Source organism: Amphibalanus amphitrite, unplaced genomic scaffold (genome assembly GCF_019059575.1).
Source record: "Amphibalanus amphitrite isolate SeventyFive unplaced genomic scaffold, NRLGWU_Aamphi_draft 000931F_arrow, whole genome shotgun sequence".
Lineage (NCBI taxonomy): Eukaryota > Metazoa > Arthropoda > Thecostraca > Balanomorpha > Balanidae > Amphibalanus > Amphibalanus amphitrite.
Window position 1 is genome coordinate 44403 of NW_024882425.1, and position 60948 is coordinate 105350.

Sequence of the window (60948 nt, forward strand, 5' to 3'; positions counted from 1 at the left end):
AGCCGATTTTTATGCTATTTGAATATTTTGCGGAACGATGAAATTGCTAGGTGTTGAGCATCCATTTTGCATGGAAAGTGAAATTTAGATGTTAAGACGATTCCGCCATAGAAAGCAAGTAGACAAAATCAGTTCAAAATGTCTTATAATTAGGTTAACTTTTCATATTTTTTTCTACCACTGAATATTACGTTCACTGAATTAACCAAGCCCAGCAAAAAAAGTTTTACGAGGATGAACTGAAAATAATGCTGTATCGTATGCACTAAGACACTATCTATAAGGGGAGCCAGTGAAAATTTGCAGCCACTTGCAGCCCTGGCATCCAGACACTTTTTTCTTGTAAGGGTTGGCCGTGGCTTGGTGCACTTGAGCACAAGTGGTAAATGCCCCAAAGGGTGTTTTCGCGATAGCTCAAAACACCCAGGCAATAGAGAGCTGCAACCTGGCATACCTGACCTTTGATGCACGCTGGATATTGTCACACCAACCGCATTTTCAAGTCAGGTCAGGTCACTGACCTATGACGTCATACATGAACCTCTGCACGATCCTCAGATGTCGCAAACTTGCAACGCTCTCAGTGCCAGAGTAACTTTCACAGGGAGGTGAGACTTGCAGGACTTATTGTCCTTCAGAGGTCGTACAACTTGTATATCTCAGATTTTTCCTAAATGTCACATAAAGTCAGGTTGGTCACGTGACCTCACCTATAAGTCAATGGGGAAATATGAAAACTGTTATTTTGGCGCCAGGAATGATATTCAATTGTCTCAAGTACATGGAAGCGTTACTTCATGCACTCCTTGCAAGATCTGATGCTGCCTTTTTGCATCGTTGACCTTGCATGACGTCATTTATGACGTCACTAGGGTCATACGAGTTTTTCGTCAATAACTCCCGATCAAATTGAGCTAGAGAGTCGACAAGGTCACCAATGGACTCCGGAAGACCTGCCGAATCGAATGATATGCGATATGACCTCCTTCGACCAACTTCGTGATTTGAAGACCTCTGACCTGACCTTGACTCGAGGTCAAGGTCAGGTTGACCTTACGGTGGCCTCACCTGAATAAAAGTATACCATTCGACGCGCCTGAGCAAGGCGAACACGACGATGTCAAAATCGTGGTTCTGCGGCCATTTTTTGCGAAGTTATTTACCAAAAACCAAACCCGCTGCTTGGGTCACGTTATGAAATGGGGCCTTGCCGGGCGAGATTTACCCGACCCCCACCAAACACGATTTGGTAGCACTGTAATGACGCCTGCTGGGCGTGAAGTTTTCCCTTCACCATAGAGTTTACACACAAATTGGTCAAAGTTTGAGCCAGGATATACTAGTCTAAAAATGCAAAAAACGAACAAATTTTGGCATCAATAGATTCAGCATTTCATCGTGTGCCTCAAACCGTCCATCATTTGGCCTCAGAGGAGGTAAAAATTGTTCAAAATCGAAGTTGAAAAGATGCTTTCTGAGCACATAATCTGGTAGCAATCACGTGACCTGCTATAAGCAGCTTATCGATAATTTACAAACATAATTATTAAAATGCTGCTTTAAACAACATTAAACATACATTTTGAGCTTTCAGTACCTACTTTAAATAAGGTCAAAACATCGCAAAGCACAAAAGTTAATACAATAGTCACGTGGGTGTCAGGAAATGTCACAGGTGCGTCAAATTTGTGACTGGGGCTTTACTTTCAAACATCGGATCTACCTGTTTCTTATAGGTATCTTGGATTTACCCTGTTTCATGATATGTATAAATTGGTAGGCCATAATCGTTTGAATAAAAAATTGGTTTGGAAGCAATTTTCTACGGAGGTACACACCATTTCAATGTCCTACCCAGCTCATACCGTCATAAATTTCGACCTACCCTCAAAAGTATTCATGCGTTATTCGATCAGCAATTAGGCAAATTGTAAGCTCGCCACAGAGCACAAATCCAATCAGAAAAAGTCCTTATTTAAAACATATGCTCATTGGATATTCAAGAAGGTAGCTCCTAAATATTGTGGTTCTAGCTTCAAAAACATGGATGTTATGAATGCCGATAGGTTTCGCGAGGCTACACCGGCCGGATCGCCCACTGTGCACTGGGGCGCGGGTTAAGAGTGTCTAGAATGGCGTTCGTTCAAAAGAGACGCTTTTCAATTTTCTCCCATTGACTAATTATATTAATGAAGAGGCCGCAAAATTGACCTGACCCTAGGTCACCGATATCAAAATTCTGAGATAGGTATATGTTTTATAGATACTGTTTTATAGATCAATCGCTGAAAGTTTCAATGCAATCGTTCAGTCGGTGTAGCTATAACGAGCATTCTAATTTTTTCTGAGGTGAGGTCACTTGGCGGGACCTGGTGACCTGACCTTGAGCGACCTAGGTCTGAAATTTTCGCAACATGTGTGGAAAAGATGCACAACGCGCCGCCGTTTTTTAGATAACTGCGAACAACCGAAGGGGGGGGGGGTGTTCAACCCCCCCCCGGCCCGGCGCGGGTTAAGGTCCTAGTTCACCGGTTGACCTTCCAGGTTAGGTCAATGACCCAAAAGTTGGGAAAATCGGGACCTGTTAGCAGACTTGTGACAGCTCAAGAAAAAAGTGAGCTCGCTCAGCTCAACTCCGTTTTATCCGCTCCCGCTCAGCTCCCGCTCAGTTTAACACGGCTCAGCTCAGCTCACGCTCCGCTCAAACCGGCTGTGCTCCGCTCACGCTCAGCTCAGCTCAGCTCAGTTTCCGCTCAGCTCAGCTCAGCTCAGCTTCCGCTCAGCTCAGCTCAGCTCAGTTTCCGCTCAGCTCAGCTCAGCTCAGTTTCCGCTCAGCTCAGTTTCCGCTCAGCTCAGCTCAGTTTCCGCTCAGCTCAGCTCAGCTCAGTTCCCGTTCAGCTCAGCTCAGTTTCCGCTCAATTCAGCTTAGCTCAGTTTCCGCTCAGTTAAATTCACGCTTAGATCGTTCAGTCGTTCTTTTTAAATCGGACATGCTTAACCCTCGCCCGTATAGGGGGGGGGTCGAACGGACCCCCTCTGTTTTTCGCGAATAACTCGCGTAAAAAGCGGCCGATCGCGACGAAACTTTCAGTACCCTCGCGATAATCAATTTTACACCTATCCTGAAAATTTCATGACCCTGACCCTAATGACCTTTGACGTGTGACCTACTTTTCGAGACCATGTTTGGCCGGAATCGCGATTCGGCGTACGTCGGCTCGCATTAGCCGCGCGTTAGCAGTCTTTTTGTGGTTTCAAGTGTTCAAACATGGGATATGATGTTGCTCCCATGCATTAGGGTGGGTGTCAAGGTCACCGGAAGGTCAGGTCAGGTCATTGACCTTTGATGACCTCGGTTCACTTTTTCGAGTTTTACATGTTTCTAGGCTAGTTTTTGGAGCTGAATTCGAATTTAGCAACCATTTGAACATTTACGAAGCATTTTTGGTGCCTTCGTAACATGTTACGAAGCTGTCAGAGGCTACTACGAATACCCGGCAAAATCCTTACTGGTTGACCTGACCTGACCCGACCTGGCCTCAATGCATAAAGACATCATCAGTGATCATAACTAACATGATATTCGTGATCAGCACCCCGAAAAAACCCATAGCAGCCACGTTTTACGACGTTCTAACAGGTCCCGATTTTCCCGACTTTTGGGTCATTGACCTGACCTGGAAGGTCAACCGATAACCTAGGACCTTAAAATTGGGTATCATCGGCTTCCTCTCGTCGCGGGCAGCACGCTCGTTTTTTTCCGCGAAGCTCTAGCTCGATCAGGGACGAAACGGCAAGGGGGGGGGGGTCCAACGGACCCCCGCCCCCTTATACGTTCGCGTCTGGAAAAACACCAATACGGGCGAGGGTTAAAAAACAGACCAACTCTTGGCGCATAAGTAAGTCTCCTCTAACAAGGAGCGAGGCAACCTACACAATGGGCAAAAGAGATAAGCTCATTAAGACCCTGAGACTTTGCGAGTCGTGCGTCTACTTGGACTCAGACTATAGTTACATGAAATGGACTGTTCTTGGCAGTGTTATCACATGTTATCAGAGTGTGCACCCGCGATGTTAACATAACATATAAGTTCAAAATATACGAACGAAAAAAGTCTGGACGAAAAAGTTTACAGACGAAAAAAATGTACAGACGAAAAAATGCCAGACGAAGAAAAGTCGGACGAAAATCTGCTAGACGAAAAAAACGCCATGGAATCATCTCAACTAGGCGGTGTTTCACGGCCGAGAGCAGCACGCCCACGCCGCCATCCGCTCTTGGCACCCTGCCAGGAGCTGACGTTACATTTTGGGGTAGTGTTGGAACTTGGAGATAAGAGTTTGTTTATATCTCCATGGAAACCCCATTTGGCACGTGTGATAGCAGCGTGCTGTTATCAGTGAAACCTTGAGTGAAACCAAACACCACCCTGATCTCAACCAAGGCAATGTCAACACAATTAGAATTCATAGTCGGCGTGTGAATAAGGGAGCTTTTCCCATATTATGGACATCAGAAGGTGAGAGTTCCAGTTAGCGCCTCTGCCCCACCCCACTTTCAATAGGATATGGTCGCTTAGCCCACATTCAACCAACGAAGAGGAACATTATTTGCTAATTCCTAATTGTAAATATTTTATGCAGAGGTAAGAACCCTTATCGATAAAATTAATTTAAATGACTGCTTAAATAACAAAGTGAAGAATGCTGAATTGTACATTGCGGAGCAGAGTGTCAAGGCGAAGCATCAAAGCCTGACAGTAGGTATTCATCTTGCAGTCAGGCTTGAAACTTGAGACTGGCTGTATTAGCCTGTAAATTGGCCAAGACCCTGGTCTTCCAATTTCCATGCAATATGGATGAAATAAATTAAGCTTGATTAGTGATTAATATTGATTTCTTTAGAGTTTTGATATTTTTAAGTGCGATCACGAAGGCAGTGTAATTGCTCACTCCATAGCTAGCTCATAGCTGAAGCATCAAATCCTGAGTTAATTTCCAAGCATGAACTGAAAAGAATTAGAACTGGATCAGCTCAGCTCAGCTAAATCAGCTCAGCTCAATCAGCTCAGCTCAGCTCAGCTCAGCTCAGCTCAATCAGCTCAGCTCAGCTCAATCAGCTCAGCTCAGCTCAATCAGCTCAGCTCAGCTCAATCAGCTCAGCTCAGCTCAGCTCAGCTCAGCTCAGCTCGCTCAGCTCAGCTCAGCTCAGCTCAGCTCAAGCTCATTCAGCTCAGCTCAGCTCAAGCTCATTCAGCTCAGCTCAGACAGCAGCTCAGCTCAATGCATTACTGAGCCGGCTCAGCTCACAGCTCAACAATTTGGCAAAATGTTGAGCCGGCTCATGAGCTGAGCTGATTTTTGAGCCGGCTCAACTGAGCTGATCACAAGTCTGCCTGTTAGAAAGTCGTAAAGTGTGACTGCTATGGAGGTTTTGCGGGGTGCTGATCACGAATATCGTGTTAGTTTTGATTACAGATGATGTCTTTAAGCATTTAGACCAGGTCGGGTCAGGTCAGGTCGGGTCAACTACACCTTTTTGCACTCAAAATAGGCATCTTTTCATTCAATTTCGGCGAATTGCATTCAATTTTAGCGATCTCTCATTTGCTTCGAATAGAGAGATCGCTAAAATTGAATGCAATTCGCCGAAATTGAATGAAAAGATGCCTATTTTGAGTGCAAAAAGGTGTAGTAGGGGTCGTGACGGGTATTCGTAGTACGTGTCAACCGCTGACAGCTTCGTAACATGTTACGAAGGCACCAAAACGTCTTCGTAAATGCTCAAACGGTTGCTAAATTCGAAATTAGCTTCAAAAACTAGCCTAGAAACATGTAAAGCTCGAACAAGTGAACCGAGGTCACCAAAGGTCAATGACCTGACCTGACCTCAGGTTACCTCAACCCCCACTATAATGCATGGGAGCAGCATCAAATCACATGTTTGAACGTTTGAAACCACGAAAAGCTTGCAAACGCGCGGCTAATGCGAGCCGACTTGCGCCGAATCGCGATTCCGGCCAAACATGGTATCGGAAAGTAGGTCACATCACAGGTCAAAGGTCATTTGGGTCAGGGTCATGAAATTTTAATGGTAGGTGTCAAATAGATCAGTGCGAGGGTACTGAAAGTTTGGTCGCGATTGGCCGCTTTTAACGCGAGTTATTCGTGAAAAACTTATGGGGGTTGCATCAACCTTCCCCCCGCCCTATGCCGGCGAGGGTCAAAATGCAGAGCGACAGCAGCGAAGAAGCAGAGCGGGGCCAGCTGTTTCCTGGTTGCCAAACAAGGGGCATGGGATGTCGCTTTGCTTATGCGAGCAGGCCCAATGTAGATATGTAGATGGTCCTGCCAACACGTGGGGCTATCATTTTGTCAGAGGAGTTATTCCCTGACACGAGAGGCACCCTGACTGATGACAAAGTTGACAAGGTAGGCAAATGTTCAGAAAGTGGTACAAACATCAGACGTCAAGACTACCAAGTGCCGCATACATGCCGCATGGTCATGGCCTTCAATGCGGTCCGGGTGAATCAGCAGCTGGCATGTCTAATCAACTAACAAAAAGTGGACCCAGAAATTGAATTTATCCCGCGCGTCTCCCGGTCACAACAGTTCGAGATGGGCAGCTCAGACCAGCCGCTCCGCCGGCACGTTCTGGAAGCACCGCAGCCGCAGGAAATGCGTAACTCCGTGCCTCTCAAGGTCCCGCGGAGCCGGTACAGCCCTTGCTCCTCCCCTCCCGCTCCCCGGGCAGAATCCCTCCCTCCTCTCCCCTGCAGTGTAGGCCAGCGAGGGGCCCACTTCTGAGCACCCAGGCGGGATTATACAGCGCGGCGCGGACGGTCCGCCGGCGGCGCGTGGGCCTCTACCTACGTGTCGAGAGGAGCGCCACCTCGGCCTCTATAAGAGCGGTGCGTGATTCGCGGGCCATTTTAGTGCCGCCTCCGACCGCTGCAGTGCCGCCTCTGCACTCTCCCAGTGCCGCATCCGCCGGCCCTGGTTCAGCTCCTTCAGCTCCTCAACTTCAGCTCATCAACTCACACTCTCAGCAGGTATGAACAGTCGTCATATGGCACTCGGATTTGATGTTCATCTGAAAGCGTGACCGTGATATATGTAGTGTTTAACCCGCGAGTTGCTGGGGGGGGGCGTTAAACGCCCCCACTTTTTTCGCCGGGCCATAGCATAAAAACGGCGCGCCGCAGGCGCGCCAAATTTTGGGTACCTGTAGGGAATCGATTGAAGTTTATTGTGACAAAGTTTCAAAAAAATCGGTCAGAAAATTTTTGAGATATCGAGGTTTTAGTGACGTCATGATTTCTGAGTTTTCGACCAAAAACGGCATATGTTCAAAAAATCATATAAAATCACAGAATAGACATACAGACATGCCGTAAACGCCATTAGACTGCCAATACCATGGTCAATCAAATGGCTATCTTCGATTATTGATTAGCGTTCCGCATTTTCCATAATCTTGAACTGAATCTTGGCAATTTTTCGTGACTAGTTCACGACCATGATACATGAATTTCTTAAATTGAACTTTTTGAGCCAAACACGTACACATATGATAAAATGAATGTCACCATCGTGTTCTACGCCCCAAATTACCTATAAAACATGTGTCACAGGCTGCGAATATCAGTTTTGATTTTCGGGGATATGTGCCTACCCGGTTGACCTGACCTTGACCCTGACCTATGCTTGACTGACCCCTACATGGAGCTGACACTCTTGTAGGCCTTATAAGATGGATTGTGCACCGTTTTGACAGAGTTTATGGCGAGAGGCGCCCATTGCGAAGTCCTGAAGTCCATGCTACTGAAAGCCCGATTTCAGGTGTTTGACCTGACCTTGACCCGACCTGTGACCTCAAAATTCAACTTTAAAGTACTCATCTGAAGCGTCTCGTCGCGCTCTTTCGTTTGCCGCCTCGTGCGTTTCGCTGCGCCTATTGGTTCTCGAGTTATCGGCTGGGGGCGTTTAACGCCCCCCCCCAGCAAACGGTGGGTGGCGAAATACCCCAGCAACTGCCGGGTTAAAACATTGATTTTCACGACTGGGCAACTTAACCCGCGCAAGACTGGGGGGCTCTACAGAACCCCTCCCATTTTTCGGCAATATCTTCCGAATCGTTCAACGTATAAACACGAAACTTGCGGTACCTTTCGCAGCATCAATTTGACACCTTTTGCTCAAATTTCAACTTTCTAGCTACCGCAGGCCGGCCGAAAATTACGTCAGAGTGACGTAATGTCGGCCGATTTTTATGCAAAACATTGAACTACAGCAATTGCTCTCAAGAGCTCAGTTTTTTTTTTTTTAGCTAGATCCAGTCTTTGCATAAGTGGACTTTGAATAAACGTGGCTATCATACTGCAATCTCGGAATTTCTATATTCTGAAAATTTCAAGAAAAATATATTTTCATAACTTTGCAAAAAAAAAGATTTTCTATTTGACTTGTCGAAAAAAAACGGAATATATGTAATAGGCCACCCATTGATGACCTACTCTGGAACGTTTAAGCCGAATATCTTCAAAAATGGCCAACTTATACGCATTGTAGTAAAAATTTCACAAATGTAGATCAGATTAGGTGCAGATTTGGTCAAATCAGGTTCAGTGTGTCTCTTAGCAGCTATCAGCTAGGGTTGCACTAATTGCTTATATGCCTGCTTTGTCATATTATTAGAGGGCATCATCGATTAACCCGCGCACCGACGGGGGGGGCGGATATCCGCCCCCCCCCTGAGGTTTTTCGCAAATAGCGGAAAAACCGCGGCGCGTAGCGCCGCGAAATTTGGTATGACTACTTCCTCATCAATTTTACACATGCTGTGCAAGTTTGAACATCCTACCTTTTAAGGTCAGGTCACCAGGTCACTTTGAATGACCCAACCTCAAGTCACTTTTTTGCAACTTTGTCACCGTGCCAGAGCTACAGTAGATGTCGGAGACCTTTGAAAGTCGCAGGGTGTTATTAGGTCATTAGTAGCTACAATTTGTGTATCTCGGAATTTTGATATCGGTGACCTAAGGTCAGGTCAATTTCGCGACCTCCCCATTATAAGTCAATGGGGGAAAAATCAACTCCCTATTTTTACCACTAAAACGGGTCGGAATGGCCCCATATACAATACATGACTTTATATACGATCAACCTTCACTACCTTGAGGTCTGTTTTCCTGTTGGGCAGCTGTGAGGTCATGTGACGTCATCAAAGGTCACCAAAGGTTTTTGGCCAATAACTCCGTACAGGAACAAGATACAGCCGCGTGGATGGTCTCATTGTGTTCAGCCCGGCAAGACGCATCGAATGATATACATGATGACCTCGAGGTCACGTGACCTGAGGTCAACCTTTGACCTTGATCTTTCGAGGTCAACATATATATCATTCGATGCGGATTGACGAGAGGATCACGATGATGCCCTTAGTTTATTCCTATTTTGACTAGTTCGAAAGTTATTCGAGAAAAACTCTCTCAATATCTAGCGCCGCCATTTTGACTTTTTCGACCCCTGTGACGTCATCTTTGACCTGACCTGAAAATGACCTGAGTAAAAATTGTAGATCTTGACCGTGCGTATCCGATGCCGTTTACCGCTTGTCGCTATCTTGCTTCGTTCTCGAGATCTCAGGGGGGGGGCGGTCATCCACCCCCCCCCCCCCGTCGGTGCGAAGTTGGCGCAGACCCCCGTCGGTGCGCGGGTTAAAACACTGAAATAAATTCATAAAATGAAGATATTTGCTGTAAACGAAATTAGGTGCAGATTTGGTCAAATCATGAGGTATTGAATGGTCGGTTTTGCCATGATCAAATAATTAAATTCATCACCATATTTGGTCAAATCAGGTGCATTCGCCGGATAGCCCGTCGTGAAAACGGCTACGAATTTTAACACATAAACAGCACACCGTTAGATCGATAATTTTTGGACATTTGACATTACATAAACGGAAGTCAGTTTTGACGACTCGTTTATCTACAGCTGAGGGGCCCGAAGTGACCTCCCCTCTCTGCGCCGCAGCGCTCGGCCCGTCGCCGGGTGTGCCGCACACAGTGTCTCAGCTGGGGCTCCGACCATCATACGGGCAAAACCGTCTAGGACTCACGACAACCCTCAGTTCATCGAGGGTATTGAGCTCGCTCCGCAACTTTTTAATCTGCTTGGGGCCGGAAGCATTAGTTCAGGCAGGAAAAACTCCGGACTGGAGGGTGGCTGCAGGGGTGCTGGGTCCGTGCTGAGTCCTTGGGAGGTGGAGGAAGTCTAAACATTAGCTCTGTTCCGCAGTCAGCTCACGTTTGTCTGCGACACGGAGGGTGATGAGCATGACCTCTGGTGCAGTAGCGATGACCTTGAACCCGCCGATCGGGCCCCGGCTACTGAGTACTGACCTGGCGGGGGTAGGAGGGGCGGCAACAGGGCATTGTTCCTGCGGACCTGCACAAACTTGGAAATTAGATGCGCACGAATTCATTGAAACTTAACCAAGAAGCTGCTGTAAAATAATTTAGCATAGCCGGATGACATCTGGCTTTTAGCATTTGCATTTGTTAGCATTCGTAGCATACTCGTACATGTACGAGTAGGTATGTTTGATTTCCAAACGCTGCCTTCCCTTACTGTAAGCGTGTGGTTCCAGATGCCGCTGACACCTCCCCCCCCCCTCCCGTATGGTTCCAGCTGCTAACGGCTCCCCGTGTGGTTCCAGCCGCCGTGTGTGGTTCCCCTGTGTGGTTCCAGCTACTGACGGTTCCGTGTGTGGTTGCAGAGATGAGGGCCGCTCTGGTTCTGTGCTGTCTGCTGGCCGCCGCGGCTGCCGCCCCCCAGTTCTTCCGGCCGGGTCAGTTCCAGTTCAATCGGCCGGGTCAGGCCACCGGCTCGGCGGCCGGCAACGTGGTCAGTGGCACGAGCAGCGGTCCCGGCGGCACCAGTACCGTCACACAGGTCTCCGCCGAGGCTGGCGTGAGTAACTACATACCGGGGGGGGGGGGGGGGGCAGACGGACCGACACACAGATAGGCAGGCAAACAAGGGTGTGCACTGTGCATCCCCCATCCTGAAACTGTGGCGGAGCCCCTATTCTCAGGAAAGAAACGGTAACGGTTCAAACGGACAAAATAGATGCCCAGTGTTTCGTCGTTAAAAGGAGCTGATGTATAATTTTGTACCAACGGTTACATAGGGGAATAAGGTATGAGTCCCATCTCACACCGCCCCAAATACGAACCATCGTGACTAGGGATAGCAGCATGTAGAACAGGTAAGCATGCATGTTTGGAAAATGTAGTGGGTCACGGGTAGGTATACGGCTCGTGCGAGATTAAGCGGTAGGTTTTGCACTTTTACATTTCCGGTTATATCTCAGAAACTAATCGATCTACGATGAAGCCATTTTACACGATCAGGGCCGGCTTGTGAACCAACAAGTCGATCGCAGCTTCAAAACTTAAAAGCTTAAGACGACGAAGATATAGCCAGCTGAAGTACACTAATTTTTTTAGGTGCAAAACATACCGCCAAAACCCGCGAGACTTGTACTTAGGTATGTGACGTGGCTTCAATTCCTGGTTCCAGGGCTCGGTCCGCGGGCCCGGCGCCAGCTCTACCAACTCTGCCTCTGCCTCCAACGTGAACGCACAGACGCCGTTCGGCAACTTCCAGCAGAGCAACACCAACGCCAACTCGAACCAGAGCTCCGGCGGCGGCCGGCGGCCGTGCTTCGGCTTCTTCTGCCGCCCGGGGAAGTAGCCGCGCTAGCCGCCGGCAGAGGATGGGAGGCGGAGGCAGAGGGCGGAGGACGGAGGCAGAGGGCCGGAGGACGGAGGCAGAGGGCCGGAGGACGGAGGCAGAGGGCGGAGGACGGAGGCAGAGGGCCGGAGGACTGAGGCAGAGGGCGGGGGCCGCAATGGCAAGAAGAGCCAGACAGTGGCGGTGATAACGCTGCGCGCGGCGTCTGCCGAATTCTGTCTGCTTGTCGTGTGATAAAAGTGCCTGACTTTTAAAGAAATACTCACCTCACATCTGACAAATAAAAACTCAATGCTCCTCTCAAATTCATGCTTTATTTTTTAACCTCCACGTGTTTTTCGCCCTCCCTCTGACGAATATTGTGATAGTTTTCGAACACCAAGAAATAGGAGTGCGAAACTTCAAATACCTACCGAAAGGTGGGGCTGTTTGATACGTGAGTAATCATTTTCAACTTCTCTAAGAAACAGCACATATTTCTATAACATGTAAATTACAAAGATGTTTTTTGGTAACCTTTCTCAGGTTACCTTGTTTTAGTGTATTCTGCTCTTTCCTGCCTTTAGAAAATGAGGGATGCATTATATCTATCTGTCGGCTGTGAAACCGTTCATATTCAATATCCTTAACAGGTAACCTTTTATTCATGTTCATAAATTATGCAGCTGCATGCCTTTAAAAGTGCACTTTTTCGCTTTTGTCGTACCTGAGTTCGAGTTTTATTCTATATCGCCTTGTCGTCACTGTACTATAGTCGGAATTGAATAGTTCAGTTAGCTATAGCTCCTTTCAGCTGTTGTTCTTGATTCTATTTGATTTAACGGTTTTGTTTCTTGATTTATCTAGATGTTCACCGCCTCGTAGGTAGGTACCTACCTTACTATTTCCGGCGGTCTTTTGCACTTGGCGTTTGTAAGCAAATATAAAAATATTTAAAAAAATATTTGTGACAGTAGTGAAGCATCGGGTCCCAGAGTGTTCGGAAACCGCCCCTCTGCTGGCGGAGCAACCCTGAGTCGCCACACCCCCGGTAACACGATGTGACCGCAGCGGGCCCGGCGCCGGCCAGCACCGGCTGTCGAGCGGCACCGTCCGACTGTGTGTCGAGCCGAGTCGTGTTAGTTAACGCATCGTGTTAACGTGTCGTGTCGACTGTCGAGTCGTGTTAACACAGAGCCGTCGCCGCCGCCGGATATTATAGCCTTATACTACCTAGCTGACCATTTCAAATGCAACAAGCAGAATGCTCAATTTCACTGCATTTCTTTGCGGATACGGACTCAAGTTGAGAGTAAACGAGCCCCAGAAAATATCCCGTTATTACTCTTTACTCCCTTACTCTTAACCCGTGATTGTCAATACGGCCACTGACGGTGATGGTCTGCGATTGGTGGGAGCAGCATCAACCAGTTGAAGTCAGTTGAGTGGGACAGACCATGCCGGGCTTTGATGGGTAGCTAATCTTTGGCATCTAAATTCTCCTGTTACCCGGAATTGCGCGGTCGGATGGTAGCGGTCGGGGTCTGCGTGACAAAGCTTCGCTCATCGTTGGCTCCGGCTCTGTCAAACCGTCCTTTCAAACAATCGAACTAAGAGCGAAGAAAGGCTTCATATTTCGTAGGATACGACTGTAAGACACGACTAAAAAGACAGGCTAAAGCCTGTGGTTTCGTTGCATGTTGAAATGACCTACACTGCGCGGAGGCACCAGTGTACCTACATATGTAAGTACCTCCCGTCGCGAACACGCTCCCCTCTCCCCTGTCTGCATGGGCAGTTGATGCCGTGCGTTGTATACGGGGCTAGGTTGGATATATGCCGTCGAGATAAGGCTGCCCTCGACACCGGCCATCAGCTCAGCTCAGAGGCCAGCTCAGCGGCCGCGGCCATCAGCTCAGCTCAGCGGTCCGTCGCGCCGACTCCGGTCCGCAGTTATACCGTACACGGGACACAGACGTGCCTGTAGAGACGTATGTGCCGCCGGAGAGCGCTGAGCCGACGTTACTCGTACAGCCCGGCCGTGTGACATGGATTGCCGCTGGCGATTATTTTATGTGTGACATTGGAGTCTCCTGGACAGCCAGTATAGCCCGTCCTTATACCTTCGCATGCAGGCCATTTGTATGCATGTACAGATGTATAGTGAATATGTTAGGGGAAGTTGGGGGAACGCCGAATACTTTTTTTCTGACGCCCGTAGCACGCAAGGTAGACAACATAAGCTATTCTTGTTGGCGTCATTCGAGAGGCCAGTCTTTTGCCTTTCAAACATACCAGGCGCATTTGATGAATTCGCATACCGTTAAGCGCACAAACTAAAAATATCAAAGAAGTGACTTTTTCGGCGTTGCCCCGGACTGCGAGAAAAGCCGAAAATGGGAGAAATGATCTACGGGGAATGCCGCCATTGATGTTTTGCCACTTTATCTCAAACTTTATCCAGAATTTATCAAAGCTGACACGCGTTTTAAGAGCTTGAGGACGCTTGGTGCACACTGGAAGTTATAATTGTGTGATATAATAAGAAAATGCCAGGTAAATAATTCCTTATAGGTAACAGGCCGTTGTGTCGGTTGAAAGTGTAATTTGTGTGACTAAAAATTCGCGTTGCTATTCTACAGCAGTAAAGTCCACGTAGCGTGCTTTAACGTGCGTAATTGCACGTTTTCGGCATTACCCCAGCCAGCCATACTTGCATTTGCATGCCCATAACTTTTCAATGTACCGTATAAATTTCAAATAGGCAGCACACTTATGCAAAGACATGCTGAAGATTACTTGACCGAATTGGCCAGACAAACGGTAGCATAATGAGTAAGAAATGCAGCTTCAAAGGCGCATGTAGTACAAGGAACGCGTACCTTGAAAACGCTCTTGGCGCCCTCACAGCCGAAGTATTCCGAATGACGACTCGTAACAAACATGCGATAATTGTAGTCACTTAAGCTTCAGAGCATCACCGAGACGTGGCATCCATGTCGTACGGTTTTAGAAATATCTCGAATTTCGGCTTTGCCCCAACTCCGGCATTGCCCCAACTTCCCCTACAGGGAGTTTGAGAAATCCGTGAGTTTGCAAACTCCCTAGTGAGTTTGCAAACTCCCTGACCCATCAGTGACTTTGCAAACTCACTAGGGAGTTTGCAAATTCACTAGGAAGTTTGCAAACTCACTGACCGGTCAGGGAGTTTGAGAAATTCCAGAGCCATTGGGCCAAATAAAATCAAATGTGTAAGATGAGGGTGGCATACGTGCCGTCCGTGATGTTAACCCGCGCCCCACTGGGGTCTGTGTATAACACGCCCTACTGGGGGGGGGCTATTCATAGCCCCCCTCCTAACTCCGAAACTACTGGGCCGATCGTCAAAATTCAAACGGCGTCTGATAGCCCCGGAAAAACTGTCGAGCGAAACCTAATTTCATTGACCTCGAGGTCACCGATGACGTCACAGGTCAGGTCAAAGTAAAAACTGTTAGCACTTTGGCTTGTTCACATTTTGGGCTCTGGCCGCCGTCTTACAAGTCAGATCAGGCTCATTTTTGGTTTCCACACTCGTGAACAGATGCTCTAGATACCTTGAGGGTACCAAACTTGTACTTTGATTTTCAGGTCAGGGTCAGGTCATCACAGGTCACGAAAATATTATATCATGCATCGGTCACGTGACACATGTTTTATGGTCCATTTAGGCCATAGATTTCGAATTTGATGTCGTCTGTGTCATTCGAGGTCATTTTGAGTCGAATTTAGCTTAGGTCAGGTCACTTTCAGGTCAAAAAAGGTCATATTTTGAAGTTAAAATTTTTCAACAAAAAAGGTGTCTATTCGACGCAGTTTGAGCTCAGGAACACGATGGTGCCATTTATATTGGTGTACGATGTCAAATACGTACTGAAAAAGTGATTTGAAAAATTAATAATTGTGAATTTTTGGCAATAATGCGTATAACTTGGCCATTTTTGAAGATATTTAGCTAAAACTTGCTAGAGTTAGTCATAATCATGCGTTCTGTCACATATATTCCGGTTTTTTTCGAAAAGTCAAAAACTTTTTGAAAAAAATATAAAAATATAAATTTTGAATATTATTATATAAAATTTTCGAAATTTTCAAAATTTTGAAAATCCGAGATAGTAGTTTGATAGCGCGGTCAATTCTGAGTCCTTTCATGCAAAGAAATTGGATCTAGCTTAAAAACTGAGCTCTTGGGAGCGATTGCCGTGGTTCAATGTTTTGCGTCGAAATCGGACGAACATGACGTCACTCTGACGTCATTTCCGGCCGACCTAAGGTAGCTACGAAGTTCAAATTTTGACACAAGGTGTCAAATTGATGCAGCCGAAGGTACTGAAAGTTTGGCGTCGATACGTCAAGCGGTTTGGAAGTTATTGCAGAAAAACGGGAGGGGGGGCTATAAATAGCCCCCCCCCCAGTGGGGCGCGGGTTAAAACAAAAACGACTAGTGGTACGGCCTATATAACCGTCGCACGCTGACAAAAAAGCTTACAGATCCTTCATTGTTTTACCGAAAAAAATGCTACTCGCGGCTATGTAAAGCAGTGTTCGCCACGGGCCCCAAAATCCCCAGCCCAGCCCGGCCCGGGCCCATGGGTTCAGAGCCCGGCCCAGCCCGTAGCCCGCTCTTGGCAAATATTCCAAGCCCAGCCCGGCCCGGCCCGTCAAAAATAGCAATCTAGTTATTGTCTTAGTCTATTGCTATAATAAGCATGATTGATTACACTATTTTGAGAACAATTCAAATTGCATGAATATTAACATGGCAATCATGACTCCCTTCTTTTCAATGAATACAATCATTTCAAGCACCTATGGCACAAATTTTAACAGTAACAGCAAGCACCTCAGTCAATAAGGTCATGATTACACACCTATAAAAAGTTTACATGATTATATTAACTACATTCTATGAGTAAAGTTATCTTGCAAGCTGATGTGTGTGAACATTATCATTAATAATTGGTGACTCTAAAGTCTAATGCATACTTGAAGGAAGTATTTGCAACATACTCTATACTTCCCAGCACTTACCAGCAGAAAAAAAAGCTTGACTTATGGGAATTGATGAATCTGTCTGGGATTGACCTTGCTGTTAAATTCACTCCATAGATGCTGCAATATCAAAAGCCTGAGAAAGCATACAAAATAGGTGACACTAACTTTAGCACTGTCTTCCAAAAAAAGAGAAAATCCATCCATTTATCAGCAAAACTGATTTAATCTATTTTCAATTCATGCCCACGTGTCAACCGAATCTCTGTGGACAACTATCTGCTACTTTCCTTGCTATTTTATGTTAGGCTCTTTTCAAGATATGGATATCGCTAGCAGCGTAAGCAGAAAACATGGTAAGCTTGAAATGTCATTGGGTACTTTTGCGACTTGTACGCATCATCATCATCAATCGAAAATGAGCGAACACTTCTTGATTATCGCAGCTGCGGCAGGTAGCGATTCTGACGAATTGTATAATAAAACATATATGATCAAGTTTTTGTTTTGTTTTTCGTTCGAGTTTTCAGAATTCGTGATTTTGGTTTTATTTTTTATTTGTTAAATTTTGTTTTCACCTTGATACTCAGTAAAACGTATTTATTTGATATACTGTTGTGTATACTACCTAGATGCCGCCACATAAACATAGCGCCGCCGCCATGATTGCACCTTTTGTTGAGAAGGGGCTGGTTTGTTGTGATTAATTTTGACAAATTTATGGACATTTAAAGATGCTTTCATCGCGAAATACTCTGTAGAGTTCCTCGTTACTTACAGTGTGTTTTGTGAGTATCCTTTTAAGGTTCTGTTCGTTAAAAAGCCGTCGGTGAAGGAAAAAAGACTGTGTTGGAATTGTCTCACTATCGCCATATCGCCTATAAGTGTTAAACTTAATGTAGCCCTGTAGCCCATCATTGTTGAGTGGCTTCTTAGTTTTTGGAGTTGTAGTGCTAAGTAAGTTATTCTGATGACTACATTTTAACTTTTATTAACAAACTAATGATGCTAGAGATTCTCTGATCTTTTTGGTTGCGGAATTTTTATGAAAACCCTCCTATGTGTGACATGATGTGATATTGGATAATTCTCAAGATTCCCAAAATTCAATATCAAGTAGGTTTTCTTTCACATTGCTTAAATTTGGTTTAGTTTTTGTATTTCCCAGTGGGTTTTGTTTGCATCAGTTTCCAAATTTTCTTAAATTGACATTAGTCGCAAAACCCATAGTGCACAAAGCTCTTGGCCCGGCCCGTCCATAGCCCGTTAACTAATGATATTTGGGGGCCCGGCCCAGCCCGTAGCCCAGCCCGGCCCATGGCCCGTTGGGCTGGCCCGGCCCGTGGCGAACACTGATGTAAAGGGGAGGTTCGGAGCAACGTGCTCCTCCGTTCCGTCGTTTCCATCCTCAGGAATCAGGATACTGAAATCCTTCTCGTCCACGCCGAAACCCCCACTCCGGGCTGGACAGGCACCTTTATCTCATGCGGGCTGCTCCCTTGGAGCGGCACCGCTGCTCCCGAGGGAGCGCACTCCGTAGCCGGGTGCAAAGAGTGCTTGGGGGGCTGGTCGGTCTGTCAATTCGGACGGGCTCAGCCCCGGCGACTCTGCATATAGGGTGTCTGCCCAGACCAATGTCTCCCCCTATAATTCCTATCATTCGTCCGACTCTGAAATGGTCTTGTCAGACCGAAAGGGCCTAACCCAACAAAACAAAAACAAACAAGCAGCGTGCGCCAGTCGCAGCTGGGCTGGCTGCCAGCAGCGCCGGCTCTCGATGACATGTCTATGGCTGAGTGGGAATGGGCGTGAATCGGTGCGTGTGCCTGTACTTTAGCATAAGTGACCAACAGTGAGCTGTTTCTACTTTGATATATTTAGCCCGACTCTGGAATAGCCACACTTGAGTGGAACGGGTCTAATTGGTACGTGAACTAAATAAATCTACTATACTATTTGTAGAATGAAACTCTGTCTGTCTGTGTGTTTGCACCGTGCAGAGGGGTGCTTTGACGCCGTGCACAGGTCAAACGGTGCGGTCGAGGGGGCTGAAATTTTCGCAGGGTGTTGATGACGTCACGCGCACGTGCAGTGTCGTGTTTCGAGTCCCGGGGGGTGGATGGGTCGCACGTGGCACGCCCTGGAAAAAGGTGCATTTTCTCCTAATTTTGCTCGGATCTCAAGGCATCGGCAGCCGAGTTCAATGCACTTTGCAACTAAAATGCATGGGAAGCGGCGGCGGGTGCCTCTCATTTGCAGATTGGCAGCTAATTTATTTTGATAAACAGAGGCGAAAGGTGTTGAATTTCGGTAAATGAAGACAGTTTTCAATGCGCTTACACAAATGCACCGCGTTTGCCGTAATGCGCCACATTTGCCCAAAGCGCCATTTTTGTCGCAAATTGCACAGCTTTGTCAAATATTGTCCGGTATAAAGGTGCAATTCGGTAGAAGGATGCATGGCAAAACGACAATTACAAATGCACCACTTTTGTCGCAATGCGCCACATTTGTCACAAACCGCCATTTCCATCAAATACGACTAAGAATAATGGAATGACACGATAGGAGCAAGGTTAGGAACTCTTTTTTTAGTTTATCAGTTTATCTTATAGCCTGTGACTTCACATGACTCAGTGGTAGTGGTATGTGCAGTGGTAGCGGTAGTGGTAGTGGTAGTAGTAGTGGTAGGAGTAGCGGTAGGGGTAGTGGCAGCAGCAGGGGTAGTGGTAGGGGTAGTGGTAGGGGTAGTTGTAGGGGTAGTAGTAGGGGTAGTAGTAGGGTAGGGGTAGTGGTAGTGGTAGGGGTAGTGTGATAGTGGTAGGGGTAGTGTGATAGTGGTAGGGGTAGTAGTAGTGGTAGGGGTAGAAGTAGGGTAGTGGTAGGGGTAGTGGTAGGGTAGTGGTAGGAGTAGTGGTAGAGGTAGTGGTAGGAGTAGTGGTAGAGGTAGTGGTAGGGGTAGTGGTAGGAGTAGTGGTAGGGGTAGGGGTAGTGGTAGGGGTAGTGGTAGGGGTAGTGGTAGGAGTAGTGGTATGGGTAGAAGTAGTAGAAGTGTGGTACAGGCCGATCCAATGTAATGTGGTGACCTATACGACCTGGCCTCACCGAAGGTGACCTGGCCTGACCCAGTGTGACCAGGGATGACCATCTTGACCTGACTTGACCCCGTATGACCCAAATTTCATCCAAGTAAGCCCTCAGAATAGTTATTATGTTCAAAATTTTCCTCTGTACGTTTCCGTCCATATCTCTGCTTCCAGACGACAGACCGATTTAAATCAAACACCATTCGAAAGCAAATTGGCTGGTGCGGCATTTTCTGGCTACGCCGCGAAGCAAGTGGCGCAGCCGCTTGTCTACTATACTATTTGTGAAATGAAACTCTGTGTGTCTGTCCGTCTGTTTGCACCGTGCAGAGGTGTGCTTTGACGCCGTGCGCAGGTCAAACGGTGCGGTCGAGGGGACTGAAATTTTCGCAGGGTGTTGATGACGTCACGCGCACGTGCAGTGTCGAGGTTCGAGTCCCGGGGGTGGATGGTTCGCACGTGGCACGCGCTGGAAAAAGGTGCTTTTTCCCCAAATTTTGCTCGGCTCTCAAGCTTGCTTCAAGGCATCGGCAGCCGGGTTCAATCGCCTTTGACAATAAAATGCATGACGATCGGCGGCGGGTGCCTCTCATTTGCAGATTGGCAAGTTATTTATTTTGATAAACAGAGGCGAATGAAGGTGTTGATTTTCGGTAAATAAAGACAGTTTTCAATGCGCTTAACCGAATGCACCGCGTTTGCCGTAGTGCGCCACATTTGTCACGAGGTGCCATTTTTGCCGCAAATCGCACAAGTTTGTCAAATATGGTCCAATAAACGTGCAATTCGGTGGAAGGATGCATGACAAAACGACAAGTACAAATGCGCCACTTTTGTCGCAATGCGCCACATTTGTCTCAAGGCGCCATTTCCACCAAATACGATAAAGAATAATGGAGTGACACGTGTAGGAGCAGTTTTAAGAACTCTTTTTTTTTAGTTTGTCAGGTCTGATAGTCTGTGACCTCACATGACCCAGTGGTAGTGGTAGGTGTATGTAGTGGTAGTGGTAGTGGTAATAGTAGTGGTGGGAGTAGCGGTAGGGGTAGTGGTAGCAGTAGGGGTAGTGGTAGGGGTAGTAGTAGGGGTAGTGGTAGGGGTAGTGGTAGGGGTAGTAATAGGGGTAGTAATAAGGTAGCGGTAGGTGTAGTGGTAGTGGTAAGGGTAGTAGTAGTGGTAGGGGTAGAAGTAGGGGTAGTGGTAGAGGTAGTAGTAGGGTAGTGGTAGGGGTAGTAGTAGTGGTACGGGTAGAAGTAGGGGTAGTGGTAGGGGTAGGAGTAGTGGTAGGGGTAGTGGTAGGCGTAGTGGTAGGGATAGTGGTAGGGGTAGTGGTAGGGGTAGTGGTGGGGGTATAAGTAGTGGTAGGGGTAGTAGTAGGGGTAGTAGTAGTGGTAGGGGTAGTAGTAGGGTAGTGGTAGTGGTAGTGGTAGGGGTAGGGATAGGGGTAGTGGTAGGGGTAGTGTTAGGGGTAGTGGTAGGAGTAGTGGTAGGGGTAGTGGTAGGGGTAGTGGTAGGGGTAGTGGTAGGGGTAGTGGTAGGGGTAGTGGCAGGGGTATTAGTAGTGGTAGGGGTAGTAGTAGGGGTAGTAGTAGTAAGGGTAGTAGTAGGGGTAGTGGTAGTGGTAGGGGTAGGGGTAGGGATAGGGGTAAGGGTAGTGGTAGGAGTAGTGGTAGGGATAGTGGTAGGGGTAGTGGTATTTGTATTTGACAATAGCAGACACTCTACAGCAACGCGTAGCTTTTACGTGTCCTTAGTCAGAGATGAATAAAAGAGCAAGGCAATGATGTCGCATAAACACACACACAATGACACACACGCACACACAGTACACACAGTCACGCATACAAGTCATCGCCGAGTAAAAATACGTTTCACAGCTCGTTTAAATGCCGCGGGGTCTAGATTTCTCGCGTCTCCCGGCATGGAGTTGAGGAGACTAGCAGCGCGGTACTGAAAACAGCGCTGCCCTGTCGCTGTGCGCACGGCTGAGAGGCGCAAACAGTTGTCCTGTCTAGTCGAACGCTCATCATTCCTAGTGTCAGCATGGGTATGTAAAAGCATGGCAAGCTCGGCGGGTTCTTGATATAAAATGGCTTTGTGAGCAGCAATCGCTGTCTGCATATCACACATTTGCCGAGGCGTGTGCAGGTGCAGGTCATCCCGCGCGCGAGACACATGGTCGAACTTCTTTAGCCCCGTTACCACTCTCGCGGCAAAATTGACTACTTTAAGCAGTCTAGTATCGTTTTTAGACGAGCCGTTGCCATACACCGAGATACAATATCTCACGCGCGAGATGACCAGCCCCTGCACAATGGTTAACATCACATGCCGCGGGAGGAAGTGCCTCAGGTGGCGGAGACCTATCAGGAGGCCGACGCACTTTTGAACCACGTCACTGACGTGAACGTCCCAGCTGAGGTGACGGTCAAACGTCACACCGAGGTTTTTAACGCTAGGGCTCTCCTGAATGGTCTCGCCACCGACCCGTACGCTGACAGGTGGTAGGTTACGGGTGTTCTGGCGGGTGCCAAGGAGAAGGATTTCCGTTTTGGATTCGTTGAGCTTAAGGCCGTGGGCATGGAACCACGATGCTAAAGAAGACAGGGTGGACTCCATGCGCAGGATGAGATCAGGAAGGTTGCGTTTGACATCGGATAGGAGGATTTGGGTGTCGTCAGCGTACTGGGTCACATGAGCGTCCGGCGCGTGCAAGCTGAGATCATTGGAGAAGATTGTGAACAACAAAGGACCAAGGGCGGATCCCTGGAAGACTCCCATGGTGTTGGGAAGAGGCTTGGAAACTACTCTGTCACCGGTAGAGGAAGAGATGCAGACAGACTGAGTATGACCACTGAGATAAGATGAAAACCATGAAGGATCGATACCATAAAGCTGAAGTTTGGTTAGGAGTTGGTCGTGAGGGATAACATCGAAACATTTACTGAGGTCGAGGAGGCACAACAGTGAGACATGACCGTGGTCCATGTTCGAAAAGATACGGTTCGTGACGGAAAGGAGTGCGGTTTCAGTGGAATGGTGGCGGCGGAAACCATGCTGGGACGGGGAGAGGAGATGGTTATCGGACATGAAGGCAAACAGCTGCCGCTGTACCAGCCGTTCAACTGTTTTTGCCATGATGGGAACAATGGATATAGGACGGTAGTTTGAGACAAGGGTAGGATCACCGGATTTGTAGATAGGATGAACCAGGGAGTGCTTCCAGGAATCGGGAAAGTCACAGGAGGTAAGGCAGGTATTGACAATATGGAGTAGGATGGGACCTATGGCATCAAAACAAAGGAGAAGGATGCGAATACATATACCATCAGGCCCGCACGCACCAGAACGCTTCATGGAGAACACTACCTCCCGCAGCTCGGCCAGCGTGACAGCAGCGACACGAAAGCCGCAGGCACCAACTCGCGGTAGGCGACAAGGTACATCGGGAGGCACCCCGCGGCTAGAAAGATCGGCAGCAACACGGGGCCCCACATTCACAAAATGCGAGTTCAGTTCATCTGGTGTAGCAGTCGGCAGAGCGGCAGTGCTGCTCCGTTTACTGGCGATCAGCGGGCGGACGGTACGGTACAGAGCGCTGCTCCCCTGCTCTCGCAGTCTCTCCTCGATGTCCGTTCGGCTGTCACGCCTGATCGCCGACCTGACGCGCCGGTCAAGCTCTCGGAAAGCCGATGACCTCCCCTCACGGCGCAGCACGCCCCTCCGCTGGGCCATCAGGTCAAGGGTCGCCGGGGTGACAGGTGGCGCGCGCGGGTTCATGATCGATACCGTTTTCAACGGGGCAAACCTATCGAGTACCGGTAAAAGACGCTGAGTTACGTAAAACCACTTGTCAGAAACAGATGCACAGCTAAAAACACCCGACCAGTCAAGGCGCAAAGCATGATGAAAACTTCGACCATTGATGCGTTTCAGAACACGCGTTTGAATGCGTATTGGCCGTTTACGGGGTTTCGGTAAATGTAAAAGTATCCGGACAAAGTAATGAGGGCTAAAAGTACACTTAAAAGCGTGAACACGTTTTACGACGTCACTAGAGTTACAAATCACCACATCTAAAAGCGAGCCTGAGGAAAAAGTAGGTTGCGTCACAAACTGCGATAAGAACGACTGAAACATTTCTAAAAGACGGTCTTTTCCGGCATTGCTCGTTGTGTCAAGTAAATTACAGTTTAAGTCCCCCATTATAAATACAGGTCCGGAGTGTCGCAGCAAAACCCGCTGGAACTGCATCTCGAGCTCCTGGATATCCGCGTTCACTGCAGACACCGAACGCCTCGGAGGCCGGTACACAACGCCAACACAGAAGTGCCGGCCGGAGTCGGGCTTCACGCGCACCCACAGCGATTCCAGTCGACAGTCGTCACAATCTGAGGCCGGCTGAGAGATGACAGACGCCGTGATATGGTCGCGTATCAGTAAGGCCACCCCGCCATGACCCGCGCCGCCGGTCCGGTCGGCACGGTACAGCGCGTACCCGGGGAAGGTGACCAGCCGGGACGCAGTGGCGGGCCGAAGCCATGTCTCCGTAATGGCGCAAACGTCGTAATCGAGCCTGTTGAGGTGGTCGTGCTGCAGCGATACGGTCTTGGGAAGTAGGGACTGTATGTTGATGAGTCCCATAAGTAGGCTCCGCTGGCGACCACCGGAGCCTGAGCGCCGCCACGTGCCGCCCCCTCTGCACCCCCGGCGCCTGGCGCTGGCGCCGCGCCTGCCGCGCCGGGTCACGTGACCGCCCGGGTGCCGGTCAAGGCCGCGGCCGCCATAGCCAGTCTGCGGCGGCGGGGGCGGTGGCGGGGGCGGACGTTGCGCAGCACAGCGACAGGCCCATCGATCAGCGACGTCGTGACGGTGGAGCAGTGGTGGCGGCGGAGCCGCCCAGCGGCGACCGAGCGAAGCAGACCCGGCAGCCGACACCAGCAGGCAAGTCAACGCCAGGAACACCAAGTGACGGGCGAGGTCACGGTGCATAACGACGACGACTCGGCACAAACGTGACGGGAGCCACTCGTAGTCGCAGTCAGGAAACCACTCATGCAATTAATCACCACTCAATCAATCAATCACTCACTCAAAACACTCGCTCGTGGAGGCAGGACGAGGCCGTCTCCACGAGCCTCGTCCTGCCCTGGTAGGGGTAGTGGTAGGAGTAGTGCACTGAGAAAAAAAAATTATTCCCCTGGAACACCTTTAAGGGTGTGTACCAAACTGCACCTCGCTGGGGTGTCAGACGGGTGTCACTTTTGACACCAATACAGGTGTCATTGGGAATGAAACACCGGGTGTCTGACACCCTTTTAGGTGTCTGATACCCTTTTGGGTGCACACCCAAAAGGGTGTCAGACACCCGGTGTTTGATTCCCAATGACACCTGTATTGGTGTCAAAAGTGACACCCGTCTGACACCCCAGCGAGGTGCAGTTTGGTACACACCCTTAAAGGTGTTACGAGAGTGTCCATTGGATGCCAAAAAAGGTGTCGACACATTCTTACATTTATTGGTTCAAACAGGCATATCGCATACAATGGCATTCCTATCTTGTATACAGCAACAAACTATAAAGTACAAAAAATATGGGCCCTATATTTACGGAGAAATCCAATGAAAACTCACCGAAACACATCGGGTCCATTCACAGTGAGAAGTTGCTCGCATTTCAGCAATGATAATTAACCGTCGATTATCTCCAACCAGATGTTATTCCGCAGTTCACTTGCTTTCGTTTCCATGGTGCAATGCTGTGTTGTCATCCTCACTCCAGACTTCAAATTTCACCGAGTACCGCCCGCCTCGTCATTTGAATAAACACGGAGCAAGCTACAAATAAAAGCTAAACATTATCATTAACGCACAATCACTTGAAGAAGTACACTGCGAACAACGTTCGGCGCCACTATATCCACATAAATTCAAAAAAAGCCCTGCCATCACTCACACCGCACACGCACCACGTGGCACGCCGCCGCCAACTGAAATCTAACGGCTTTCCTGCAAGGTGGCGCTTTTTGATCTTCGCATGGTTGACGCCGTGACTAGCACACAAATGACGTCACACAATGAAGCTTGCTGATTGGGTAATGATTCAAACCACTGGACCTGCTGTGGTTTCTAGCAGTGCTACGGAGTCAGAGTCGGAGTCTGATGGAGTTGGCAGTTCTGGCCGGAATAGGAGTCCATTTTGGAAGACAGAGCGGGAGTGCGAGTCACTGAAAATCCGTTAGACACCGCATCCCTGGTTCCTAACACAAGTGACGTCAGAACAATTTATGTGATGATTTAGGTTCGAATACACGACAGCTTTCAAACATTTCATGACTCATGCTGGAATGTTCCTCAACAAATGACAACACACGTGAAGGTATCACAAGGGTATCAGATCCCTTTTAAGGAACATTTTTGTTTACACCTTTTGAAGTGTTGATGGTTTAGGGTGTTTGACACCCGAATGGATGTTGGTGTAGGACACCCATTAATGTGTCTTTCTGAATCCCATCATGGTGTGTTTAAAAGCGCGTTGCACTTGAAGGTTGTCATCGTGGTGTTGTACACCTCCATGATTCCCAAAACAACATTTTTGACACCAATCTGGGCGTTATATATGACACTGCAATGATGTCCGACACCCGTGAGACACCCCATGGGAATATTTTTCCTCATTTTTTCACGCTGTTTTTGGTGTCAGATACTTTTGCAAGTGTCAATGTGACACCTCTAGCAGTGTCGGACACTCTTAACATTCCGCTTCAATAAATGGCAACACCTGTGAAGGCATCATAAGGGTGTCAGATGCTTTTAAAAGAACATTTTTGACACCTTTTAGGGTGTTTGATACCTTAGAGTGTTTGATACCCGGATGGGTGTGGGTGTCGGACACCTATTAAGGTGTCATGCTGAATCCCATTAAGGTATATCTAAACGCTCGCATGCGAACGAACACTTGAAAGGGTGTCATCGTGGTGTTGTACACCTTAATGATTCCCTAAACAGCATTTTTCAACACCAATCTGGGTGTTCGATGACACCTCCAATGGTGTCTGACACCCGTAAAACACCCCTGGGGAATAATTTTTTTTCTCAGTGTGGTATGGGTAGAAGTAGTAGAAGTATGGCCCAGGCCGATCCAATGTGACGTGGTAACCTATACGACCTGGCCTGACCGAAGGTGACATGACCTGACCCAGTGTGACCAAGGATGACCAACTTGACCTGACTTGACCCCGTATGACCCAAGTTCAAAAATTTCCTCCGCACGTTCCCGTCCGTACCTATTTCTGCTTCCAGACGACAGATAAATTTAAATCAAATACCATTCGAAAGCAAATTGGCTGCTGCCGCATTTTATGGCTACTACGCCGCGAAGCAAGTGGCGCAGCCGCTTGTCTACTATACTATTTGTGAAATGATACTCTGTCTGTTTGCACCGTGCAGAGGGGTGCTTTGACGCCATGCGCAGGTCAAACGGTGCGGTCGAGGGGGCTGAAATTTTCGCAGGGTGTTGATGACGTCACGGGCACGTGCAGTGGCGTGTTTCGAGTCTCAGGGGGTGGGTGGGTGGCACGTGACACGCCCTGGAAAAAGGGGCATTTTCTCTTAATTTTGCTCGGCTCTCAAGCTTGCTTCAAGGCATCGGTGCAGCCGGGTTCAATCGCCTTTGACAATAAAATGCATGACGATCGGCGGCGGGTGCCTCTCATTTGCAGATTGTCCAAGTTATTTATTTTGATAAACAGAGGCGAATGAAGGTTTTGATTTTCGGTAAATAAAGACAGTTTTCAATGCACTTAACCGAATGCACCGCGTTTGCCGCAGTGCGCCACATTTGTGCACATGCGCTTTTTTTGCCGCAAATCGCACAACTTTGTCAAATATGGTCCGATAAAGGTGCAATTCGGTGGAAGGATGCATGACAAAATGACAGGTACAAATGCGCCACGTGTGTCGCAACGCGCCACATTTGTCACAAGGCGCCAGTTCCATCAAATACGGTTAAGAATAATGGAATGACGCGAGTAGGAGCATGGTTAGGAACTCTTTTTTATTTTATCAGTTTATCTGATGGTCTGTGACCTCACATGACCCAGTGGTAGTGGTAGGTGTAGTGGTAGTAGTATTGGTAGGAGTAGCGGTAGGGGTAGTGGTAGTGTTAGGGGTAGTGTTAGGGGTAGTAGTAGGGGTAGTAGTAGGGGTAGTGGTAGGGGTAGTAGGAGTAGTAGTAGTAGTAGGGTAGTGGTAAGGGTAGGGGTAGGGGTAGTAGTAGGGGTAGTGGTAGTGGTAGTGTTAAAGGTAGGGGTAGGGGTAGGGTTAGGGATAGGGGTAGTGTTAGGGGTAGGGGTAGTAGTAGGGGTAGTGGTAGTGGTAGGGGTAGGGATAGGGGTAGGGGTAGGGGTAGTGGTAGGGGTAGGGGTAGTGGTAGGGGTAGTGTTAGGGGTAGTGGTAGGAGTAGTGGTAGGGGTAGTGGTAGGGGTAGTGGTAGGAGTAGTGGTATGGGTAGAAGCAACTTAGAAGTATGGCCCAGGCCGATCCAATGTGACGTGGTAACCTATACAACCTGGCCTGACCGAAGGTGACATGGCCTGACCCAGTGTGACCAAAGATGACCAACTTGACCTGACTTGACCCCGTATGACCCAAATTTCATCCAACTAAGCCCTCAGAATAGTTATGTTCAAAAATTTCCTCCGCACGTTCCCGTCCATATTTCTTCCAGATTATATTGCTTTGCCCCTAACACCAGATTCCAGTCCATATTGCTTCCAGACGGCAGATCGATTTAAATCAAACACCATTCGAAAGCAAATTGGCTGGTGCCGCATTTTCTGGCTACGCCGCGAAGCAAGTGGCGCAGCCGCTTGTGTATAACTAAATAAAGCGGCGGTACATGCATGGGTAAATCACTGAGCAGTTTAAAATAAAAAAGGTATTTATGGTGTGCATATGATCTATAAGGTTTTTGTCAGCGTGCGAGGCCTTAGAGCTAGCCTCCTTTGTTTTAACATCACGGACGGCACGTATGCCACCCACACACTTGTTTTTATTTGGCCCAATCACTCTGAAATTTCTCAAACTCCCTGACCGGTCAGTGAGTTTGCAAACTCCCTAGTGAATTTGTTAACTCCCTAGTGAGTTTGCAAACTCACTGATGGGTCGGGGAGTTTGCAAACTCACTAGGGAGTTTGCAAACTCACGGATTTCTCAAACTCCCTGTAACATATACATCATATACTGTAACCAGTGGTTTTCGCATGCGTTAGGATGAGCGATAAACGATAAACGATAATTATCGCTGTTAAGTAAATCGACTATCGTTATCGTTTATCGCTAAATTTTCAAAATTATCGCTCATCCACTTATCGCAAGTTACAACAATTATGAACGATAAACGATAAAATGTAAAACGGGATGATGGAAAAATGGAAGACGATCGACAGTGTATGCCGCGCGACAGTACTTGTGTGCGCAACCTGTTGCCATCTGCCAAGTGTATACATCTGCAAATAAACTTTAAGTGCACTTATTTAAACTGTTTTTCTTATCGCTTTTGTTATCGCTGTTAAAAAACAATTATCGTTATCGTTGTATCGTTTATCGTTTAGTTATCGCTGTTAAAAACAATTATTGTTATCATGTTATCGTTTTATCGCTATCGCTGTTAATTTTTTGCAAATTTTTATCGTTTTTCGTTTATCGTTATCGCAAACCTTACTTATCGTTTTATCGTTATCGCAGGTCCGAAATTTAGTTATCGCGGAAAGCACTGTCTGTAACTATCAAGTGTCAGGCTATCAGACGTTATGCTATCAGACGTTCAAACACACGCATGACTCATTTCCGGTCCGGGCGACGGGTGCCGGGGTTCGCCACTCGTATGTACGTACATAATCGATATCATTATATAGTGCTAGACGCTAGTGTTATCATTGCGTTAGTATGTGTGTGTGTTGACTCACAGACTGATGAGTCTGCAGTTGAATTCATCTGTAGTTGGGCTTTTAGCAAATCGTGCAATCACACAGTCAAGCATGATAATCACTGTGATGATGTGATCCATAGCAATGTTATCTGGCAAACAACCTCGTCACGACCATCGTCACCAACGTAGACCGGCGTTACAAACACCGGGCCATATTCTCAGCGCTGCGTCTGTCAGCTCTGGCGTCCGTCCAGTACTCGGTGATCGGCCGGCCGCAGCTCAGTGGTGACCTCTCTGACCTGCCGGCCTGCCAGTCCTACTCCGTGAGAGCCTCGTACAGCAGGTTCGTGACATCGTTGACATCGCGTCTGCCGGCGGGCGGCAGAATGTTGGCAATGACGCCGATGCGGCTCCGCAGCAGATCGGCTCCGTCCCGCACCGAGCCTGCCAAGGGAATCGGATCGTCAGGCGGGGAGCGCGGTCACGCGGCCCACAGCGCCGCCGCTCTCTGCCTGGGATATGGTCCGAAAAGGGCAATGTCAGACTCGCCACGGCTGTCGGTGAAGTACCCTTAAAAAAAGTACCCTTGCGGCCCTGGTGGCGCAGTCGGTTAAGGCGTCGACCCGCGGTGCGGGCGGTGCCGGGTTCGGGTTCGATTCCCGGTTCCGCCCGTTTCGAGGGCGTCGTCCCCGGCTGTGTCACCAGGTGTGGGGTAGGCTCTCATTTCAGCCGTAGCCTGGGCGGTGGGGGAACAAGGGCCAGGAGGAGGAGGAGCCCTCCTGTAAATGGGACACAAGTGCCCGTTGGAGGGAGGCCTGAATAAAAAAAAAAACAGGACATGGTATAATTAATAATATGTGTTAGCCACCGCCCGTATTGATGTTTTGCCAGCCGCGAACCGGAACGTATAGGGAGAGGGCAAGCCTTGTCGTTCGGCCCCCGAATCGAGCTCGAGCTTCGCGAAAAAAAAACGAGCGTGCTGCCCGTAACGAGAGGCGGCGATGCTACCCAATCTTAACCCGCGCCCAGATGGGGTCTGCCGAGCAACGCGGTCTGATGGGGGGGGGGCATTTTGGCCCCCCCTCAGATCTCGAGAACCACGCAACATAGCGACAAGCGGTAAACGGTGTTGGATAGCCCCAACGGGGAACTACCTTGTGACCCAATTTCATTGACCTCGGTCAAACCGATGACGTCACAGATCAGGTCAAAGGTCGAATTTTCACCGTTTACAGGCATTTCAAGAAATGCGTTGTAAAATCGTGTAAAATGCATTTCATTGAAAATCATCGATGGGGAAATGTTCTTCAAACACATATTTTGCTATTTGAGGTCACTGATACCAGGTCAGGTCACAGAGGTCAGGTCACTGGGGGGTCACAATATGAAAGTGTCGTGTGATACATGTTTTATGGTCCATTTTACATGACAAATGCGATTATGTGGGTCAGACAGACTTTAGGGCCAGCTTAGGTCACGTTTTGGTCAAGGTCAGGTCAAGGTCAGGTCAAGGTCAGGTCAAATTAGGTCAAATTTCAAAGTTGATATTTTTGCATAAAATGGGTATCGATTCGATGCAGCTCGTCTCGGGGAGTTCAATGGTGGTCTCTGTTTTGCGCTACGAGGTCTAGAATTGCTAAAAATTGAGTTCAAAAATTTGACGTCATCAATTTTTAACAGTTTTTTCGCTATAACTTGGCCAAAAAAAGAGGTATCGATCTAAAATTTGGTATGTATATCGAAGAGCGCAGGGACTATCACATTTATTCCGGTTTTTTCGAAATTCGAAAATGTTTTGGAAATTTTTTGAGTTTTTCTAAAAAAAATCAATTTTTTTGATTTTTGGGGGTCAAAATCCCAAAATTTAGAAAATCCGAGATAACAGTTTTGTAGCGCCGTCTTTTGTCTACACAACCACATAAAGAACTTTAAAATTGCTTGTTAACTGTAGAATTGGTGAGCGTTTCAAGATGTCATGTTTTTTGCTCATTTTTACTCGAACATGACCTCAGTTTGACCTCAATAACTCCTGACCTGAGGTGACCTGTGACTTGAAATTTTGTGTGAAGGTGTCAAATTGATATCCGGTAAGGTACCCAAAAATTTGGTGGCGCTGCGCGTCGCCGTTTTCTCGCTATTTAAGAAAAACCTTAGGGGGGCCAAAATGGCCCCCCCCATCAGGGCGCGGGTTAAAGGGACCCTCCCACCTTCAAAAAAGTTAATGAATTGGCATGAAAGTGATGTCGCTCGGTTCAGAAAGAGCAAAAACGAATGTCTACCAATTTTCACCGAAAAATATTCACCGGTTTTCAAGATATTAGACTTTTACTTTTGTTTACTTTTTGGGATCTCCGCTGTTCCTAGCGACTTCATTTTCGAAGTGCGGCGTTTGCGGCAGATGTTGCGCGCAAATAGCATATACCACCACTGCTTCACAAAGCTGTTAGTATGAGGTTTAAAAATCGTTAGATCACCGCTGAAGTCACAAATTCTTAGGGGGTATCCCAATGCATTATCCCCTTAGAATCCGAAAACTGCAAGTTTGAAATTCCATATCTCCGAATTAAGGCATTTTTCGATGTTGTGAGTGCCCAAACCGGTATTTGCAGCCGCAGGCCATGCCCATGGCCACCAATTTGGCTATCTCACCTCAAAACTTTTGTTAAAGGGACACTCCCACCTTAACATTAGTTTTGAGTTGAGATAGCCAAATTGGCGGCCATGGCCTGCAAATACCGGTTTGGGCACTCACAACATCGAAAAATGCTTTAATTCGAAGATATGGAATTTCAAACTTGCAGTTTTCGGATTCTAAGGGGCTAATGCATTGGAATGCCCCCTTAGAATTTGTGACGTCAGCGGAGATCTAACGATTTTTAAATCTTAGACTAAAACCATCGTTAACACGTGGTGGTATACGCTGCTTTGCGCGCAACGTCTGCCGCACTTTAAGGCTGCCAAATTATTGCTTCCAAATAAAGTCGCTAGTAACAGGGGAGATCCCAAAAAGTAAACAAAAGTAAAAGCCTAATATCTTGAAAACCAGTGAATATTTTTCGGTGAAATTTGGTAGATATTCGTTTTCGCTCTTTCTGAACCAAGGGACATCACTTTCATGCCAACATTAACTTTTTTGAAGGTGGGAGGGTCCCTTTAAGGTGGGATGGTCACTTTAACCCGCGCCCCACTGGGGTGGGGCGCCGGGGCCCGGGGCTATTCAAAGCCCCTCCCCCTCTCGTTTTTCTGCAATATGTTCTGAACCGCTGGACATATCAACACGAAGCTTGCAGTGTCTCTGGCTACAACAATTTGACACATTGTGTCAAAATCAAAACTTCGTAGCTACTCTAGGTCGGCCGAAAATGACGCTAGAGTGACGTCATATTCGGCTGATTCTTATTCAAAACATTGAACTACGGCAATCGCTGTCAATAGCTCAATTTTTCAGCTACATCCCATTTTTTGCATGTGATGACTTAACCCGCGCCGTGCTGGTGGCCTAAACTTTCCGCCGAGTGCTGGGGGGGGCGTTTTCACGCCCCCCCGTCTAACTCGGCTCCTGGGCCACGTAGCGACACGCGGTAAGCGGCAATCGAAAGAGCGTCGAAAATAAGGACGAAAACACTTCGGTCATTTTTTGGGTCAGGTCAAAGGTCAGGTCACCAGAGGTCACCAAAGGTAAAATGTTGACTATTTCAACATTTTGGAAACTGCCAACGGCTATCTCGGGAACCGATAGAGCTACAGCGCCGCGGAAAAGCGCATTCGATAGCCCTTTTACAGACCTTTCTGAGTATTGTTCTCAGATTTGACCTCAGGTCAACGGTTTAGGCTCCAGAGGGCAAAAACTCCAAAAATAGCCGTTTTTACGAAAAACGTTTTTTCGTCAATAACTTTTGACTCATAAGCGCCATGACATTACTTTTGCCAGCATCGTGTTCCTCTCGTTGAGACGCGTCGAATGAACTATTTGTTGACCTTGAAAGGTCATTTTGAAAATTTGACCTCAGGTCAAGGTCATGACCTGACCGAAAAGGGTCATGTTGCATATCAGTCGATCCGTATCGTCGAGCTGAACACATCTGACGTGTTTTCACCGCTCTAGCACGTCTCTATCAAAAGTTATAGCCAAAAAACTGCTGGCGACCGTTCATGACCTGAGATGACCTCAGGGGCACACAGAGGGGTCACAGGTGCATTTTTCCTATTCAGTGTGTCATGTTTACCTATGAACCGATGTTTGAGAGCATTTTGAACGATATTCGTCCAAAAGAGGCGCATTTCAATTTTCTCCCATTGACTTATAATGGAGAGGTCGCAAAATTGACCTGACCTTAGGTCACAGATATCAAAAATCCGAGATATACATTTTATACATACTGTTACTCATATCAATCGCTGAAAGTTTCAAAGTGATCGTTCAGTCGGTGTAGCTATAGCGAGCCTTTGAACTTTTTCTGAGGTAAGGTCACTTGACGTGACCTGGTGACCTGACCTTGAACGTCCTAGGTCTGAAATTTTCACAACATGTGCGGAAATGATGTAGGAACGCGTGTACCAAAAACGGCGGCGCTGCGCGCCGCCGTTTTTGAGATATTCGCGAAAAACCTGAGGGGGGGGCGTAAAAACGCCCCCCCCCAGCACGGCGCGGGTTAAGATATACTGGGCTATCAAACTGCAATCGCGGATTTTGAAAATTTTGAAAATTGTAAAAATAATTAAGACGAACACTCCAAAATTGTATTTTTGATTTTTTTTTTACTATTAATTTTAACTTTATCCCAAAAAGAAAAACAAAGATATGATATAACCCGCGCACCGAAGGGGGGCCGGTTATCCCCCTCTGAGGTTTTTCGTGAATAGCGGAAAAACTTGGCATAAAAAAATTTGGCATGACTATTTTCGTACCAATTTTACATATGGTGTGCAAGTTTGAACCTCCTAACTTTTAAGGTCAGGTCACCAGGTCACTTTGAATGACCCAACCTCAAGTCACTATTTTGTAACTTTGCCACAGTGTCAGAGCTATACAGTAGATGACGTAGGCCTTTGAAAGTCGCAGAATGTTATCAGGTCATTGGTGGCTACAATTTGTTTATCTCGGAATTTTGATATCGATGACCCAAGGTCAGGTCAACTACTCGACCTCCCCATTATAAGTCAATGGGGGAAAATCAACTCCCTGTTTTTTTTTTTCACTAAAACGCGTCGGAATGGCCCCATATACCCTACATGACTTCATATACGATCAACCTCCACTAACTTGAGGTCTGTTTTGCTGTTGGCCAGCTCTAAGGTCATGCGACGTCATCAAAGGTCACCAACGGTTTGTTGCCAATAACTCCTTACAGGAACAAGATATGACCAACCGCGCGGATGGTCTCATTGTGTTCAGCTCGTCAAGGCGCATCGAATGATATGCATGATGACCTCGAGGTCACGTGCCTGAGGTCAACCTTTGACCTTGACCTTTCGAGGTCAACATATAGATGGTTCGATGCGGATTGACGAGAGGATCACGATGATGCCGTTAGTTTGTTTCTAGCTTAACTAATTCGAACGCTATTCGAGAAAAACTCTCTACATATCTAGCGCCAACATTTTGACTTTTTTGACCCCTGTGACGTCATCTTTGACCTGACCTGGTAATGATCTAGAAAAAATTGTAGACCTTATACATGCGTACCCCATGTCGTTTGCCGCTTGTCGCTATCTTGCTTCGTTCTCGAGATCTCAGGGGAGGGTTCCATCTAGCTTGGCAACTCGACGCAACTTGACGCAGTATCGTGGGCCGTTGATAAGATCGACAACGGTGAGCTCACGTCGATAACGACGATCGACCTCAGTAAGGCCTTCGACAGTGTTGACCACGGCGTCCTCTTGAAGAAAATGGCATGGATGGGTGTGCCTTCACATTGGTTCGACAGTTACCTAAGCGGACGGGGGCAAATGGTACGAGGTGGGTCCAAGATTTGTCCTGTGAACTTCGGTGTTCCTCAGGGATCTATTGTGGGACCTATTTTGTTTAGCATATTTGTGGCAGATCTTCCGGGACATCTTCCCTACGGCCGTTTGGTTTTCTATGCGGACGACACGCAGCTCCTCGCTCGTTTGGTGTCTCCAGACAGTGAGAGTTTGTCACAGCTCAGAAAGCGCATAGAAAAGTCAATGGCTTATGTTCAAAACTGGTTTAGAAGTAATTCTCTAAAAATGAATGCATCAAAAACAGATTTCATCCTCCTTGGCACCAAAAACTCGCTTCAAAAAGCATCTGGTTTCGCTTTCACGTTGTCAAACAGAACCTTTCATTCTTCAAAAACGATCAAACTTCTTGGTGTAACTGTTGACCAGACGTTAACATGGAATCAACGCATCTCATCAGTTGTGCGCCGTTGCTACAGCATATTGATTTCGCTTTACTGATTCAGGCGTAGCTTCACTACCGAGGCCCTGCTTACTATCATCAAAGCTCATATCTTCCCTCAAATTATCTACTGCTTACTAGTTTGGGGCGGAGCTGCCGACAAAGAACTTAAGCGACTGCAAAAAAATGATTAACCCGCGCCCGGCTGGGGGTCCTGGATTTCCACGCCCTGCTGGGGGGGGTGTTTGAACACCCCCCCCTTGTAACTCGGCTCCTGGGCCACGTAGCGATACGCGGAAGGCGGCGTTCGAAAGAACGTCAAAAATAATGACGAAATCACATAGGTCAATTTTTTGGTCAGGTCAAAGGTCAGGTCACCAGAGGTCATTGAAGGCAAAATTTCGCCGATTTCCAGGTCGAATATCGAAAATTTCCAAGAAGCCAACCCATAACTCGGGAACCAATAGAGCTACAGCGCCGCGGAAAAGCGCATTCGATAGCCCTATTAACGCCCTTTCTGAGTAATTCTCTCAGATTTGACCTAACGTCAACGGTTTTGCCTCCAGGGGGCAAAAACTGCAAAAATAGCCGATTTTTTCGGAAACAGTTTTTCGGCAATAACTTTTGACCCAAGCCTTGTACGAGCTTACTTTTACCGGCATCGTGTTCCTCTCGTCAAGACGCATCGAATGAACTATAACTTGACCTTGAAAGGTCAACTTGAAAATTTGACCTCAGGTCAAGGTCATGACCTGACCGGAAAGGGTCATGTTGCATATCAGTCGATCCGTATCGTCGAGCTGAACACATCTAAGGCGTTTTCATCGCTCTAGCATGCCTCTATCAAAAGTTATTTGCGAAAAACTGTTAGATACAATTCGTGACCTAAAATGACCTCAGGGCATAAACAAGGGTCACGGACACCATTTTCATGTTCAGTGTGTCTAAACCACTTGTAATTCAGTGTTTGGGAGTGTTTATAATGTCTTTCGTCCAAAAGAGGCGCATTTCAATTTTCTCCCATTGACTTATAATGGGGAGGTCGCAAAATTGACCTGACCTTAGGTCACCGATATCAAAATTCCGAGATAAACATTTTATAGATACTGTTACTCTTATCAATCGCTGAAAGTTTCAAAGCGATCGGTCGCTCGGTGTAGCTATGACAGACATTGAAACTTTTTATGAGGTGAGGTCACTTCAAGTGACCTGGTGACCTGACCTTGAATGACCTTGGTCTGAAATTTTCACAACATGTGTAGAATTGATGTATGATAAGGTATACCAAAAACGGCGGCGCTCCGCGCCGCCGTTTTTGAGATATTCGCGAAAAACCACAAGGGGGGTGTTCAAACACCCCCCCCCCCCAGCAGGGCGCCGGTTAACTTTGCGGCTCGTTTGGTGACCGGTTCGAAGCGCCGTGATCACATCACACCAGTTCTTAAGTCGCTCCACTGGTCACGGATTGGCGAGCTGGTGGAGGAGCGTGATCGACTGAAGGTGCACCGCGCAATCTGCGATCCCCATGCACCAACCGTGGTACAAGACATGTTCAAACGTCGATGTGATGTGGCGACTCGTGACACGCGCCTGACAGATACAGAGCAGGTGCACCTACCAAAAGTGCGGCTTATTGCCACTCAAAAACACTTCATGTACAGGGCTGGCTCGGCATGGAACCGGCTGCCCCGAGAGATCCAAGGTATGTCCAACATATTTGCTTTTAAGCGGGCGATCAGGCCACCACGAAATGTATAGTTTGATGCTGGCCTGAAGTGGTCTAAGGTCTTGGTCCTGTTTTTCTTTTTCTCCTCTTTAGTGAACTCGAACGCGGCTCGAGGAAAGTGCATGTGCATTGTGCATAGTGGTTCCCTGATCATGTGCCATCCTGAAATAACTATGCCTGCATGGAAGGATGTGCAAAAAAAAAAATACAGAAAAGTATATTTGCCCCCCCCCCCCCTCCCCAAAAAACAACAGATTTTTGTTTTTTGTTGCCACACATGGCGGATATTTTGCTTAGTGATAGACCCAATCGAAGGAGTGGAGCATGACGCATCCATGTGCAATGATTTCCGACCGACTGATAACATAGCCTTTGAGTTATCATCGGTTTTGTCGAAAACAGAATACCTACCATGCAGTGCGCTAAGGGCTGTACACTTTTTTAGTCCAAATTTCACCACGTACACAGCCCTGAAACACTACCTTTCCCTTACCATTGTGGATTTTGTTGATATCTTGTGGGTACAGGACGCTGATTCCCGATACGCTGGCGATGAGCTGCAGAAGTTGCGCTATCTCGCGCAGCAGTGCCCGCTGCTGATCGTCGCCGGCCTCTATGGCCTCGTAGAGGTCCACAATTTTACCCACGCTGTCGCCGATCTTTGTGCGCGCATCACCGCCACGGCCGAACTGCGGCACCAGCCTCAGGAACTCGAACACCTGAAATCCGACGGAACTGCGGTAGGTATATAGCCCAACAAATTGAACACGTCGAGCACGTAACTCAGGAAAAAGGGACACCTTAACCCGCGCCCCAGTGGCGGTCTCGGCCAACTTCGCCCTGCTGGGGGGGGGGTGTTTGAACACCCCCCCTTGTAACTCGGCTCCTGGGCCACGTAGCGATACGCGGAAGGCGGCGTTCGAAAGAGCGTAAAAAATAATGACGAAATCACTTCGGTCAATTTTTTGGTCAGGTCAAAGGTCAGGTCACCAGAGGTCATTGAAGGCAAAATTTCGCCGATTTCCAGGTCGAATGTCGAAAATTTCCAAGAAGCCAACGCATAACTCGGGAACCAATAGAGCTACAGCGCCGCGGAAAAGCGCATTCGATAGCTCTTTTAACGCCCTTTCTGAGTAGTTCTCTCAGATTTGACCTAACGTCAACGGTTTTGCCTGCAGGGGGCAAAAACTGCAAAAATAGCCGATTTTTTCGAAAACAGTTTTTCTGCAATAACTTTTGACCCAAGCCTTGTACGAGCTTACTTTTACCGGCATCGTGTTCCTCTCGTCAAGACGCATCGAATGAACTATGACTTGACCTTGAAAGGTCAACTTGAAAATTTGACCTCAGGTCAAGGTCATGACCTGACCGGAAAGGGTCATGTTGCATATCAGTCGATCCGTATCGTCGAGCTGAACACATCTAAGGCGTTTTCATCGCTCTAGCATACCTCTATCAAAAGTTATTTGCGAAAAACTGTTAGATACCATTCGTGACCTAAGATGACCTCAGGGCATAAACAAGGGTCACGGACACCATTTTCAAGTTCAGTGTGTCTAAACCACTTGTAATTCGGTGTTTGGGAGTGTTTATAATGTCTTTCATCCAAAAGAGGCGCATTTCAATTTTCTCCCATTGACTTATAATGGGGAGGTCGCAAAATTGACCTGACCTTAGGTCATCGATATCAAAATTCTGAGATAAACATTTTGTACATGCTATTGCTCTTAGCAATCGCTGAAAGTTTCAAAGCGATCGGTCACTCGGTGTAGCTATGACAGACATTGAAAGTTTTTATGAGGTGAGGTCACTTCAAGTGACCTGGTGACCTGACCTTGAATGACCTTGGTCTGAAATTTTCACAACATGTGTAGAATTGATGTATGATAAGGTGTACCAAAAACGGCGGCGCTCCGCGCCGCCGTTTTTGAGATATTCGCAAAAAACCACAGGGGGGGGGGGGTGTTCAAACACCCCCCCAGCAGGGCGCGGGTTAAACCGCGCCCCAGTGGCGGTCTCGGCCAACTTCGCCCTAGTGGGGGGGGGGGGCATATGTTACCACCCACCTCTAATTAAAAAACTAAGCGGACTAGAAAAACGCGGTAAAAAGCATTCGATAGCTCTCAATACGTACGTTTGAAAATATTTCTGTCATTTTTCATCTTAGAGCAATATTGGGGTCACCGGAGGTCAACAAAGGTCAAAATTTGTCAAATGTCATTATATTTTTCAGAAAACATGCAGTTATCTCAGGAGCTATGATAGCTATAAAAAATCGCATGGAGAGCAATCGATAGCTTTTGAACTCTTCTTTTGATAAGGTCATTATCAAAATTGACCTCAGGTCAACGGTTAAGCCTCCATAGGTCAAATATTGTGAAAATAGCTGTTTATGGATAACACTTTTCACGAATAACTTTTGAACAATAAAAGATGAAGAATTGGCAAAGGCACTATCGTGTTATTCTCCTTCAGCCGCTTCGAAACTTATATTTTTTACCTGGAAAGGTCAAGGTCAAATTTTGACCTCAGGTCAAGGTCACGTAGTGACCTAAATAGGTCATGTTGCATATCATTCGATGCGTCTCGACAAGACAAACACAATGAAGCCATCCCCATCGTTCTATCTCTTTCCAATCGGGAGTTTTTGGCAAAAATCTGTTTGTAGCCTCAAATGACCTCGGATGACCTTTCTAGAGGCTATCAGCAAAAAAGACACCTTGGTCGTCACGGATGGTCCAAATCATTGTGAATCTGAAATATTTGGACTGTTCCTATGCGTACACACGGATCTAGAGGCATTTTCATTTTTCTCCATTGACTTATAATGGAAAGGTCACGCCACTGTCCTGACCTTAGGTCACGGATATAATTATAAAAATCCGAGATAAATAAATTATAGGTGCCCATAACATCATGCAATCCACCAAGTTTAAAACCTCTCTTACAAACACTGCTGGCTGGACATGATTGCAATTTTTTAGGCTTGGTCAGTTAACCCGCGCCGGGCCGGTGCACAGTGGGGATTTTTCCGATCTAGCGCCTATTAATTCAAAAAATATTTTTTGGATTTTTGTTTATTTTTTGTGTCAGTAGGGCTAAGAAATGTCTGAATTTTTCATATATGGCATTGTTTTATCTGTATGTCCACAGCAAAACTAGGAAAAATGCGCCCAAAGTTCACACTCATGCGTGATTACTCAATGGGCTCAGCAAGGCCCGAAAGTATAGCTCAATTTCATTGTCCTGTCCTGTTGGTTTTAATCTTGCGAGGTCTTAAAGTTGCATATCGTCTGAAAGGCACCTTTATTAGGAATGGAATGGCAAACAGAAAGTATGCCACAACCTTACTAAGGTCACAAAAATGCCCTTTACAAAAAACCCTTACAGACACCATATTGAAGGAATGGTATTCTAAATAAATGTAGGAAATCAACAATGTTCTCCACACTTTTCCACTCCGAAATATATCCTATCGAATTCGCCACTTTCTTCTGCACAAGGCAACGCCTAGTTTGGCTGCCGAAACTTGCCTGAACACGGAATATTCACATTAGAGTATCTTAACACCCCACTCGAGGAGCGCTAGGGCAAACAGCACGATATAGGTATGTTCCGGACATAGGCGAATAATTTTACTTCGTGATTTATATGATGCATATTTTCTGAGACACATTCATTAGGAATAGGATGACAAGCGTAAATTATACATACCGTAACCTTATTAACCATCGCACTTGTGGGGAGGGGGAGGGGGAAGGGGTCGGATAAAACCCCATGGTTTTCCGCAAATTACTCGCGCAAAAAGCGGCTGATCGCGCCGAAACTTTGGGTACCCTCGAGATCATCAATTTTACATCTAACCTAAAAATTTCATGACTCTCACCCAACTGACCTTTGACCTGTGACATATTTCTCGAGACCATGTTTGGCCGAATCGTGATTCGGCGTATGCCAGCTCCACATTATCCGCGGTTTCCAGTCTTTTTGTGGTTTTAAACGTTCAAATATGTGCAATGATGTTGGTGCCATGCATAATGGTGGGAGTCAAGGTTTCGTGAAGGTCAAGTCAAGGTCATTGACCTTTTGATGACCTTGGTTCGCTTTTTCGAGTTTTACTTGTTTCTAGGGTAGTTTTTGGTGCTGATTTCGATTTTAGCAGCCATTTGAATATTTACGAAGTAGTTCTAGTGCCTTCGCTCCATGTTACGAAGCTATCAGTAGTAGGTGACACTTCTATGGATGGCCGGCAGGACGCCTACTAATTGATCTAACGTGACCTGACCCGACCTGACCTAAATGCTTAAAGACATCGTCTGTGATCAAAACTAACATGAAATTCGTGATCAGCACCCCAAAATACCCCGTAACACCCTAACTTTGCGAAGTTTCAAGAGGTCTCGATTTCCCAACTTTAGTTGGGTCATTAAACTGACTTGGAAAGTCAGCTTATGACCTTGGACTTTGAAATTGGATATATTCGGCCTAATTTCGTCATAGGCAGCACGCTTGACTTTTCCGCGAAGCTCTAGCTTGATCAGGGGCCAAACGGCTGAGCGGGGGGTCCAATTGAACCCCCTATACTATGTTGATTATGCACATTTACAGGTAAAATTCTCACCAGGACACACCAGCCAACATCTGTGCACAATCTGGCTACAATTCTACCTATGGTTTGCCCTCTACGAATAAATACGTGCTAGATCGGAAAAATCCCCACTGTGCGGTGCTCCGAGATTCCGCGCCGGGCCGGGAGGGGTGTCTGAACATCCCCCCTTCTAACTTGGCTCCTGGGCCACTTAGCGATCCGCAGTAAGCGGCAATAGAAAGAACGGCCAAAATAAGGACGAAAACACTTCGGTCATTTTTTGGGGTCAGGTCAAAAGTCAGGTCACCAGAGGTCACCAAAGGTAAAATGTTGACTATTTCAACATTTTGGAAACTGCCTACGGCTATCTCGGGAACCAATAGAGCTATATACAGCGCCTCAGAAAAGCGCATTCGATAGCCCTTTTACAGACTTTTCTGAATTTGTTTTAGATTCGACCTCAAGTCAACGGTTTAGCCTCCAGAGGGCAAAAACTCCAAAAATAGCCGTTTTTACGAAAAGCGTTTTTCCGGCAATAACTTTTGACTAAGAAAATCAATGACATTACTCTTGCCAGCATCGTGTTCCTCTCGTCGAGACGCGTCGAATGAACTATAATTTGACCTTGAAAGGTCAACTTTAAAATTTGACCTCAGGTCAATATCATGACCTGACCCCATGGTCAGGTCATGGGGTCATGATATGCAACATGACCATGATATGGTCATGTTGCATATCAGTCGCCCTGCAACGTCGAAACACATCTAATGCGTTTTCAGCGCTCTAGCACGCCTCTATTAGAAGTTAGTTAGCGAAAAACTTTTAGATTCTGTTCGTGACCTGAGATGACCTCGGGGACATAAAGAGGGGTCACACTCTGTTCCGTTTCAAGTTTGCAGCCGAAGTGCCCTGCTGAAAGCAGTGCGTGATTTCTGTATATACAGCTCTTACATTTTGAGGCGCAAATTCTTGAGCGGAGGAGCGATCTGCCGAAGAAACTCCGACTGCAAGCTTGATATGGAACAGACTATAGTCACAGTTGCCATTTTCCGATTCAGTGTGTCACGTTTACCTACACCGCGATGTTTGGAGTGTCTAGAATAGCGTTCGTGCAAAACAGACGTTTTTCAATTTTCTCCCATTGACTTATAGGGGAGAGTGGGGCAATGGCGACACCATAAGCATTTTGCTCAATAGCTTAGCTATTTGAAGCTATTTTATGGTGATTTTGACTGTGCTTATAGCCAAAGGAATAGGCTTTCAGATAACACCCAGTTTTAGTATCTCAGATCACTGATGACAGATTCAGAGCCTACGCGAAAATGTGGTGAAAAATAGAGGTGCAAAAAAGCGAGGGGTAATGCCGGCCACTAAGTGCAATAGCACAAAAAGTCGAAATATCGCCACTGGTATTCATCCTTAAACCGTTCTTTCGATGGAAATTTAAGTGAGAATTAAGAAACGACAACTGTATTCAGCAGTTAACAGTGCACTGCACTGCAACACAACAGCGCGGCGCCAACAGAGCAGCAAACTAACACAACCGGAAACAGCAAGCAAACTAACATAGCCGTAAACACAACAACCCGAAACGTTGAGCTTTTACGACAGAAGTCGCAAACAAAACCGCATGGAGTCATTCCGGACACGTGTCCGGTATTACCCCGAGGTCAGCTTTATTTTAAGAAAGCAGGCAGCAGTCAAAGGCATTGCGTCGCAAACGCCTCACATCCAGCAGTCGCCTAAGAAAGGCTTAATTGAAGGTCATTGCAAAGCAGCACTTCTGAAAATGCGTTAACGCATTTCACAGTCAGCAAAAAGATGCAACAAAAATTAAAAATCAGATACGAAAAACACATTTAACGCTATAAAAATGAAAATAATGGAGCTACCGTGACAAACTTGCACCACGTGCTAGAATGGCGCTCAACTGAAATGTAAACAACATCAGCTGATTAACCCGCGCCCGGCTGGGGGTCCTGGATTTCCACGCCCTGCTGGGGGGGGGGGGGGTGTTTGAACACCCCCCCTTCTAACTCGGCTCCTGGGCCACGTAGCGATACGCGGAAGGCGGCGTTCGAAAGAGCGTCAAAAATAATGAGGAAATCACTTCGGTCAATTTTTTGGTCAGGTCAAAGGTCAGGTCACCAGAGGTCATTGAAGCCAAAATTTCGCCGATTTCCAGGTCGAATGTCGACAATTTCCAAGAAGCCAACGCATAACTCGGGAGCCAATAGAGCTACAGCGCCGCGGAAAAGCGCATTCGATAGCCCTATTAACGCCCTTTCTGAGTAATTTTCTCAGATTTGACCTAACGTCAACGGTTTTGCCTGCAGGGGGCAAAAACTGCAAAAATAGCCGATTTTTTCGGAAACAGTTTTTCTGCAATAACCTTTGACCCAAGCCTTGTACGAGCTTACTTTTACCGGCATCGTGTTCCTCTCGTCAAGACGCATCGAATGAACTATAACTTGACCTTGAAAGGTCAACTTGAAAATTTGACCTCAGGTCAAGGTCATGACCTGACCGGAAAGGGTCATGTTGCATATCAGTCGATCCGTATCGTCGAGCTGAACACATCTAAGGCGTTTTCATCGCTCTAGCATGCCTCTATCAAAAGTTATTTGCGAAAAACTGCTAGGTACCATTCGTGACCTAAGATGACCTCAGGGCATAAACAGGGGTCACGGACACCATTTTCATGTTCAGTGTGTCTAAACCACTTGTAATTCAGTGTTTGGGAGTGTTTATAATGTCGTTCGTCCAAAAGAGGCGCATTTCAATTTTCTCCCATTGACTTATAATGGGGAGGTCGCAAAATTGACCTGACCTTAGGTCATCGATATCAAAATTCTGAGATATACATTTTGTACATGCTATTGCTCTTAGCAATCGCTGAAAGTTTCAAAGCGATCGGTCACTCGGTGTAGCTATGACAGACATTGAAACTTTTTATGAGGTGAGGTCACTTCAAGTGACCTGGTGACCTGACCTCGAATGACCTTGGTCTGAAATTTTCACAACATGTGTAGAATTGATGTATGATAAGGTGTACCAAAAACGGCGGCGCTCCGCGCCGCCGTTTTTGAGATATTCGCGAAAAACCACAAGGGGGGGTGTTCAAACACCCCCCCCAGCAGGGCGCGGGTTAATGATGGACAAAGTACTCACTAGAGATGGGTGGCCGGCATTACCCACCGTCCGCCATTGCCCCGCTCTCCCCTAATGGAGAGGCCGCAAAATTGACCTGACCTTAGGTCACCGATATCAAAATTCCGAGATTTACAAGATATACATTTTATAGATAATGCTGTTCTTATCAATCGCTGAAAGTTTCAAGGCAATCGATCAGTCGGTGTAGCTATAGCTAAGAATGCTCGTCATATAAGACGAGCATTCTTATTTTTTTCTGAGGTTAGGTCACTTGGCGTGACCTGGTGACCTGACCTAAGGCGACCTGGGTCTGAAATTTTTACAACATGTGCGGAAAAGATGCACGAACAGGTGTGCTATAAACGGCGGCGCGGAGCGCCGCCGTTTTTTAGATATTTGCGAAAAAGAACCGCAGGGGGGGGGGGTGTTCAAACACATCCGGCCCGGCGCGGGTTAACTTGACCTAGTGACCTGACCTGACATGACCTGGGGTCAAAAATTTTACACATTGTCCAAAATTGATGTGTAAAGAAAGATACTCCAAGCGGCGCGGGGTTATGCACCGCGGTTTTTATTCACACGCAAAGAAAAACGCGGAGGGTGGTAGCATATGCCCAGTGCCCACCCCCCACTGCGGCGAAGGTTAACTAAGACTAAGAGTCGACGGTCAAAGGCCGCTGGGACAAAATCGAGTTATTAGAGATGAGCAGCATCTTCAAATCTATATTTGTATGCGCATGGATGATAATATACCTATACAAAAGAGTCTCTCGCTAAGGTAAGAATGCGAACATTTCCACTGTTTGCCAGATCTATATCTACATAGAAGATTTAGGGACATCAGACATGGAAAGAGGCGCTGTAATCTCTGTAGTTCAAGCCAAGAGAGAAACTAGAGAGTAGAGCGCGTGCTTCCCTTACACGGAATAGTGATATAATCACTATTTTCGACAAATGGAACAATTTTCTCAGGAAGACATGCAACATCATTATTTTCACATTTCTTTGATGGTAATGCATGCAATCAAACGGTAAGTGAGCCATAGCTGTGCCTGTTGTCATTAAACTATGTCTACTTTTCGATAGGGGGCGGGGGCGGGGGAGCGGCACTGGTCCGGGGATTAGAGTGTGGGGGGCTGCACTGGTCCGGGACTCAGAGTGTAGGGGCGGGGCGGGGGGAGTGGCACTGGTCCGAGGCTCAGAGTGTGGGGGGCTGCGCTGGTCCGGAGCTCAGAGTGTAGGGGCGGGGAGAGCAGCACTGGTCCGGAGCTCAGAGTGTAGGGGGCGGGGCGGGGGCGGCACTCACCTTTCGCTGGATGTCGGACCGGGACATGGCGGCAGCCTGTTGCGCGGCGCACTCGGCACTGCCAGCCACTGTGTGCCGGCCGACGATAGTAGGGGAAGTTGGGGGAACGCCGAATACTTTTTTTCTGACGCCCGTAGCACGCAAGGTAGACAACATAAGCTATTCTTGTTGGCGTCATTCGAGAGGCCAGTCTTTTGTCTTTCAAACATACCAGGCGCATTTGATGAATTCGCATACCGTTAAGCGCAAAAGCTAAAAATATCAAAGAACTGACTTTTTCGGCGTTGCCCCGGACTGCGGGGAAAGCCGAAAATGGGATAAATGATCTACGAGGAATGCCGACATTGATGTTTTGCCAATTTATCTCAAACTTTATCCAAAATTTATCAAAAGCTGACACGCGTTTTAAGAGCTTGAGGACGCTTGGTGCACACTGGAAGTTATAATTGTGTGATATAATAAGAAAATGCCAGGTAAATTATTCCTTATAGGTAACAGGCCGTTGTGCCGGCTGAAAGTGTAATTTGTTTCACTAAAAATACGCGTTGCTATTCTACAGCAGTAAAGTCCACGTAGCGTGCTTTAATAACGTGCGTAATTGCACGTTTTCGGCATTACCCCAGCCAGCCATACTTTCATTTGCAGGCCCATAACTTTTAAACGTGCTGTATAAATTTCAAATAGGCAGCACACTTAGGCAAAGACATGCTGAAGATTACTTGACCGAATTGGCCAGACAAACGGTAGCATAATGAGTAAGAAATGCAGCTTCAAAGGCGCATGTAGTACAAGGGAAACGTACCTTGAAAACGCTTTTGGCGCCCTCACAGCCGAAGTATTCCAAATGACGACTCGTAACAAACATGCGATAATTGTAATCACTTAACCCTCGCCGGCCGAGGGGGGGGGGCGGGTGCCGCCCCCCCATAGGGTTTTTTCGCGATAGCTCCGAACACGCTGGCGATAGAGAGCTGAAACTTGGCATACCTGACCTTTGATCCAAGCCGGATCTTTTGACACCAACCGCATTTTTGGGTCAGGTCAGGTCACTGACCTATGACGTCATAAGTGAACCTCTGCACGGTCTTCAGATGTCGCAACTTCGCAACGCCCTCACTGCCAGAGGAGATGTCACAGGGAAATGAAACTTGCAGGATCTAGTATCCATTATGAGTCCCACAACTTGTATATCTCGGATTTTTCCTAAAGGTCATATGAGGTCAGGTCATTTTCGTGACCTCACCATTATAAGTCAATGGGGAAAAATTCAAACTGCTATTCTAGCGCCGGGAACGATCTCCAACTATCTCAAGCACACAGAATCGTGATTTGATGCACTCCTTGCAAGGTTAGATGCGTCACTTTTGCAATGTTGACCTTGCGTGACGTCATTTATGACGTCATCAAGGTCAAATTAGTTTTTCGTCAATAACTCTTGATCAAATTGAGCTAGCGAGTCGGGAAAGGCACCAATGGACTCAGGAAGGCCTGCCGAATCGAATGATATGCGACATGACCTCTTTCGACCAACTTCGTGACCTGGGGGTGCTAACCTGACCTTGACCTGAGGTCAACACCCCAAGTTGACCTGACCCGGACAAAAAGTATATCATTCGACGCGCCTGAGCGAGGCGAACACGATGCTGCCAAAATCAGCGCTCTGCGGCCGTTTTTTGCGAAGTTATTCACCAAAAACTGAACCGTACCCTGGAGCACTTGACCTGACCTCAGAGGTCACCGGTTGACCTAGGACCTTAAAATCGGGTACCAATCTCTGCGTCTCGTAACGGCGCACACGCTCCTTTTTTCCGCGACGCGCTAGCTCCACCAGGGGCGAAACGGCGAGGGGGGGGTCGTACCCGCCCCCCCCCCCCTCGGCCGGCGCGTATGTAGAAAACCAATAGGTCCGGCGAGGGTTAAGCTTCCGAGCATCACTGAGACGTGGCATCCATGTCGTACGGTTTTAGAAATATCTCGAATTTCGGCTTTGCCCCAACTCCGGCATTGCCCCAATTTCCCCTATAATACCCCGGTGGCCCCCAGAGCTATCGGCACTACTCGAGAGGCGTACACTGCAAGTACTTCATACGGCATATCGGAGAGCGCTCCCGACACTACATATGTGAGAGGATGGGGCGAGGGCGCATTAGTGGCGCTATTGCTACTGGGCGGGTGGGGGGTCAAATCAAACCGGAAACTTGTTCTGAGTGGGTTGCTAGTGCCTCCAATCTCGCTCTTTTAACCCTCGCCCGCACATGCCATTTTCCCATCCTAGAACGCACATGGGGGGGGGGGGGTGGTTGCCACCCCCCCCCCCCCCGCGCCATTTCGTTCCTGTTGGAGATAGAGCTTAGCAGTAAATACCAAAAAGATTCTTTGGGAAGAGACAAATCCAATGATACCCAGTTTTACCTTCTCAGGTCAGTCATTGACCTTCCAGGTCAGGTCAAACTAAAAAATGTTGCTGTTTTGGGTCACCGTTGGATATCAAGTGCGCTGCTTATCAAATACCGATGACGATGCTGTTTTCTGGTGCCAAGCCAGCTAGAACCTCTTTGTCACACTATCCGACCAGAATTTTGCTGCTGAGGTCATTTCAGGTCAAGTTAGGTCAAGGTCAATTATATGTGTTTATATGTCTGTGTGTGTCTGTGTGTATACTGATGTGTGCACCGATTGTTTTTGGGTCCATATCACATGAAATCATGATCTGAGAAGCTTTTACCAAAAATGCAGTCAAAAAACTTCACAAAAAGTAAATTCAGCTTGCCTAAAACGCAATTACCTACCTATCTTAGATGACCTAGGTTGACCTTGACCCTGACCTTGACCCCTGTACATCGTCGAACAACATGTTCCATGATAGGTGGGAGGTAAGACTGGCAAAAAAGGCCGAAATCAGGGCGTCAAAAGCTCACAAGGCCCATGGCAGACGCAAGATGTTGAGAATTGGCCATTTGGGTCATGACATGACCTGAAAAACAAGGTCATATCTCCGAAACCAAAAATCACAGAAACTTGAAATTTTCAGTGGACATCAAGAAAGGATAGACGAGCAGCTATACGAAAAATCAGCCTTCTAGCTCTAAAAATGTTGAGTGCAGAGCAGAAAGACTGCTTGGGGGGGGGGGGTGGCAACCACCCCCCCCCCCCCATGTGCGGGCGAGGGTTAATGCGTATGTGCCCACAGAGTGAACATGCCTTAGTTGAACTTTCCACCGTTTGGCCAAGATGATTGTAACCCTTGCCGGCACAGGCCATTTTGAGTCCTTCGACGGCACAAGGGGGGGGGGGGTGGTACGACCCCCCTCGCGTTTGGCCCCTGATGGAGCTAGAGCTTCGCAGAAAAAAAAAACGAGCGTGTTGCCCGTCAAGAGAGGAAGCAAATGATACCCAATTTTAAGGTCTTAGGTCATCGGTTGACCTTCCAGGTCAGGTCAATGACCCAAAAAGTATCGGGACCATGTTAGAAAGTCGTAAAGCGTGGCTGCTAAGGGGTTTTCCGGGGTGCTGATCACGAATATCGTGTTATTTTTTATCGCAGATGATGTTAAGCGCTTATACCAGGTCGGGTCAGGTCAGGTCAGGTCAGGTCAACCGGTAGGGGTCGTGACGGGTATTCGTAGTACCTGTCATCCGCCTCTGACAGCTTCGTAACATGTTACGAAGGCACCAAAACTACTTTGTAAATGTTCAAATGGTTGCTAAATTCGAATTCAGCTCCAAAAACTAGCCTAGAAACATGTAAAACTCGAAAAAGCGAACCGAGGTCACCAAAGGTCACTGACCTGACCTGACCTTCAGGTGACCTTGACACCCACCCTAATGCATGGGAGCAACATCAAATTACATGTTTGAACGTTTGAAACAACTAAAAGCTTGCAAACGCGCGGCTAATGCGAGCCGACATACGCCGAATCGCGATTTCGGCCAAACATGATCACGGAAAAAAGGTCGCAGGTCAAAGGTCATTGGGGCCAGGGTCATGACATTTTCAGGCTAGGTGTAAAATTGATCAAGGCGAGTGTACTGAAAGTTTCGTCGCGATCGGCCGCTTTTTACGCGAGTTATTTGCGAAAAGCCTTGGGGGGGGGGGGTTGCATCAACCCCCCCCGTGCCGGCGAGGGTTAATGCTTTGTTACATTTTTGGCAGTAAAATCTGTTGAATTTGTTACCTCTTCAGAAAGGCCGTTTCTGCTTGCCGGACCTATTGGTTTTGTACATACGCGCCGGCCGAGGGCGGGGTGGGGGGGTGTTGTGAGGGGCGAGTACGACCCCGCTCGCCGTTTCGCCCCTGGTGGAGCTTGCGCGTCGCAGAAAAAAACGAGCGTGTGCGCCGTTACGAGACGCAAAGATTGGTACCCGATTTTAAGGTCCTAGGTCAACCGGTGACCTTTGAGGTCAGGTCAAGTGCCCCAAGGTACGGTTCAGTTTTTGGTGAATAACTTCGCAAAAAAAACGGCCGCAGATCGCCGCGATTTTGGCAGCATCGTGTTCGCCTCGCTCAGGCGCGTCGAATGATATACTTTTTGTTCGGGTCAGGTCAACTTAGGGTGTTGACCTCAGGTCAAGGTCAGGTCAGCACCCCCAGGTCACAAAGTTGGTCGAAAGAGGTCATGTCGCATATCATTCGATTCGGCAGGTCTTCCTGAGTCCATTGGTGGCTTTCCCGACTCGCTAGCTCAATTTGATCGGGAGTTTAGGTATTGACGAAAAACTAATATGACCTTGATGACGTCATAAATGACGTCACGCAAGGTCAACATTGCAAAAGTGACGCATCTTACCTTGCAAGGTGTGCATCAAATCACGATTCTGTGTGCTTGAGATAGTTGGAGATCGTTCCCGGCGCCAGAATAGCAGTTTTCATTTTTCCCCATTGACTTATAAATGGTGGGGCCACGAGAATGACCTGACCTCATATAACATTTAGGAAAAATCCGAGATATACAAGTTGTGAGACTCATAATGGATACTAGATCCTGCAGGTTTCATTTCCCTGTGACATCTCCTCTGGCAGTGAGGGCGTTGCGAAGTTGCGACATCTGAAGATCGTGCAGAGGTTCACTTATGACGTCATAGGTCAGTGACCTGATCTGACATGAAAATGCGGTTGGTGTCAAAAGATCCGGCTTGAATCAAAGGTCAGGTATGCCAAGTTTCAGCTCTCTATCGCCAGTGTGTTCGGAGCAATCGCGAAAAAACCCTATGGAGGGGGGAGGGCGGCACCCGCCCCCCCCCTCGGCCGGTCGCCGCCCGCCGGAGAGGGTTAAGTTGACCTGACCTAAACAAAAAGTATATCATTCGACGCGCCTGAGCGAGGCGAACACGATGCTGCAAAAATCGCGGCTCTGCGGCCGTTTTTTGCGAAGTTATTCAGCATTCACCGAAAACTGAACCGCGCCTCGGGGTACTTGACCTGACCTCAGAGGTCACCAGTTGACCTAGGACCTTAAAACCGAGTACCAATCTCTGCGTCTCGTTATTGCACACACGCTCGTTTTTTCCGCGACGCGCTAGCTCCACCAGGGGCAAAACGGCGAAACGGCGCGCTAGCTCCACCAGGGGCGAAACGGCGAAACGGCGGCGAGGGTCGTACCGGCCCCCCCCCCCCCCTCAGCCGGCGCGAGTATGTAGAAAACCAATAGGTCCGGCGAGGGACCTATTGGTTCGAAACGAAACGCGTATCGAAAACGCGTATCGAAACGCGTCCATGCACTATTTGTTCCGTGTTTTTCATTATTTCTATGACGCTCGTTCTGCATTCGCTAGATTCCGGAGTCCCGTCTTCGTGCCTATGACGTCATATTTTACATATCTTTTTCCTCTTTTTTAAACACTTAAAACATAAAATCCCACGTGGCCCGTGTGGGCCAATTCGGTCTATTTGTTACACGACCTCGTGGTGCTCGGAGGTCGGGTACAGCTCGAAACATTTCCATTTTCCTCGGTGAAGCGGCATTTGTCGCGGAGAGGCTGTCATATTTTACATCCCATTATTCAGTACCTGATCATAGCATTGCCATTCATTACATATTAAAAGACATTTGCAAAACATGGTAAGTAGTTCGACATGGCGCGTTTTATTCCTAGATTTCAGTTTTGCCAATGGGTTGAGATTGCTCTGCTAGCAATTATGGAAGCAAATAATAGAAATACGGCTTCTGAATTAAAGTTATTTTCAAAAGGCTTTCAATGTTGTGCAATCATCATCAGCTCTCTGTCTCACTTCTCGGTGATTCCATGACATTTTTTTTTCTTTAGCAGATTTTCGTCTGACAGTAGAGGCGTTAACATAGGGTTTGTTGCAAGCTTTTACCTCCATCCATGATGTTTCAAAAGATGCCAATGTGCCGAGCAATTAACAAAATGATCCCCTATAATCATTTGAAGACCACTGCATCAAAATTATCGCCAATTAAACGAGCTAGAGCGTCATCAAAAATGTTATGTAAGAGCGACTAATTTTTTGTCCGCAGACTTATGTCAAACTTAATTCATCTCATATTTTTTAACTGTACATTTTTTGTCTGCATTTTTTTTTGGTCACACTTTGTTGTGGGGACATTTTTTCCTGTATATTTTTCTATCCCAGTCTGCTTTTTTCTTCTGGTCATTTTTGTCTACTTTTTTTAAACACCACCCTGAACATTTCTTTGTCCTAGCTTGTATAAAAGAATAAAAAATATAGGGAAACAGTATAGGTGGGATGATGAATACACAAAGAGCAGAATGGTTAGAACATGATCAAACCTTATACCTACCTACTGATTTTGGTATTACTTTAGGACCGGCAGCCTTTACTTTCGTTGGGAACCCCAAGTGATAGTAAGAAGCATATCACATGACATGGTTTGACCTGATTTCATAGCTGATAGTTATTCATGGCACAAACAAGTTTAAATGCACCAATACAATATTTACTGACACTGCCGTACTTCCTCACCGACTGCGTACTCCATCCGCCACGCAATGCGCTCCAAGTTTGAGTGAATACATATAGTGAATACATATTGCATGGCACCCTACTAACCGGTCCCCAACTGCGTACCAAATTTCAGTGCAATCGGCCTAGCTGTTCTTGAGATCTGGAAGCGCCCCCTGCATGTGCGCATGGTAGCACCCTAACCGCAACACATGGGAATGCATTGCCTGGTGGCTGCCTACCTGTAGGGCCAAGTTTCAGAGAAATCACCCCAGTAATTACCGAGTTATTGAAATGGGAACAAATTTGGTACCTCTTCATTTTGCATTTTGCACGTGCAGTGGGGGTCAATCACGTAGATCAAGATTCAAGAGAGTCCGACCTTTGGTGGAAGAGATGCAGCTACCCTACAAAAATTACCGTAAGACAATCGCCCAAGCGGCTGCTGAGATGAGCGTCTCAAAATCACTACTTTTGCAAAGCAGCTTAAACACCCTTGACTTTTCACGTGGCACGTGCCACGACAGTCACTGAGATGTATCAAAAGTAGTCAATTACGGGGTAGAAGGGATGGGGATACCCAGCAAAAAAGACCGCAGGTCAATCGGTCCGGCGGTTGCTGATATATAGGTAAGGCTCTCAAAAGCGTTACAAGCGGGGCCGGGACGCTCATACTGAGATTTTCTCGTTATATTGAAAAGACTTCGCTGTGCTCGCTCGCTCGTAATTAACCCGCGCCCTGGTGTGGGTCTGAGCCACCTTCGCCCTGGTGGGGGGGGGGCCAAAATGACCCCCCCCCGTCTAACTCGAAAACGAAGAGGGCTAGGAAGACGCGGAAAAAAGCAAACGAAAGCCCATAACAAGTACGTTCGAAAGTATTTCGGTCATTTTTTCGCTAAGGTCAATATTGAGGTCGCTAGAGGTCATCATAGGTCAAATTTCAGTGTTTTCGGTGTTGCCGGACATATTCCGCTGTAGCTCGGAAACTAGAAGAGCTAGAGAGCCGCGGAAAAAAGCAATCGATAGCTCTTTTCAAGCTCTTTCGCCAAGGTTCGTCAGATTTGACCTCAGCTCAACGGTTTGGCCTACAGAGGTCATGCAAGGTCAACTTGGCAAATTTCGTTGAAAATGTTTTTAACTATAGCATGCATTCACGAGAAAATAGAGAAACGATTCATGCACCATCGTGCTTGGCTCGTCGAGACGCGTCGAATGATATATAGTTTGACCTCGAAAGGTCATTTTGAAAATTTGACCTCAGGTCAAGGTCATGACCTTACCGAAATAGGTCATGCTGCATATCATTCGATCCGCATTGACGAGACAAACACGATAAACGTCGAACGGAGTCTCTATCTCTATTCAATAACAAGTAAGTGCAGAAAAACCGCTGGTGACCTCTGGTGACCAGGGAGATGACCTAGCGTGACCTCAGCGAGGTCACAAGCAAATGGTTTCACATGGGCTGTGATTTGCTGACCCAAGACACTTCAATAACGAAATATAGGAACAATCACGCCCGATTTAGCTGAAAAACAACTACTTTTCGATTCTCCCATTGACTTATAATGGGGAGCAGCGATGACCTGACCTGACCTTAGGTCACATTTATAAAAAATCCGAGATAGCCATTTTGTAGAGCTGGGTGACATCTTCAAGTACTGTAAATTTTACATCGATCGGATAAAAGCTGTGCCTTTGAGAGAGCTTTGAACTTTTTTAGAGGTGGTGTCAGTTTTGGTGACCTTGTGACCTGACCTGACCTGACCCGAACCCCCAAAAAAAGGACATGATGTAAAAATGTTGAATAAACAGCTATACAAAGTTTCAGGGCGCTAACTCAAGTGGTTTCTGAGTTATCGCTGAAAAACCACAGGGGGGGGGGGGCCAAAATGGCCCCCCCCCACCAGGGCGAAGGTTAACCTGCGCACCGACGGAGGTCCGCGCCAATTTAGAACCGACGGGGGGCGATTGACGGCCCCCCCCTTGAGATCTCGAGAACGAAGCAAGGTAGAGACAAGCGGTAAATGGCAGGGATGCGCACGGACAAGGTCTACAATTTTTACAATGGTCATGTTCAGGTCAGGTCAAAGATGAAGTCACGGGTAAATAGTCAAAATGGTGGCGCTATAGATATGAGGAGTTTTCTCTTATAACTTTCAAAGTAGCCAAGCTTGGAACAAACTAATGGCACCATCGTGACCCTCTCGTCAATCCGCATTAAATCATGTATATGTTGACCTCGAAAGGTCAAGGTCAAAGGTTGACCTCAGGTCACGTGACCTCGAGGTCATCATGTACATCATTCGATGATATACATGAATATCATTCATGTATATCATTCGGTGCGCCTTGACGAGCTGAACACAAGACCATCTGCGCGGCTGTAAAGCGTTCCTGTAAGGAGTGACATATTAGCAAAAACTCTTTGTAAACCTTTGTTGACATCACATGACCTTACAGTTGCTCAAGAGCAAAACAGGCCTGAAGGTAGTCAAGGTTGATCGTATCTGAAGTCATTTATGGTATATTGGGGGATTCTGACGCGTTTAGTGGGAAAACTGGGAGTTGATTTTCCCCCATTGAATTATAATGGGAGGTCAAGAAATTGACAACATCGGAGGCCAGGGCACCGGCGGCCGCCGCAGTGTGTGGCATGCTAAAAATGCGGTAGCGGAGAGCAAGGTTAGCGAATTTTAGCTCGGAAGACACGATTTTAGACACTTTTGACAATTGACATATTTCTAGTCTATTTATTTATTTATTTATTTATTTCACGTCGCGACAAACCCATCCATTCGAGAACGGTTATTCCGGGCGTCATGTCATTTGGAAGATGTGATGGATAAAACATTCGCTCTTAGCACACGCATACAAAACACACTCACGGGTCCTAATCGCCATACTGCTCTCGGAGTAGCAGTGCTCGGTACTGGGCTTTGAACTGCCGCGGCCCCAGGCCTCGCACGGCTGGTGGCAGTGAGTTGTATGTTGTCACGGCTGAATAAAGAAACCGTCGGCGGCCTGACTCTGTGCGGATCGCTGGGGTCTCGAAAAAGTCAGCTTAGCGGGTCTCCCTACCATGAACACTGCGGCGGGTAACAATGCCTTCACGCAGCGACTCAGGCTGTCCCGTAGCTAGCATTCTCTTGAGCAGAGTCACCGAATGAAACCGCCACAAGTTCTCAGCAGAGAGCCACTTCAGGGTCTTCATGACATCGCTGACATGGTCATACCTACGTCGGCCAGACACCACCCGAGCACCGAAGTTCAGTAGTCCTTTCCTATAGGTAGTTGGTACCGCCCGCCGCAGCGTCCCAAAAATATATTTTGGCTTGGGTGTCGGAGGTGAATATTCGTCAATACTAAGAGGGCTGAGAGTGGAAAATTGCCAGTCAGAAAGGCACTAAAAAGAGTTGAAAACAGAGATAAACAATTTATTTGTTTATGTTAGAGGGTGCTCTGGGGAGCTGCATTATATGACGATTAAACAAGATATGGAGAGAGGTAAAAGGTACACACCACGCGGATGCTCCCGATTGGTAAAACAGGGAGTGAAAATCGCTCTGGAAAATTGGAGGTGAGAGTGGAAATTATTTTCATTTGGGTGTCGCTTCCCACCCAAACTTGCGAATTTTGGGGTCACTTTGGTACGGCTCTATTTAGTCACTATCACATGCGTATTGTTTATCCATTGTCCGATGCCCATAAGCTGGGCCGATATTCTCGACTTGGCGATGCAAATTGTCGTCAATATCATCGTTCTTGAGCAATCACACAAGTCCTTGTAGGCGAATTAATATAATTATCGCCTTATTTTCATGTTATTGCAAAATATTTTCAAAACGTTCCCCAATTCCCATGCTACCAGATTCACAAAACTTTTTCATCAAAGTTGGTCACAAGTAAGCAATAAATGTCAAATGACAAAGGTATGCAAAAACTAGACACAGTCCGCCCATAGCACGCAATGCTAAATTGGCGTCTACGCCCTTGCCGTCGTTCAATTAGATGGTCGGAAAATCGGCGGAGTGTCCTGTGAATACCTAATCCAAGCTACAGTTTTGAAGATCAAGATGTCCAGCACAAAAATGTGTAGAAGTAACGGGGATACAAAATTGGTAGCTATCTGAGATTTCTATTTTTTTTTTGTTGTATTTTGACCCCCAAAAATAAAAAATAGATGTTATAAAGATAATCCTAAATGCCTCAATTTTCACAGTAAAAAATGTTTTTGTTCTAAAGGTTTTGCATCTATATAACAAATTTGAGACCAATGGCTTTACTTTAGAAAACTTAACGAAAAAAAACTTTCTGAATTGATTTTTTAACTCTAAAAAGTTAATTGTTTTCAAAACGGGCTTCGCTGAGGAAAACTAAATATTATAACCAAATATTTCGGCTTACATTATAACCAATATTTCGGCTTTCGCCTTGTACAGTGAACAAGGCTGATCAATAAAGCCGAAATATTTAGTTATAATATTTAGTTTTCCTCAGCGAAGCCCGTTTTGAAAACAAGTAACTTTTTATAGATCTATTAACTTGAGGAAAAGAATAATGACGCTTCGGCAACATCTTGATTTTTTTAATTTTCTTACTCGATTTTTAGCCTCTCTAGTCTCTAAACCTACGCCGGGTCGATGCACCGCGACTTCTGCACCGAGTCGCGAGTGCTTCAAATAATCGCTCAAAGATGTAAGTGGCTGTTCCGGATATCGGTCCACACGCGGTCGTGGCTTTGAGTGAGTCCCTGTTTGTCAGTTATCTGTCGCTGTTTTCTGAGTGGCTGTTTGATATGTCAGCCTCAGCACAGAGGTCGAAGTTAAGAGAAGTATGCCACTTTTGCTTTGAACTGGACTATTAGTTTTGTGGCCTGTGCTAAGACTAGCAAAAATCAGGATACAAATGTACCTACCTGACGTGCTGCCGCAGGCCGAGCCGGAGGTGAACCCCAAGGCGTACCCGCTGGCGGACGCGGCGCTGACGGCCAAGATCCTGAACCTGGTGCAGCAGGCGGCCAACTACAAGCAGCTGAAGAAGGGCGCCAACGAGGCCACGAAGGCGCTGAACCGCGGCCTGGCCGAGTTCATCGTGATGACGGCCGACGCCGAGCCGCTGGAGATCCTCCTCCACCTGCCGCTGCTCTGCGAGGATAAGAACGTGCCGTACGTCTTCGTCCGCAGCAAACAGGGTAAGCGGCCGGCCGCGAGAGGGTACGGTCAAAGTGTGGGAGCTGTTTGATAGTGACAAGACCAGCAGTCTGGTTATTGATAATTTGACAGGTAAATTTGACACACTAAACCGGAAAATGGCATCTGTGACCCTCGTTATGTCCCCGGGGTCATCTCAGGTCACGAACAGTATCTAACAGTTTTTCGCTAATAACTTCTGATAGAGACATGCTAGAGCGATGAAAACGCCTTAGATGTGTTCGGCCCGACGTTGCGGATCGACTGATATGCAATATGACCATTTCCGGTCAGGTCATGACCTTGACCTGGCGGCCGCTGGCGACCGGTTCTGTTCTGTTTGTGTGTGTGTCTGGCAGCTCTTTGGCGCGCTCTGACCGCTGACGGCCGGCTCTGTGTGTGTCTCTGACCGCTGACGGCCGGCTCTGTGTGTGTCTCTGACCGCTGACGGCCGGTTCTGTGTGTGTCTCTGACCGCTGACGGCCGGCTCTGTGTGTGTGTCTGGCAGCTCTGGGGCGCGCCTGCGGCGTCTCGCGCGCCGTGATCGCCTGCGCCGTGACCGTGGACGAGGGCTCGCAGCTGAAGCCGCAGATCCAGAGCCTGCACCTGCAGATCGAGAAGCTGCTTATCTGAGGCGGCGGTCCTTAGCGCGCGCCGCGCGGCGCCCACCCGCCGGCCGGACACGGCGCCCCAGCGCCCGGCCAGCGCTCACCGTCTGGGGTTTGACGTCATCCGGGTTCAGCGGGGCAGCCAGCGGCGAACTAGATTTGCTAACACTTTTCCCGTTTGGTTTTGGGATTCGAACTTAAGTCATTAGTGTTGAGTCATTTTGGCTGTAATTGATCACGAAGGAGACACATTTTGAGGTTTTTTACATCTCGTAATACAGTTCAAATTTGGGTTAGTTTCAACAGCACATACAATTCAGTTTTCTTCGCCGACGTCATTGAACTCATCTTCATAGTGCAAGTGTGAGTGTGCAGTGTTCGTATCGGTCATTCCGAACCGTGCGCCTGTTCCATTTGCGCCAGTGACCAACTGTGACCACTATGACAAATACACCGACAAACGGCAGTACGGACGGCAGTTTCCACCGCGTGCGCGACATTGCGTGATCATTTCTAAGGTATGAGCGAGACAGGGTTGATGTGTATTGTGTAGGTTACCTTGGGCGCTGCCGGCGCCGCGACTCAGACGACGTAGGGTCAGGGATCTTATACCGGCGTCTGTCATTACCAATGTCTGCGCGCCTTGTTTAGGGTGAGAGGCCGATATTACTTTTTTTTTGCTTGCGGCGTTGGTGGCTGCGATGTGACTGATGGTGTTTGTCTTTGTGCTAGTGGACTGTGCATCGAATCGGAACACAAATACGACGTAAAACTAGAATATAAAAAGTAGTCGTCTGTTTTAGGTAACATGCCAAAGGTTCCGGAATGGAAACATTTGCTTTGTTCTAGGGCCGAATTCTTATCAATCTTAACGACCTGCGGAGGTGCCGATGGGGTAGAGGCCATCTGGGGGCACCGACTGATCCCAAAAGGAGATTCAGCTTTTTTGGGACGCTGCACTGGGCGTACGGGACAAACTCGCGGATAAGTTCTGCAACTCCCCTTGGATGCTGCTGCTATAGGTGGTTCTTGTAGAATAGGGTGTATCGTCGAATTTTGATTTTTTTTTTAATCGTCTTCACTACTAAATTTTATTGGTCCCTGGCATGTTTGAAGCCGTAGGATACCAATCAAAAAAATCTGGGACGAAAACCTAGCCTGCTGCGAGCGGTTGAACGGAAGCCTGTCGGGACGGCGCCAGGCGTTGAAGTCTCCCCGTTAGTTACGCGCACACTAGCACCACGCGGCGGCTGGCGCCGTGCCGCCGCGTTCCCGTTCAGCCGTGTTTTAGC

General features: G+C 47.4%; 3 protein-coding genes across 3 annotated transcripts; 2 read left to right on the forward strand and 1 right to left on the reverse strand.

Moving 5' to 3' along the window:
* Positions 1-6913: 6913 nt before the first annotated feature.
* On the forward strand, positions 6914-12071 carry LOC122368195. The gene is made up of 3 exons (XM_043341908.1): positions 6914-7055; positions 10787-10980; positions 11593-12071. The coding sequence occupies exons 2-3, from the start codon at positions 10789-10791 to the stop codon at positions 11764-11766; spliced, it is 366 nt and encodes a 121-aa protein (XP_043197843.1). The 5' UTR covers positions 6914-7055; positions 10787-10788; the 3' UTR covers positions 11767-12071.
* Positions 12072-29705: 17634 nt separating this feature from the next.
* LOC122368194 lies at positions 29706-47002 on the reverse strand. Its single transcript, XM_043341907.1, has 3 exons — positions 46932-47002; positions 38378-38603; positions 29706-30238 (listed from the first exon to the last, which is right to left on the reverse strand). The coding sequence occupies exons 1-3, from the start codon at positions 46956-46958 to the stop codon at positions 30111-30113; spliced, it is 381 nt and encodes a 126-aa protein (XP_043197842.1). The 5' UTR covers positions 46959-47002; the 3' UTR covers positions 29706-30110.
* Positions 47003-52645: 5643 nt separating this feature from the next.
* LOC122368196 (NHP2-like protein 1) lies at positions 52646-60127 on the forward strand. The gene is made up of 3 exons (XM_043341909.1): positions 52646-52990; positions 58792-59050; positions 59557-60127. Exons 1-3 carry the CDS (start codon positions 52988-52990, stop codon positions 59679-59681), a joined length of 387 nt encoding a protein of 128 aa, XP_043197844.1. The 5' UTR covers positions 52646-52987; the 3' UTR covers positions 59682-60127.
* Positions 60128-60948: the final 821 nt, after the last annotated feature.

Bases quoted from the DNA above. Each gene is read 5' to 3' on its own strand.
- LOC122368194 (XM_043341907.1), bottom strand. From the start codon at position 46,958: ATGTCCCGGTCCGACATCCAGCGAAAG. The intron at 38,604-46,931 runs GTGAGTGCCGCC...GTCGGATTTCAG, and splicing joins GGTCCGACATCCAGCGAAAG to GTGTTCGAGTTCCTGAGGCT. The intron at 30,239-38,377 runs GTAAGGGAAAGG...TTCCCTTGGCAG, and splicing joins TATCAACAAAATCCACAATG to GCTCGGTGCGGGACGGAGCC.
- LOC122368195 (XM_043341908.1), top strand. From the start codon at position 10,789: ATGAGGGCCGCTCTGGTTCTGTGCTGTCTGCTGGCCGCCGCGGCTGCC. The intron at 10,981-11,592 runs GTGAGTAACTAC...TCCTGGTTCCAG, and splicing joins AGGTCTCCGCCGAGGCTGGC to GGCTCGGTCCGCGGGCCCGG.
- LOC122368196 (XM_043341909.1), top strand. The intron at 59,051-59,556 runs GTAAGCGGCCGG...TGTGTCTGGCAG, and splicing joins CTTCGTCCGCAGCAAACAGG to CTCTGGGGCGCGCCTGCGGC.